At 42.2% G+C, this 55,014-nt stretch overlaps 2 protein-coding genes across 3 annotated transcripts; one reads left to right on the top strand and one right to left on the bottom strand.

Moving 5' to 3' along the window:
• Nucleotides 1-3,124: 3,124 nt before the first annotated feature.
• BAG2 (BAG cochaperone 2) lies at nt 3,125-16,713 on the top strand. Its single transcript, XM_004580479.3, has 3 exons — nt 3,125-3,434; nt 14,954-15,063; nt 16,107-16,713. Exons 1-3 carry the CDS (start codon nt 3,322-3,324, stop codon nt 16,520-16,522), a joined length of 639 nt encoding a protein of 212 aa, XP_004580536.1. The 5' UTR covers nt 3,125-3,321; the 3' UTR covers nt 16,523-16,713.
• Nucleotides 16,714-21,575: 4,862 nt separating this feature from the next.
• On the bottom strand, nt 21,576-53,711 carry RAB23 (RAB23, member RAS oncogene family). Of its 2 annotated transcripts, none has more exons than XM_058661850.1 (7): nt 53,600-53,711; nt 47,349-47,566; nt 45,270-45,355; nt 29,041-29,197; nt 27,426-27,508; nt 26,521-26,613; nt 21,576-23,959 (listed from the first exon to the last, which is right to left on the bottom strand). In XM_058661850.1, the coding sequence occupies exons 2-7, from the start codon at nt 47,501-47,503 to the stop codon at nt 23,820-23,822; spliced, it is 714 nt and encodes a 237-aa protein (XP_058517833.1). In that variant the 5' UTR covers nt 47,504-47,566; nt 53,600-53,711; the 3' UTR covers nt 21,576-23,819. The 2 variants fall into 2 exon arrangements, with proteins under 2 accessions (XP_058517833.1, XP_058517825.1); XM_058661842.1 differs by having other exon boundaries at nt 53,431-53,705.
• Nucleotides 53,712-55,014: the final 1,303 nt, after the last annotated feature.

The raw sequence follows: 55,014 nt of genomic DNA, 5'->3' as shown, positions 1-55,014 counted from the left end.
TAGATCCTTGTGTAATTCCATCGTCTTAGTCATGCACACCCTGGGAGACAGTGGCAGTGGCTCTACGACTTGGCTACCTCCTTCCGACACAGGAGTCTCAGAATCTGTTGTGGCTTCCTGGCTTCACTTTAGCCCAGCCTCTCCTATTGCAGGCAATCATGTTGTGAGTCAGTCCGTGTATATAGTATCTCTGATGTATCTGTTTCTCTGCTTTTCAAATAATTTTTAAAGGGTTTTCATTTATTTTTGTTGGAAAACCAAATTTACAGAGAGAAGGAGAAAAAGACAGTGAAAGATTTTCCATCTGCTGATTTATTCCCCAAATGACTACAACTGTTAGAACTGAGCCAAGTGGAAGCCAGCAGCCAATAGCTACTGCCAGGTTTCCCCTGTGGATTCAGAGTTCCAAGGCTCTGGGGCCATCCTCCTGCGCTCTCTAAGGCCCTAAGTAAGCAGCTGGATGGGAAGTGGAGCATCCAGGACACAACCCGGCGCCCATATGGGATGCTGGTGCTTGCAGATGGAAGATTAGCTAGTTGAGCTATTATGCTTGCCCCAAATAAATAAAAAGTTTTAAAATAACATTCAGGGTCTACTCAGGAATAACTTCTTTAACTCTTTACAATTTTTATTTTATATGAACCATCTTCAATTCAGTTAATCATTGAAGTATCGATTCTGGCATTATGTATCTAGCAGTTGAGACTCCATTGCAAACAATAAAAAAAAAATTACGTAAGTGGTAAACTGTCATACTGTCTATTAAAGTTAAAAATATCTTTATAATATTTCATGAAGACACAGATAAGGGTAGAATTTTGTTTTGTCTCAGCAGTGTTAGTATGAAAGGATGTTACTTCTGTGTTTGAAGTAGACATTGTAGTTTGGGAATTTACCAATCATCTTTCCAAAAAGACTACTATGTGCTTTTAATTTTAATGTTTTATTTTTATTTTTTTAAAGATTTATTTTATTTTTATTACAAAGTCAGACACACCGAGAGGAGGAGAGACAGAGAGGATGTGGAGCTGCTGGGATCAGAACCAGCGGCCATATGGGATCAAGGCTAGCACCTTAGCCACCAGGCCACACTGCCAAGCCCTAATTTTAATGTTTAGATGGTCAACAAAAGCTTTAGAAAGTAGTCACTGTGCTGGATCTTCATGTATCTGCAGGAGTTGCTAATTAATGAGAAATAGAACGGGCATACCAGAAAGAAGGGTGGTTATGCAGACAGGGGACAAGAGGAAACAGCACTTCTTTGCCCAAGATTACACACACTTGTGGTTTACATGCTGCAAGTTAGGATTTTATGGTGGACGTGGTCGAATAACAAGCTTTTTTATATGAGGGATGTTTCGTTATGACCCTTAAGATAATTGAGTGACTTCACATGTTTTCATTAAAAAATATTTACTGCATTTCTACTTTTTAAAAACACAATTATTTGGAAGGTTGAGTTACAGAGAAATAGGGAGAGGCAGACATCCAGTGGTTCACTCCTCAAATGGCCACAACAGCTGGGGCTGTGCTGGGCTGAAGCCACAAGTCAGGAGCCTCTGGGTGTCCCATGTAAGTCCAGGGGTCCCGGTACCTGGGTCTTCCTCCTGCTGCCTTCCACAGGTAACAGCAGGGAGCTGGGTTGGAAGGGGAGCGGCTAGGACTCAAACCAGCATTCCTATGGGGAACCAGTGCTGCAGGCAGAGGCCCAACCACAGTGCCAGTCCCATGTTTTAAAAATATAAAAATTATTTAATTTCAACAGTATAGTAGCAAGTAAATAAAATTGGTGGATGACATTAAAGAATTACAGATTATCCTAACAGAAACATGCTTTTGATTAAACCACTCATAAATTATTGAGTACCTGCCCTGTGTCGGTAAGTGTTCTAAGAGCTTGGCATGCAGCAGTGGCAAAAGTTCAAGTGCATGAAAAGTTCTAGCAGGAAAAGCAAGGAGGCTGGTGAGTCTGAAGCAGGATGAGGCTTTTCCAGTGACTTTGGCTTTTATCTGAGGATCCATTGACGGTTTCTGAGAATGAATATTGTCACAAACTTTAATCAGGGTTATTGTAGTTGACAATACATGAGAGGCGAGAGTAAAAGCAGGGAGCCCAAAAAGAATGCTGGAGTAACCTAGGTGCAAACTGACCAAGTGGCTTGCACTTGGTGTCAGTGGAATTGAAGGAAGAATCTGGATATACTCTAAAGGTAGCATTCATGTGACTTACTAATGACTGGATCTAGAATCTGAAAGAAAAAATTTCCAAGGTGATTCCAAAGTCACATTATAGACATTGGTTCAGTAATTTCCTTCACCAAGAGCTCGTTAGTATTTTGAGTACAGATGGTGTGTGGGTCCACGCCGAAGCGCCTCCTCTCTGCCTAGTGTGTAAATGGTGTTGCACACTGTTTAAAGGCTATGATTCAGCGCACAGCTGTTTTCCTGTTTGCAACCTGAGCCATCAGAAGAGTGGAGAAAGCAGTTTTTAAAACAGGGCAGTACCATCCCATCTTTTAATAATCTTTACTCCATCTTTTGTTTTTAAACAGGATTTATACAAGTTGGTTGTGAAGTGACCTTAATACCAACTATTTGAAAGTCCAATTGCAAATTTTTTTTGTAGGAAGATAAAGTAAAACTCCCTTTCTTAGAATACGTGGGAACTAATTAAATTTACTGCTTTCCTTATTTAGCCAAGCAGTGTTGTCAGTGTTGTCTGGGATGTCATTATGAGAAGTACCTAACAAGGCAGGTCAGGCGAGTGTTCTTCCAAGCATTCTGTTTTACAGAGGGGCCCTTTCCCCCGGTGTCAGAAACGTGAATATTTTTTGTTCTTGCTTTGAACTGTGGGTGCTGGGAAGAACCCCCAGTAAGCCTACACCCACAGCAGATCCCCTTTGTGGTCCCTCTGCTTTGGAGGAGTCGGCTACTCGGGTTGCAGTGTTCCCTGGATCTGATTTCGGGTTGTTCCAGCAGCAGAGGGAGCAGCCCACCACGTCAGGTGTCCGCCTTTCTGGGTCCTTCCCTCCTGGTGTCTCGGAGGCCTTTGCTTGCTCAGGTCCCGGGCGCTCCCGGCTCATCCAGCCTCAGTGGCCAGCTGCCCCCTCCCCCGGGGGCGGCAGCCCCTCCAGGCCCCGCGGGCGCCGCGCCTGCCCTTCTTTGGCCACGCTGCGGCGGCGGGGTCGGCGCGTCCTCGCGGGCGTCAGAGGAAGGCGGGCGCCCCGCGCGGTGACGGCGACTCCTGCGGCCTGGGAACGCTCCACTCGCCGCCGCGGGAGAGCCCGGTGACCTCTCGGCTGCCCCGCCTCGGAGGCTCGGATGGCTCAGGCTAAGATCAGCGCCAAAGCCAACGAGGGGCGCTTCTGCCGCTCCTCCTCCATGGCCGACCGCTCCAGCCGCCTGCTGGAGAGCCTCGACCAGCTGGAGCTCAGGTGAGCGGCCGGAGGGCGGTGCGCGGCGGGTCCCGCGTCCTGCTGGCAGCGTGGGCGGCTCGCGGGCAGAGGCGGCGCGCGGGGGGCTCCGGCCGGCCGGGGCAGAATTTAGAGAAGTTGCTTTGGGGGGATTGTTGTGGATGGAGCTGGTACTGTTTTTGTGTCTTGGCGTGTTTTCTTCTCGTTGAGAGAAAATGTGTTCCGTACAGGCTGACCTGTGAGCACGTTGTGGACACACGAGCTCACCTGGGCCTCTAGGAGGAGAACGCCCAGAGAAGATAGAAGTTCGGTTGACGTTACTGGAGATTGCGGGCAATGTCACCCTGTTTCTACAGAACTTCCAGAACCTTCTCTGGGGTCCCAAAGCCCTTCTAATTCTCCCTCTTCCCGACCTCTCCCACCTCCACCCCCAGCACATACCAGGTTGTGCGTGTTTTAAGGGAACAGATAGATTACAGCGTTGCCGGCTTCCCAGTGTGAAGTTTCCTTGTTCCAAAACACTTCAGAGCCGAAATGGGGTGGGGGTGGGGGAACAAGGAATGCATCTAAGGGCGAGAACTGCGGAGCGGCTGTAGGCTGAACAGTAGCTGTGTTGCCTGCCTTGTGGGTTAGACGCGATAGCTTCCCTGGCTCTCCTAAACCCACATCCTGTGTTCCAATATGTATTTTAATATGTGTGAAAGATAGTCAACAGTTTCCCCCTTTTTACCTGATTTTGATGTTAAGTAAATAATGTAGCAATCGAGTTGCCTAGAATTTTTAAATAATATGAAGACATTTTGGAACTACTTTTAGCTTTTAAGAGTGTCTAAAAGCTTTTATGTACTCCCTGTAAGCACGTGTGTCTGTAAGTTAGTACCTAGATTGTGGCTGTGCGCAGCTGTGGTCAAATAACAATGTTGTTAAAACACCCACAGCCCCCTGAAACTCCGTGGCATCTGGTTCCATGGTTTTTGGCAGGTTCCGAGGGTGTAAAGGAGTGTGTAACTCAGCAATGCTGTACTATGTGGCTTTATTTCCATGATTATACTAAAGCATGAACACGTGTCTGCCCCCCCACAAGATGTGTAAGTAATCCCTTTATCTCCTAAGGGGATTCCTTATTGCTGCTGGGAGGAAATAGCCAGAAAGTGCCAGAATCTCCAGCCCCAAGTCCATGGGTGCAGTAGAGCCACTTGAGCCCTACCCCAGCCTTTGGGGTTCGCTGAGAATGAGACAAATTGGAGAAGTGATGCTTCCTTTGAGATTGCCAAAGTTAGTGAACCTGACCAGTTCAACTCCCAGAGAAGGTGGGGTGAAGCTGCCGTGGCCTCCGCTGCTTCAGGCCCCCCTAAGGAATAATGTTTCTGTTTTGTAGGGCCTTAGCAACGAACAGGCACAGTCTACAGGTGCTGCTGGTTCCTCAGCCTTGGACAGGCAAACCGGTTTTTTTCTTTTCTGCCTTAGGGAAAAATGAGGCGGATGTACCCTCTGCTTCCATTAAGCTGAGTCATTGTACTCGGGCTTGAGTTAGTGCCTCACAGGTGGTGGAGACAAAAGCTGGCGAGTGCTGCTCTTTGGAAAGAAGGCTTCTGCTCTTACTGTGTTTCTAATATTTAATGTTGAATTCTGATTATGACACATGACTAAATTAAAGTGGTTTACTTGGCGCTTGGCCTGAGGAAGAAAGGCTAATATGTGTATTAATTGCTGCCATTTCAAGAACTTCTCTAATAATTCTAGAGTTTTTAAGTGTTGTTTCTTCCTTGAAAAACTAAAGAAGTGTTTCAGAAGGCATAGAAAAATAGATGAAAATGCTGAAGCTGATCCTAACTACAGTTTTTTGAAACCATGCACACACAAGATTGTGTACCATTGAAAACATGGAATTCATGTATATTTTTACTCTACTTCTTTGATTTTATAGTAAACATAACACTAATAAATAGAGTAGTATGTTAGCAAAGGAAACGGTACAGCTTGTGCTTAGAAGTATGCATGTACAGTTCCCTGATCTTGGTTCTGTTGTCTGTGTAAGAAACGCCATGAAAGCATGAGGAGGTTATACCTGGTGTTTGATGACTGGGAGTGCGTGGTCCACGTGATGTTTAAAATGCTTGGCAGTCATCCACGATCTGTTAGCCATCTCCCATTCGCTTCTCGTACTCATCATCACACTGGCCTTTCTATGTTGACCACATCTTATCTCAATATTGCTTTCCCAAAGAGGCCGTTCCTTTCTCTCCTGGTTTTCGTGTTTTGTGCATTTGCCAATAACTCAAGTTACTCTGCTTGTTATTATTTGGTTGACATTTATCTTTTATAATTAATGCGTGGAGCCTAGCTTGTCAGGCTCCATTTCTTTGTGGAAATTACTGTTGTCTCCAATCTACGGATGGTAAACCTATGCTGAGGAACAAAGCCTCTCCCGTGCTCACACTCCAAGAATTGGGAACTCAGATTTGAACTCAGCAAGCCTTGCTGTCAAGGCTGTAATGCTTCATGCTTTCATTTTCTTTAATAGGTCATCATCCAAAATATAGAAATGATGTAATTTTACTGACAGATTAAGACTAACTTTCAAATAGCCTCCAGTTCAATGAATATTAAATAGCCACTTTGTGCCAGGTATTGGATAGCTCCCAGAGACTCAGAATGGTAATGAAAATATTTGGGGGGGGGATGAGTTTTTGGGACTGTCAGAGAGCAGAATGAAGGGACAGGAAGATGGACTGCTCACAAGTTCCTCAAAACCCATCGTGTCATGGCGGCTGCCCTCCCACCTGCGGTTCGCCTTGCTTCCCCTGAGCCAGGAGGTGAATCAGCGCTGGGTCGGGGCTCCTGCGGATGGTTCGTCTGCTTCAGCTTTGCTTGTGAGGTTGTGCCACTGTCCCAGCAGTCACAGAGCAGATGGCACCAAAGCTAGTATAACACAAAGGACCGGTTCCTTCAGCGAGCACGTCCCGTCGCTCTGTGGCAGGGAGAGGGCCTGTGTTATCTTTTACAAGTGTGTAGACAGAGGTGCAGGGGAATTAAGTGGCTTGCGCGAGGCTGTGATTCCTGACTCATTTTAACACTAAAAATGCCAGTCCCATTTTTAGAGTGCCTCCACAGTGAATGTAATCAGTAGTTTGGGTGATCATTAGGAAAATCCTTCAAATTTTGCATTGTTTAAAACACAAAGTGTTTGTTGCAGCATTACTCTGATACAGGATTATTGAATAAAAGACAGGACTGAGTTTAAGAACTTGTTTTAGAAATCATGTCTTTCAAATAGATGTGTCATATAAGCATTTGCTGTTTCCCTTCCTTTCTTTTGTGAAAACAAATTCTTGTTATTAACAAATAGAAGTTTGCGCTGAGAATGCAAATATAGAATGACTCTGGGCCCGGGGTGCACGGAACTCACACACACAGGTAACTGCTGTAGCAGTGTCGGGCACTGGGTTAAGCCTTTACTCCCCGTGCTGTCCCTCCATCACAGCCATCGTCTCTTTCTTACCCGTCTTCTTCAAGGTGACACAGCTGGCAAGTGGCAGCGCCCATGCAGCTGGCAGCGCCTGCTCTGTTCGCAGACATTTCATTCATGGCCAGGCTCGGTACACGTGTCATTGTACCGCTCCTAAGTCGGCCAGCAGATTCTCTGATCCTTTAGAGAGCAGAAAGGTGAGGTCCTGGGGTCTGGGGACAACTAAGGAAGCCTGAGCTCCACGTTCGTCCTCTTAAATTTCCTGATTAAACTTCTTTTGTCTGAGCCTGCTTAGTTGGGTATGATGAGACTTTTCCAGCAGCACTGCCCAGGCCAGCCTTAATGTGAGGAAAAGTTCTTTCCCAATTTGGACATGTTGCTGCCTCTAGGATCTATCGGCAAATACAGAACAGGCCTCAGCCGCCAGGAGCCGTGTGGTCAGATGAACTGCTCAGAAATGAGAAGGGTGAGGAGAGATGATCCCATAGTTCTAAACTGACTAATAGAGAAACGGGCACTAGTGTAAAATACAATGATCAAGAGTTTTTGAGAGTTATTGCGAAAATTGCAGACAAGTTATGTGAGCTGATTTTCAGAATAGCAGTAGCTCATGACTTGTACAAATAGTATTTAAATAAACTAAAGGGTTAGATTCAACTTTTTAAAAAATATGTATGTATTTTATTTGAAGACAGAGTTAGAGAGACAGTTTCATCTACTGGTTCATTCCCTTAATGGCTGCAGCAGCCAGAGCTGGGCCTGCCCCAAGCTGGGGGCCAGGAGCCTCCTCGGGGCTTCCCACGTAGTTGCAGAGTCCCAAAGTCTTGGGTCCTCCTCTGCTGCCTTCCTAGGCCATTAACAAGGAGCGGGATCAGAACTGGAGCAGCTGGGACTTGAACTGGTGCCCATAAAGGATGCTGGTGCTGCAGGCAGAGGATTAGCTTGTTACACATAGTTTCAGTTTTTTAAAAGAAAATGCTCCGCAGCTCCGCTTCCCACTCAGCTCCCTGCTTGTGGCCTGGGAAAGCAGTCGAGGATGGCCCAAAGCCTTGGGACCCTACACCCGTGTGGGAGACCCGGAAGAGCTCCCAGCGTCAGATCAGTATAGCACTGCTGTTGCGGCTCACTTGGGAAGTGAATCATCGGCTGGAAGATCTTTCTGACTCTCCTCCTCTCTGTATATCTGACTTTGTAATAAAAATAAATAAATCTTAAAAAAAAAAGAAAACACTAGAATTCTGATGTAGTCTCTGTGCTGAACAGATGAGCAGTGCCTTAGGAGACGGTCATAACCCCAAGGAAGAGCACGGCGCAGCTGGCCAGGAACAAGTCCTGCCTGCTCGGTTGCGTCTGGGAGGAAGAATGTTGCAGGAAGAGGAGACAGCCCGTGAAAAGCCCACAGAGCCATGGGAATCTTCACATTCTAAAGAATGGTGTTCTACCTGTGTTAGTACAAACAGATCCATCTATTAAAAACTGTAGATAAGTTCTATAACAGGTGAGATCAGTTCTTTCCTTGGGAAAAAAAAAATGCCCTGATAAGCCTGTGGGAAGCCCTACGGAACTTAAAAGCACCATTTAATTGCATTTGGTTTCAAATAATGACAGACTGTCATCTTTTAAAATTTTTTAATTGGAGGGCCCAGTGTGGTAGCCTAGTGGCTAAGGTCTCGCCTTGAACTAGCTGGGATCCCATGTTGGTGCTGATTCTAGTCCTGGCGGCCCCACTTCCTATCCAGCTCCCTGCTTGTGGTCTTGGAAGGCAGTCAAGGACGGCTCAAAGCCTTGGGGCCCTGCATTCACACGGGAGACCTGGAAGAGGCTCCTGGCTTCGGGTTGGCTCAGCTCCAGTCATTCAGGCCGCTTGGGGAGTGAAACATTAGAGGGAGATCTTCCTCTCTGTCTCTTCTCCTCTCTGTGTATCTGACTTTCCAATGAAAAAATAATTCTTTAAAATTTTTTTTCTTTGGAAAGGCAGATTTACAGAGAGAAGGTTACTAGCGGCTGCAACGCCCAGAGCTGAGCCAGAAGCTAGGAGCAAGGAGCCTCTTTTGAGTCTCCTGTGGGTGCAGGGTCCCAAGGCTTTGGGCCGTCCTCCACTGCCTTCCCAAGCCACAAGCAGGGGGCTGGATGGGAAGTGGAGCACCTGGAGTTAGAACCAGTGCCCATCTGGGATTCTGGCACATGCAAGGTAAGGACTTCAGCCACTAGGCTACTGCACCAGGCACAACTGTCATCTCTTTTATGACAGATCTAGTATATGTAATTATTTTTGCTGATAACTTCATGAATGTATAGGATTAGCTTATTGAAAAATAAACCTTTTAGGGTAAATTCAGTTCTCTTGGTCATCTTACATTTGAATACAATGTGAAGAGTGTTAAAAAGTAATCTTTTCTTTGAGCACCTCCTTATTTACCCATCACATGTTTCTTCTGTGTCATTTGTTCATACTGAAGTCATGGCTTACATTTTTAGCAGGGAGATTTCATACTGGTGTCATTTAGTCTGTTTCGTATGGACTTATCTAGAAGGGTCTGCTGATGTAAAACGTCTAAAGAATGGATAATGCTGGAAGCAGACAGGTTTATGGGCTGTGGTACTCATGTTGTGCTGTTTTCCAGCCAAAATTATGACATAAGACCCTCACCAACTCTTTGCTTTCACTGGGTTTCATAAACCCCAAGTTGAACATAAATTTACTATCCTGAGGAATAAAGGCACTGTGATTTTACAGCCAGTCAGTGCTGTTTTGGGGTGTAACAGGCGGGTGACGGATGGGGAAAAGGCAGATGTGTGGCTGCGGTGAGAAGGAGCAGACTTTTCCTGGAACGGATATGAGGTGTCCCCGTTGTGCCCACTTAGGGCAGTACCCTGCATTGGATCACCATGAGCCTTCTCTTTCAGTATACAAAGAATTGATTAGGAGTTTGGTTCAAGTGATTATGGCAGCCGAGAAGTCCCATGACAGGCAGCTGCAAGCTGGAGAGCCTGGGATGTTGGTAGCATGGCTCAGTACAAGGCCGGGGTCTCCGAGCCCGGAAGCCAGGGACACCAGTTGAAAAAGCTTGCGAGCCAGCCAAGTTGCTGTGGGTGTAGTCTTAAGAGTCCAAAAGCCGGCAGCTGGCATCGGAGACAGGGGTTGAACATGCTCCAGCTTTTTCAGGAAGGCACCAGATTGCCTTCTCATTTGTCATTTGTTTAAAAGATGCAGTTATCTGAAAGGCGGAGTGTCAGAGATGGAGGCCCAAAGCTCTGGTTCACTCTGCAGACAGCTGCAGTATCCAGCACTTGGCCTGTCTGATGCCAGGAGCCAGGCTCTCCATTCTGGTCTCCCACAGTGGTGTTGGGTCTAAGGATCTGGGCCATTTTCTGCTGCTTTCTTGGCTGTTTTATCATGGAGTTTGATCCGTAGCAGCAGGGACTAGAACCTGCTCCAAAGTGGGATGTAGGAGATAGGCAGCAGCTTGACCCACTTCACCACAGTGTTAACCCTTCATCTTCCTGTTTGGTCTCATCAGTGGTCTCTGCCCATTGATGTTGCTACCATATAGTACATTCAATACTAAGGATAAGTCTATTTCATTTGGTGAAAGTTGGTAACATAGTTATGTAATTTGTAATATGACAGTGACCACCCGGCTTGGCAGTGACTGGATGCATTCATGTGTATGTGTAGTGGATACATGTGTGTATAGTGGGTACATGTGTGTGCAGTAGGGGCAGCAGCAAATGGAATGCTTCTTTGGTCTGTCCAAGACTTTCTACCAAAAATCTGCAGGGGCTTTCTCATTAAACTTGGAAAACGCAAAGATGACCCCATTGTTGCCACTTCTTACTACAATACTAGAAAACTGTAGGGAAAAAAAATTAGAATACAATTTTAAAGTAAGATTTAAAAAAATGACCTCTTAAGCTGTGTGAACATAGCTTAGGAAAACCAATAAAATCAACAGAGTGGTCATGAAAATTATTAGCAAATTGAGATTTCCAGTTATAAAGTACACTTACAAACAGAACATAGCTTAAATCAGCAATGAGTGAATGGAAAATACAACTAAAATTATTCATAATGCACTAATATTCGGAAAGTAGCTAAGTGTCTACAACACTCAAGAGTCTATAAGACTACGATGAAAACTACTTCAAAACTCTGCTGAAAAATAAAAGGTCTAAGTAAGTGACAAGATGAGCCATGCCCTGAATGGAATGAAAGTATTATAAAGACATCCTGTTTGTCCAACTCTGGGAGATACAAAAACCTCACCCTAAAGTTCATGCGGAGGGGTGACAGCCCCAAGTTGCTTCTGAAGAAGACTGGGTTGGGGTGCTGCTCTGTCAGGTGCTGACAGCGTAAGACAAGCCTGGTGGTCTAAAAATGGGTGTGGGTAGAACAGTCGGACATGCTTATGTATGCAGTAAAGCTTACACAAATGTGCAGGGGAAAGACAGATTAAAAACTTTTATCTAACTGCACATAAGGGTGGATTCCAAATGGATTAACAATGTAAATATGAGGAAGGTATGATTGTAACGTTTGATACAGGAAGACATGATCAGAGGTGAGGAAGGCCTTTAAACAGAGCTTCAAAGCAGTCATCAAAAGGCAAAACAAAATGTGAACTTGATTACATCAAAATAAGGGTCTCTGCTCAGTGAAGGAGGAGGAGATTCCTGGAAAGGTCATTTATGACAGGGTGAGAGAAGAGGGTTGCCAAGTCTGTGCTCCATACTAAATTAGCATCGTCAGAATGGAAATCAACAAAACCACACACACACACACACATACACACACACACGGCTGGGGGTTGTGGCACAGGGGATTAAGCAGCTGCCTGTGAGGCTGACATCCCATATCAGGTGTGTGTTTGGGTCTTGGCTGCTCTACTTCCAGTTCACTTCCTGCTAAGCCATCTGGAAAGGAGGTGGGTATTGGCTGAAGTACTTGGGCCCCTGTCTCTCGAGACCCAAATGGAATCCCTGGCTCCTGGTGTCTGCCTGGCCCAGCCCTGGCCATTGCTGCCATTTGGGGAGTAAACCAAGAGATCGAAGATCTCTTTGTCCTCCTGTCTGACCCTTTTCATAATTCTTGCTTTAAATGCAAATGAATCATTACAAAAAAAAGCAAAGTATGTGAGCCAGCTTACAGGATATTGAAGAGCCGTCTAACATTACTCACAAGGGAGCAAATGCGTTTTTGATGTGGAGACTGTCCACGCACACTGCCGACACTGACCACACAGAGCAGCTTGGGTGCTGAGTGCCATGGGGTGTGGAGACTGATCATAGCCCTGTGCTGCATTTAGTGTGGACACCCCGGGTCTCAGCAGCGCTGCCCTGGGACATAGCCTGAGGAACACGCAGGCCCACGGGGCGTGGGTTCAGTGGAGCCTCGTATGTAGTAATGAGAGCTTGGTGGACTGCCATTCAGGAGAGTGGGAAGGGACAGCTAGATGTGTGTACAGAAGAAATAGCGTGCAATTACAACCTAACAAATTTTAAACATTCTTTTTCTTGCTTAAATTTTTGAAAAAGATTTATTTATTTTTATTGCAAGGTCAGATACACAGAGAGGAGGAGAGACAGAGAGGAAGATCTTCGCTCTTCTGTCTACTGATTTACTCCCCAAGTGACTGCAATGGCCGGAGCTGCGCTGATCTGAAGCCAGAAGTCAGGAGCCTCTTCTGAGTCTCCAACACAAGTGCAGGGTTCCAAGGCTTTGAACTGTCCTTGACTGCTTTCCCAGGACACAGGCAGGGAGCTGGATGGGAAATGGGGCCGCCGGGATTAGAACCGGCACCCATATGGGATCCCAGCACGTTCAAAGCGAGGACTTTAGCCACTAGGTTTCCATGCTGGGCCATTAAAAATTTTTTTTTAAGATTTATTTATTTTTATTAGAAAGGTAGATTTTATAGAGAGAAGGTGAGGCAGAAAGATACCCTATCCACTGGTCTATTCCCCAAATGGCTACGACAGCTTGAGCTAAGCCAGTCTGAATCCAGTAGCTAGGAACAACTTCTGATCTCCCACATGGGTCCCAAGGACTTGAGCCATCCACTGCTTTCTGGGGCCACAAGCAAGGAGCTGATAGGAACTGCAGCACCTCGGACAGGAACCAGCATCCATAGGGGATGTCAGCACTTGCAGGTGGAGGATTAGCCAACTGAGCTATTGTGTTGGTCACTAAAATGCTTTTATTTATCTTATGTGTGTGTGTAAGAGAGAACTCTTATCCATTGATTTACTCCCAATGCCCGCAACTGCCAAGCCTGGGCCAGACCAAAGTTGGAGTCAGGAATTCAGTATAGTTCTTCCAGGTGGAGAGATGGGGTCCAACTACCTGAGCCATCCGCTGTTGCCTTCCAAGATGCATAGCAGCTGGCAGCCACAGCTGGAAGCAGAATCAGGGCCTGAACCCAGGTACTCCAAGACGGAATGCGGGCGTCCCTGAGTAGCACCTGAGCCGCTACACTAACACCTCTCTGGAAACTACCAGTTATGTGCCATACACACAGACACCTGGTCGGCTCCTAATAACAATGCTGAGTGAAAGATAAATCCAGGTGCGATCTTAAAGTACATGGTGGGGCCAATGTTGCAGCACAGTGAAATGGCCACAGGCCTGCAGTGCTGGCATCCCACATGGGTGCCAATTTGTGTCCCAGCCACTCCACTACCAGTCGAGCTCCCTGCCAATGACCTGGGAAAGCAGCAGAAGATGGCTCAGTGTTTGGGCCTCTGCCACTCACATGGGAGACCCGGATGAGACTCCAGCCTCCTGGCTGGCCTAGTCCTAGCTGTTAGGACCAACTGAGAGTGAACCTCGGTTTGGAAGATCTTTCTCTCTCTCATTTCTCTGTCTCTTTCTGTCTCTGTATGTAACTTTTTAGTAAATAATTTTTTTAAAAAAGTATATGATTAATAATAAAAAAAAGTGTGAAAAATGGGCAAATGAAATGGACATTTTTCAAAAGAACAAATTCAAATGGCCAACAGACATATGAAAAGATGCTCAGGCTCCCTAGCCATCAGAGAGATACAAATGGAAACCACCTTGAGGTACCACCTAACTCCAGTGAGATTGGTGTACATTCAGTACTCTACTAACAACACCTGCTGGCACCCAGAAAGGTGCCCTCCCTCACTGCTGGTGGGAGTGCAGGCTAGTACAGCCACTATGGAAATCAGTATGGAGAGTGCTTAGAGAATTATAAATAAACCTGCCCTATGACCCAGCTCTCCCACTCCTAGGAATAAACCCAAAACAAATGAAAACTGCATATGAAAAGGGGATGTGTAATCCTGTATTAACAGCAGCACAATCTACAATAGCAAAGACATGGATGCCCATCCAAAGAGGAATGGTTAAAGGAACTGGTATATCTACTCCATGGAATATTACTCAGCCATTAAGAAGAATGAGATTATACCATTTGCAACTCAGTGGTCCCAACTAGAGACCATTATGCTCAGTGAAATAAATCAATCCTAAAAAGACATATAGTTCTCTCTAATATAAAGAAACCATCATGCAAATTGGAATGTATAGTGATAGAGTAACAGAGACTACCACATCCAGATGTGGAGACACAATGCAACATGAATTCCTACTTCCAAATTAAAGATGGACTCCCAAAGAAGCTGTTGGGCATACCTACACGACGGGATGCTGGGCTGTCTGACATTGTCGGGGCACACTTAAATAACAGACTGATGGAATTATAACTCCTTATGAAGGACTATACTGTTGTAACAATATGGGGAAAATCAGTCGGGGTAGGAATTGGGGGGAATGCCCGACTCTACAGAATTGCATCATAAAAATCAAAATTTAAAATTAAAAAATATATACAATTAATAAGCAGCATTTGTAAGAACAATAAAGTCAGATGGTTTCCCTGTAAGGGAGAAAAATGGAAAGGATGAATGGATTAAAAAATAGAAAATTGAAGCATTGAAAATGAAGAACTTTGGGGGAGTGTTGAAGCCGAGATGGACTGCATGAGGGCCACAGCCCCGTGGAAGAGCATCCTCGGTACTAACCGCTTTGCTTTCCTGGTGTACATAGGGTTGAAGCTTTGAGAGAAGCGGCCAGTGCTGTTGAGCAAGAGAAAGAAATCCTTCTGGAAATGATCCACAGTATCCAAAACAGCCAGGACATGAGGCAGATCAGTGACGGTGAGAGCCGTTCCCACCAAGGGGGCTTGTCTGGGCCGCTCGTTCACGGAGTGTGTGTGAGGTGCGGGGCGAGTGTTCCGGGACCTTGGGCACGTGGCTGCTGGGCTTCAGCATTTGATGCAAGCTGCAGAGAGCAGCTGCAGCTGTCAGTTTGTTCCAAGAGCCGCCAGGCCAGGGATGATCCCTCCAGTGTGCTCCCAGCCCCGCTGCTCAGAGGGAAAGGCAAGGCCCACACACTCCAGAAGAGCTGGCCCCTAGCAGCGAAGCCATGGGTTTTAGCTCAGCTTCCCGTTTATCCTTGGGGCCTTCTAAGTTACTGGACTACAGGAAAGGTGGAACCAGAGCATTCCGAAATGAACTGAGGGGTAAAACGGAGAAGAAATGGAGGAAACACAGAGAGAAAGATTAAGTCATGGGACCTAAAACCCCATAGTATGTAAAGATGTGCTGTCATTCTCATTGAGAGATGTGCCTGACTGTGCAGGCTCACTGTGACGTTGGGTTCATGGTCCTGGGCTTCCCGGTCACTGCCCCTCCGGAAGGGCTTGGCGGCCAGGTCCAGCACAGCTGTTGCGCATCCACTGTGGGGGCACAGTCTGGTCTGCTGCCCTTTGTGGTCCCTGGGCAAGCAGGTGGCTGACTTTTTCATCTATATGATGTAGTGCTACCAGAGCCCCTTTACCGTCATTGCCTCCTGGTGCTGGCCAGGGCAGAGCCCCCCTGCCTGCTAATCTCAGCTGCCATGGATGAAGCCACTGTCTGCCTCTGAGGCCAGCTGATCCTCCAACTCTCCTTACGGGTTTTTTTTTTTTTCAGGCAAAATTTGGGGCAGAATATTCTGATAAACATGCACATTTAATCCAAAACTTCTGGGAGACAGTTCATCCATCAATCTGACAGGCTATAGTTTCTGCTTTTACACCTGAAAGATTTCACAGAAGTGCTTGTAGAAAATAAATGTAATCACGCATGCCTCAGTGTTCTTAACAGCTAAGTCTGTGTCTCGTGTCGATGATGATATTTCGTAACTTTTTATGTCTCAGGAGAAAGAGAAGAATTAAATCTGACTGCAAACCGCTTGATGGGACGAACCCTTACTGTTGAAGTTTCAGTAGAAACCATTCGAAACCCACAGCAACAAGAATCCCTAAAGCAAGCCACCAGGATTATTGATGAGGTGGTCGGTAAGTTTCTAGATGACTTGGGCAATGCTAAGAGTCACTTGATGTCACTCTACAGCGCGTGCTCATCTGAGGTGCCGCCGGGGCCCGTCGATCAGAAGTTTCAGTCCATAGTCATCGGCTGCGCTCTTGAAGACCAGAAGAAAATTAAGAGAAGACTCGAGACTCTGCTGAGAAACATTGAGAACTCGGACAAGGCCATCAAGCTGTTAGAGCATTCCAAGGGAGCTGCTTCCAAAACTCTGCAACAGAATGCTGACAGCAAATTTAGTCTGTAAACCGCAGGGCATTTACAAACAGTCATATGAAAGTGTTAGGTACTATTTTAAGTGACAACTAGTTCTTTATGTTAGTACGTATAACCACTTATTTGATACTGACAGTTGTTTTGGATGAAGAAAATATTTCTGGTGCCATCCGTTTTGTGAATACCAATTAAAAAGAGAAATATTGGAATTATCTCTCTAGATGTTTGTAGGTTCAGTTCTTGTCCTGGGATCTAGCACATTGCATACATGCTTTGGCCTGCTCTGTGTTCGGGGGCAGGTTAGCACTCAGCTGGGAACGAAGCATCGAGACACCGGACACCTGAGGCGCTTGTGCACACTTGCAGCGCCTAGAGCCACGGGCACACTTCCTGTTCCTCATGGCAGCACGGCACTGTGCTCACAGGCCCCGAGGGCAGCACCACGCAAGTGCCTTCCGCAGCACTGCCTCATCCCACTGGTTTTTAAAGGCTTCTGCAGTCAGATTCCTTTGCAGTTCAAGATGTGTGCATCTCATGTTTTGTGCTATACCTGAAAACGTGACCTACCATGTAAGACAGTCAGCTACAAGTTTACTGCTGTGAACGATACTATATCTGTTTCATCTTCTCTCAAATGAGTCATTTCTCTAAAACTAGTGTAACTGCCTTATCCTTAAATGCGGCTATAAAGTCTGCCTACTTGTCGCCTTGCAGAGCTGCATTGTGCAGTTATACCTCAGTTTCCTTTTGATTCCCCGTCTTGGCCATGTAGCTTGTTCCCACTTTGTGGCAATTACTGCAACATTGTTTATATACATAGAACTTTATCTTTCTTTCTGTGGATTTTCTTGATATAAATCCCCGTTATATAAATTGCTTTATTGAGTTAAAGGGTATGTACATTTTCATGGCCTGACACATATTTCTAAATGTTTTGTATCAGTTCTATCAATTTACACTCTTTAGTAATTAAAATGTAGCCATTTCACTGATACTTTTCCAACATTGAGCATTAAATTTTTTTCTAACATTAGATGTGAAACACCTTGGTTTACTTTGCTTTCTGTTTACTAGCAAGGTCAGCTATTGCATTGATCAACTAATAAATGAAGCCACGAGAGAACAGCTTTGTTCAAAGTATTTGGTGCTAGTAATGTTAAAAAAAAAAAAATCAACCTCACCAACTGCCATCACTAAGCTGTTTTCATTAGAATGTAGGCACCCTTCACACCAAAAACCAAGAATGACAATCCAGCTTGATTACATGCACGCAATTAGACTCTCTTTATGCGAAGCAATTACAATCTGAGAACATTCATGGTTGCCTTCTGTGCCATCCTGAACTGGGCCTCACTTCAATCTGCTCATTTCATGAGAAACACTGATTCTATCTGTGGCTTAGCGGCAGACTGCAGTCATTAGGCACTGGCAGATGATGTTCCTTTTGTGCTTTTTCTTTACCAGGTTTTTAAATTTAAGAAATGGATACTTCTAACCGTCCTCGGGTTCTCAAGTGGTAGTATCTGTAGTTGCATTGGCTATGGGAAACACCCCTCCCCACGGCCCACTCACTCCCCAGTCCTTCCACAAATGCACTCTGCTTCAGTCTTTGTATCCTTTGCGTTAGTTTTTGTTTGTTGTTGGAGCATGTTATTGGAGGCCGTTCTTATCACAGAATTAAAGAGCTGTGTTCTACTCTCTTGAAGCGGCCTGGTGATCATGGCCTGTCTCCAGCCTCCAGAGAGAGTACATCAAGGAGGAAGACCATGGATGTGGTTTTGTCTTTTTAAGATTTGTTTATTATTTATTGAAAAGGCAGAATTGGAGGGAGGGAGGGGAGAGAAAGAGAATCTTCCAACCGCTGGTTCACAGATGACTGCAGTGGCCAGGGCTGGGCCAGGATGAAAGCGGAAGCCAGGATCTGTAGCCCGGGCTTGCACACAGGTGCAAGGACCCTGGCACTTTCTCAGCTGCAAATGCCTCTGTCACAAGCCGCATTTTTTTGGTAAGTATTTGAAAGGGAGAGTTACAGAGACAAGGGGAGAGACAGAGAGATAGACCATCTTTTGGTTCATCCCCAGATAGCTGCAACTGCCTGGCCAGTCTGGAGGCAGGAGTTTCTTCCCAGGTCTCCCTTGTGGGTTGCAGGTGCCCAGGTACCTGAGCCATCATCTGCCTTTCCAGGTGTATTAGCAGTTAGCTGGATCGGAAGTAGAGCACTCATCTGGGATGCCAGAATCACAGGCAGTGGCATCTGTTATACCACAACACCAGCCCCACAGGTGGCAGTAGAATCTACTTCACAGCAACACTAACCCCCATTTTTTAAATAAAGATTTTTTTATTTGTTCTGTCTTCCGTCCTGTTGTGGTACCAGGTGTCCTCTTGTACGTTCCAATGGACTGCCACATCGTCCATGTGCACCTGGGTATGCTGTCCACTGCTCCGTCTGAGCCTCTGGGGAGGCTCAGCTTTGACACTTGCACTCTGTGGCAGACCATGGAACCTGCACTTCTCTTCACAGTTGGGGTTCTGAGATCAGTTCAGTTGGAATGATCCCCAAAGAAACTTTGTCTGTGGTGATCCCAGACCAGATTCTTGTGGGTGCTTGCCAGGGCAGTCCGTCGCCCTGGGCTGTCTCCTGTTGCCTTCCCACGTGTCTTGGCAGAGAGCTAGATTGTAAGGAAAGGAGCTGGGACTCGACCTGACACCCACATGTCATGCTGTTGCTGTAGGAAGCAGCTTAATGTACTGTGCCACAGGGCTCGACCCTGAGCGAGGTGTGAGGAGTGCGGGCTTGGGCCTTCTTGGTGCTGCTTGGATCAGGATGTTTAGAATTTGCCCTAAAATGGTCTGAAGGAAAATTCTGCCTCAACATTTTAGAATTGGAAAAGTTAAAAGAAGTTGACACAGAAGCAGCAGAGTAATGATTTGGCAGACTAAAAAAGAAAATTAAATGATTTAAACTAGGAAACATCTGCTCATCTCTTTTAAATGATTAACTGTCACAAATACTGATATTTGCAGTACAAATATATAATGGTATTTTTGAAGGTTGCTTTTTATAGATAGTCAAAGGCAAAATTATTGAAAGAACTGGGACTCTTGAATAAGACAAGAACATAAGTGAACTTGAGCTTAACCATCCTGTCTGTGTGTGTGCATACAGAACTCGTGAAGTGAAAATTGACAAAACCCAGAACACTGCAGGCACGAGGTGCTATCCCCACCACTTACCAGCAGAGGGCCTCAAAGCACAGAATGTGCCTCTTTTTAAGTATTTGCCTCCCCAACAGTAAAAATGGCAGTAAAGAGCTCCTAGAATATCGAGTAAATGAAAGACCACAGGCACGGCATGGAGCAGTGTGCCTGACGCATGGACAGCATTCCTTAAATGAACCTGGACTGTAGAGTTACGTTACACCACAGGACAAAGTAGGTGTGTTAACTTGGAGGTCAGCAGTTTCAAAATAAGACAAAAACAACTTCTGTAAGACAAATTGATACTGATAAAATTACAGGAAAATGTTCCAAAACAAAATTACTTAAACCACAGTGCTGGTAAGTTGCATTAAATAACTACTGTCATTAAAATGAGTATATGCTAAATATTGGCAGAGTTTCTGAAGCATGAGCCATTTTTAGACTCTTGATTTTTTTTTTTGAAGATTTATTTTATTTTTATTGGAAAGGTGGATATACAGAGGAGAGACAGAAAGGAAGATCTTCCATCCGATGATTCACTTCCCAAGTGACCACAATGGCTGGAGCTGAGCAAATCCAAAGCCAGGAGCCTCTTCCGGGTCTCCCATGAGGGTGCAGGGTCCCAAGGCTTTGGTTTGTCCTCGACTGTTTTCCCAGGCCACAAGCAGGGAGCTGGATAGGAAGCAGGTCTGCCGGGATTAGAACTGGGGCCCATATGGGATCCCTGCACGTGCAAGGCGAGGACTTGACCACTATGCCATAGTACCGGGCCCAGACTATCGATTTTTATAGGTCACATTATACTTATTAATCCCATAGTAGTGACACACATCATACAAAATTCTAGGTTTGAAATGCATTTATTTTTTGATAACTGGAACTCAACTTTCATGACATTTTTATCAAGTAGTGTATTTTAGATTAAGCTTAGGGTATGATTGCAATATTCATACAAGTGGTTTTCCATTCCAATTTACAAAAGCATTCTTTGTTAGTAACAAAAAATATAGAAGAGGTGCAGTTTTTCTTTTATTCCAAAGTTTTTATTTTTAAAAAACCATTTACTAACATTCTATTACAGATGACTTAGAAAGAGAAGCTTATTATGGCCAAATCATCCTATTTACCCAGGCATGTGATGATGGGATATTTCAGAGTCCACATTGGTTTTAGATAGTTTAGATAGCAAATTCTCTTATAAGATAGGTTTACTAGTTGTATAGGGGTAAACCTAAATAACACTAGAACACATGATATTCATAACTAAAAAGGAATGATATTCATAACTAAAATGGAATAAGTAAACCTGTATGGTAGATGACCAAGCAGTATGGGACAAACTCACTCCCAGCAGTTCATTTTGTTTCAGAGACAGGCACACTAATGGTATGGCTGATGGGAGCACTTCAGCAGGTTCCCAGGGACGAATTCAAGGTTTTCAAAGGATGCAGACAATGAACAGTATCTTCCATGAGCCAGTACAGCACTTAAGGCAAGACGCTAGGCCCGCAGGCCACCTTCCCACTCCCAGGGCTTCAGGGGCGTGCCCAGGTCCAGTGACATACACATGACTGCGTGCTCAGTAAGAACTGCATGGCCAGCTTCCCAACTATCTAACTTCCCTCCATAGCGAGGAACACTTTTCATCCTCTTTTTGGTAGTGTTAGCTTTATCTTTAAACAGTACATGTGTGCTACCAACTTTGGACAGATAAAGACAAAACTATGTAACATCTTTTTTATAACTATATTGCCTTCTGCAGGATAGTTTTTGTACTGTTGAATTCATAGGCAAAGACTGACACAAGGGGAAGGAAATCTGAGGAATTCTGAAACATGGCAATTATTCCAGTTATGTGTCTGTACACTGACAACTAGCCACATTGGAAAAGGGCAGACCAGAGCACAAATGCACATAACCTGGAATCCAGGACAAATTTTTCTTTAGCATTCATGGTTTCATTAGAATTAATAATAAAGTTATTTTAAAAATCATTTCAGAGAAAAAATTAATTACATTAACTTGGAATATTGATTTGAGAAATTTGTGCAGCAGATTTTCAGGTCTACTTAATGATTTAGAATGGCTGGTTATTGACAGCTGTAAAATGATAGCAATGCAAAGTAAGACTACAAATGTGTAACAAAATTTGATTTTTGCAAGGAAAAACATGAATACATGACATTCTGATCACCTTCATTAGGGGAACTGTAATCACCATCAGATCACATTTCTATATAAAAATATTACACTTTGCACATAGTTAATATGAAATAGAACACGTTATAGAATGAATGATTTTTCTGTCGATAAGGCCTATAAGACTATTTGCTGCAAGATGTATTTTGTGTAAACATAAAAGGGAATGTAATTGAAGACGGTAGAGGAGATGAACATTACTAGCAGGTGCCCGGCATTAGGAATGAAGTTTTTTTCCCCAACACTCATCCCACTGCCAGCAATGGGTATGGTGGCAACTAGTGACATCAGAATGAACCTGTTACCTTGAAATGGATAATGCCAGATTATTTTACTAGTATAAAAATTAAATGGTCACTCTCGACTGCTAAATGAGGTAACTCCCCAGGAAATTCTTTTCCATTTTCAACACTAATCTACAAAGAAGGGTGACTTAACAAAAGGTACAGATGGGAATCAAAAAAACTAAGCAAAATAAAACATACACATGGAATACATAAAACATCATATATTTAGTACAAATGATGATAAATGACTCATGAAGTTTTCCAAGAAAAAAATACTTTTACATATTTTGAAATCTTGTAAAAACCAGATATATTGAAAAGGGTTATTTATAGATTAAAGACAAACCACCAATGAGTGATAATTAGTTTTCATAGAGTTCATGCAATTCTTAGTTGGAAAGCTACTGTCCCAAGTCACAAAATTGATGCTGTGACGCACAGCTACATAGTAAATCATTTCTTTAGTGATTTTCTATGTGACACTGACAGAGCTCTTGAGAAAGTGCCATACAAGCCAAAGGTTGTAGAAATTCTTAAGTGATAAAATACCATACAAAAATGTGTAAGCAAAAGGATGCTAGAGACTGCAGAGCACTTAGAAAATCCATAATTTGGCTTAGGACTAATGATCACCTTTTTGCATTTTAGAAAATGATTAGTTAGCATAATCTTAAAAGTTTTAAGTTGGTTTCTTAGCAGCAAAAGATGCTAGAGGCACCACACACTTCGCATGGCCCCGAGGCAGCATGAGCTGGCCTGGCTGATGATGGCTATCCAGAAAGTTCCGTATGTCTCACCTAGGAGATGCTCCAGCATTAAAATGTTTCTATTTCTCTTTTATCTACCCTGTCAGAAAGGAAAACTTCTAATGCTTTTTGAAAAGATTATAAACAATATAAATTAATAAAGTAAAGCACTATAAAAATTAGGTAGGATATTTTTGGCACAAAACACTTTTAAAATCCAAGCTCACTTTGCAAAATACAGGTCTGGAATTTCTCGTTAGAAAATAAGAACTTACATATACACTATGTGTGATTGGTTTTAGAGTCTGTTTCCTTAAATGCTGCACACACCTTCAGTTTGCTCCAGTCCCAGAGAGCTGCATGCACACCTCCACTCCACATTACACGGATATTGCACAAGGAACATTGCCAACTACACACAAATGCCATCTTGGCAAGGTTTAGGGTTTACCTTTTAATATTTTTTCTAAGTATTCAAATTCAATATTATTTTCCAGAAAAGCTATAAGACCAGTTTCAGAAAAAGAATTTTTACTATCTTTTCCCGGCCTATAATATTAAAATCTGTACCAACATATATTTAGGCATTTATGTTTTCTAGCATTTAAGTTTCCACAAAACCTGCTTTTGACATTCCTTAAACAATTCCTTCAAAAACAGGAAATGCTTCGTCTAATGAGAAAAAATTAAAATGAGTCCACAGGGCATTAATTGTCCCACCAGAGGTCTCACTGTACATTCTGAGAAGCATTGCAGAGCAGTAGTTAAGTCTGTCAGTTTTCAGAGAGCCATTAAGTGCAAAATCTGCCAAGAGTCTTGTACCATAACGTTACAGCTGCATGTGTTAGCGAACTGCACAAAACCATTAAATTCTCGTCCTACTTGTAATGCTTTAAGGTATGCTACAGCTGCTGAAAGGGTTTCTGTTTTTCTTGGTCCTTTGTTTGTTGGGTCTAAGATTGATGACATCGCCACCATTCAGGGTACTTGAGTTCTGACCGGAGTGACTGATCCCGGAGGTATTGAAGACCCCTGTACATATTGAGGAAAGGCATAAACATGGATGCAGTTATAGAGCCAGAGACTGTGTCCTGCTTGTTAGAAAAATCAGTTATGTTGTCGAGGATTTTGTTTTTCCATTTTTAAGTATAAAGCTCACGGTATTGCATCTGTGATGTTGCATCATCATTGGCATCATCCATCTCTATGGCTCTTGTCTCTTTACAACAGGAATTCTGGACCCATTAAACAAGAACTTGACATCCCTCTAGGCCCTGATAACCACCATTTTGCTTTCTGTGCTTGTGATTTTCAAAAGAATTACTATCCTTTAAAAATTTACTTGTGAGGCAGAGAGACAGAGAGCATCTTGTGGGTCACTCCCCAGATACCTACAACCTAAGCCCAGGTCTCTGAACTGTCACCACCGCTCCCTGGGTCTGCGTGGAGGGAAGCTGGAGGCCAGAGCCAGAGCCAGAGCCAGAGCCAGAGCCAGAGCCAGGAACCAACTCCAGGTACTCTTGACGTGGAATGGTTATCTTAACCACCTGCTTCTGTCTCTCTGCGTTTCTACCTCAGTTAAATGGAAATATATGGGGTCCATTTGTGACTGGCTTATCTCACTTGGCACACCATTATCAGGTTCCATCCATGTTGCAGCATACTGCACAATCTCCTTTCCAGAATGCATAACATTTCATTGTGTGTTGAGGCTGAATTTTGCTTATCCAGTCACACTTCAAAGGACACTTTAGTATTTGTAATTTTAAGCTTTTGTTTTTATTCCTTTACTTTTGTTTCTATTCCTTTACATGCCAGTACACATGGCACAATGTTCAAAGGGCACGGAAAAGCTTACAGCGAGGCTCCTGTTCACCCTAACACCCCACTGCCTTGCCAGTTTTCCTCCCCAGAGTTAGGTAGGTTTTCCCATATGTCCTTCCAGGAATGTTTTCTGTATACAAAAGCAAACATGAACATGTCTTATTTTCCTCTCCTTTTTCAGCCCAACTGCAGCATGCTCTGCACGCTATTTTGCATCTTCTTGTTGACAGCCTATTTTTGAAATTTGGAACAAATAAATTCAAAACCTATTAACTTCACATCATAGCATTTTCTCAAGAATATCTGATTTATACTCAAAACCAGTATTTGTGAGATTTTATGCTAATAAAAATATTGCATATATAAAGCTAGTGAGACAGGATTTTTTCCAGTTTAGGCTAAAACAATATAAATGTGGCCTACAAATAAATGATGAATAGGTAAGAGAGATGAACAAACAAAACCCTCAACTATTACAGTTTCTGTTCTGAACTGTGTCATTCACAAATGCAATCTTCAATCTACAAATTATTCAGCATCCATGACAGAAAAAACACTATGGGTTAGTGAAGACTAAAGGATATGAAGGTGACAAAGATGAATTCTTGCCCACGGACAGTTTACAGGGTGACAAGCGGGATAAGACAATACCAGATGAATAACACTGTACAGGATTATACAGTAAGGATTAGAAGAGAGACACAAGATCCTGGAGGATTAAAGGTCCTTCAAAGAAGGACTGATTACATCTCATTCATAAGAAAGGAAAAACTCCATCAGGAAGGTGGAACATGGTGCCTGGTGATGCCCTGGACTCCCAACTCTTCAGAGAAAAAGCACAGAGGCAGATACATAGCTGAGAGAATTTCTAGAGAGTCCTTGAAGACTGAACAGTCCTTTGACAAGATGGCAGGAAAGGCTTCTCATTCTCATTGGAAGACACAAAACAGCAAACATGAAGAAATAAGCTGGCACCGAGCATGCTCAGCCATCAGCAAGCCCTTTGGGGCTAGGCAGCTGAGGTTCATTACTGGGGCAGGGGGCCATACAGGAAGGATGGAGAGAACTGTAAGATGAAGAGACTATCAAAGAGCTTGACTCAGTGGAAGAAGACTAGACTAGGAGAGGCCTGCTGCAAGTGACCTGTCTTGTTTCACGTGGTAGTTGAGGTGTCTGGTGACAGGAATAAAGAAAGAAAAATAAGAAGGAGAAAAAAAACGCCATTAGCAAGGAAACATTGAAGCTAGACCAGGTCAAGAAATTGGTGTGTGTTGCTGTACATGCAGTGAAGCGGGGGTGGGATACAGATTTGAAGTCCTGAAGAGACCACCCTAAACCATGGAACCAGCAGATGTGGCTCTGAGTTTCCTGAAACCGCCAGCAAAGAGAAGGGAGGCAGGATTGGTCAGCGACTGAGAGAGAGGAGAGCCCCTCACAGCGGAGCGGGTGGGAGCAGACAGAAAAAGCAATGGCGTGGAAGTGCAGGCTGGGGTACACCAGTGTCAGGCCGCTCCTGTGCAGCAGCAGCAGGCTTTTACAAATTTTTCATATCTCTGCTTTCCTTAATCTACCCAACTCGATTTAGAAAATGGAAATAACCCTTTTAACTCCATATGCCTCTCAGAAGAGACCTAAGACTCGTAAGTTTAATAACCATGAATACTTTTTAATCACATGTATTAAAGAAATAAATATAAAAAGGGAAATATAATAATGAATGGAAAATAAATTTACCAAGCACACATAACTCAAAATTTCCTGGTACTTACCAATTTTGTTACTACTTGAATGCATTAGTTGTGGATCCTCAGCTATTTGTTGTTTGAGTTTTTGAAGATATTTTTCAGCCAAATATTTAAAAACTAGAACAAAAAACATCCCCACCAGGTCAATATTATTTATGTGTGTGAGTCTGTTATTTCATATCACTTACTACAACATCTATACTTGCTAAATAAAATTAAATTAGAATTAAAAGCATATACTCTAGTTAAAAATTCAGCATTTCAAAATTATTTGAGCAATATCTGAGAAGCACAAATATAACACTAATACATGTACCATTTGTTAGTAAAGACATCACACTTGGTAGTCACATTTCTTCTGTGTCTCAGACGTGAATAACCATCAGCCGCCCGAGAACTGCTGGTCTGGAAAGCATGCCAGGTCTTAGACTACCCACGATGACTGTCCAGGCGCCTCATTAGTGGCAATTCAGAAATTGGATAAATATTAGTCATTCTTCCCTAATCTTATTTTTTAGGCAGGAAAATATTCATAAACAATAAGGCCATTGTTAACTAGTGCAATATCTACCACTGTGTGGTTTGGAAACAATTCGGAAATTTTAAAAAGAGCCGCTTGAAAAACATATATGCGAACATTCTCACATTACCTCACTTAGCTTAGACGTTTAAAGATGAAATAATAACCAGAATGATAACAATGCAAACCTACCAGTTTTACTATGGGGCGGGTGTAACAAGTAGTCACAGGCGTTAGTAGATAATTAAGAACTCAAAGAATGAGAGTGCCTTTAAGTTTTACTTAACATTAGATGACAAAACCAGAAAATTTTGCTCTGATTATTAATGTAATTTCTAAACCACACAGAAGGAAAGGCAAAAGGAGAAAACACTTCCTGTTGCATTAGCTTCTTGAAAAGGTAGTTTACCTTCATTCACATTTAGATCTTCTTTGACTGATGTTCTGTAGAATCTTAACTTTAACCTTTTGGCCAGTGCCTCAGCCTCCTCACTGTGCATCAATGAAAAAAAAATGCTTATCAATTTTTGAAAATATTTACAAATATTTCTGATAATTTGTCTTTAAAAGTGACTTTTTAATTACATCTGTTGGCTAACTTTCGTAGGAAGGTACGGGAAGGTGTATGACATCGTAGAGAAAATTTCTACGTTCCTTTTTAAAGCAGCCTGAGTTTGAAGTCGAGTCAAATTATTACTGATCATTATGCTTCCTCAGTGCTTCTGGTCTTCATCACTTAGGGAGGGCAAACACTGACCATTATGCCAAAATGTGAATATTTCTTTCTATAGTTCCTAATATTTAGCCATAAAAGGATTAAAAATCATCTATATATTTTAATGCATTAAAAAAAAGACATTTGAACTTACACTCTGAAAAATCTCACACTGAATTATTCTTACTGGACATAAAACATTTTCACTGCCCAAAGCCGAGGTTGTACCTGACTCTCGCAACCCACGTGGTCTCCCAGTTGTGGAATCCTGATTTTGAATTGTATTAGGGCTGCAGCAGCCATGCTCCAGAATGGTTTCCAATCATCCCCTGACTTCTGGTTCTCACAGCCTTGCGTAGTCTCCTTCCACACTGTCCACAAGGCTGGTCCATGTGCCCACTGACACACACAAGTGATGGACATATGATTCCTGAGACCAGGTCGGAAGAGATGCTGTGGCTTCTGCCTTCTCCACTCTTGGATCATCTGCTCTGCAGGAAGTAGCTGCCATGTTGTGAGAACACTCAAGCAGCTCTAAGCAGAGGTCCAAAGGCACAGAAGCAAGGCTTCCCACCTAGTGAAGAGCCGTCTTGGAAGTAGATCTGCCTGTCTCGAGCAAGCTTTTAAGCACTAGCTCACAGCTTGAATTAACCTCCCGAAAAATCACCCAGCTCAGTCACCAAATGCCTCACTTACCAGAAGCTGTGATATAATAAACGCTGCCTAAGGACATGAGGTTTGGGCTAATATGTTGCAGTAATTATAACTAAGTGTAAATTTTTAAAAAGGTAAAAAACCAAGCAAAGGTTTTAAAATTAGCAAAAACATTAACAATTCTTAGTAAATATGTACAAGTGGAAATTATACAGGTGCTAACCTTGTTCACAAATTTGAGCATAATAGTTCTGAATGTACAAAAAACAGTATGATTTTGAACTTTGTGGCTACATTAATCTGCGTGGATCGCTACTTAGCCTAGATAGTAAAACATCTTGGGATGCTTTTCTTAACTGTTTTTATTATATGCAATAATTGAGGTTTGTATAGGAAAGAACTAAGACTGGGATTGTAGAAGCACCTTCAGATCTAATTCCTTTGAATTTTCTCTACTTATGAAGCAGTGTGAATTTTTAAAACCCAAATGAGTCACACAGACTAGTTCACAGGAAATGAAAACTTTCCAGTATTAAAATATTTAACATTTAAATAGGTAGAAAGTTTTTAAATTTTTAAGGTCTAAGCAGAGACTAGACTGTTTCTTCACGTAATAGGATTACCATCTCCCCTCCCCCCCCAGTCATCCTCTTACTTCTTTATACAAGAATCATCCAAGAGATCAATCTTGTTTTGTACAAGTACTGTTGGTATATCCCCAACTTCTGCTACCACTTTCTCTCTCCAACTGGAAATTGCTTCAAAAGACTCCCTGTCTGTGGTAGAAAATACAAGCACACAAGCCTGGGCTCCTGCAAGGTCACAAAATACAAATGTTATTTACATTGATGAAACCATGTATGTAGGGTGGACGCAATTGTAGCTATGGAAAATGACTTTTACACAGATAAATTCTGAACTCATTTTCCTTATTTTTTAGCATACGAATTGTATTTTCTAATTCAAAGAACCAGTTTTTATCAAGAACAATGGTTTTCAAACATGTTGACATCAAAGGACCTGCAAAATCATACATTGTAAAATCCTAACAATTTAGTTTCCTCATAAAAGCTAGGGAGACCGGTAGACTAAACATGGGTAATAGACTGTTGGCAAGTTCTTACTGTTAATATTCATCATTTGCTTAACTTCTTTCAACACAGCCTTTAAAAAATCAATCAGAGGAGAATCATAATTTGTTCTATTCACTTAAAGAAACTGTAACTTTAGCAGCAGAATAGCAGTGACTCAAACAATTTGAGAAGTAATGACAATGGTAAAAAAAAATAGGCATACAACAGAGAAGAAAAAAAGCTAATTTTATACTGTTTAATTGCATAAGTTCCATCTTTTGTCAACTGAAGATATTTTCACTATGAACTAGTATCACTTTAGGCTGAAAAGATATAAGATTAAAAAAATTAACAGTAACCTGGAATAAGCCCATTTTACAAATGATTAGCTGTTGATTCAGGTGCTATGGTACAATACAGCAGTGCAGATGAAAAGAGAAAAATCGTCCTGCGGCCAGGAGGATTTCCTGGAATCCTTCCAGGTCCCTGGGTGTAATCAATAGTTTCCTGTCAGGAGTTAAGACATGCCTGGGCTAAGATACTACTCAGCCAAAATCAGTGTGTGTATATCTCACCAGCGGGAATGCTACAGAGAGCGGCAGAACACTGAATTAAGGCAGAGAATACAGCAGTTTGCTCTGTACTGTAAAAGCAGATGGCTCATCTGGGAAAACCTTCCCTATTGTAAAGAAATAATTATGCACAGGAGGAAGGGGGGATGGGCACCTTCTAGAATCTAAACAGAAATAAAACAGAAGAGATCACATTAGTACTTTGATCATGACTTTATATTTTCTCGAATTTAATATTGCCAATTCAATCATTTTAATGCAGAAATTTTGTTATAGAGATCTTTGTTTTAAGCCTCTAATTTTATATTATGTTAACTTGACTGCTGATCACATTATGGTAGTTTTTTTTTTTTAAAGATTTATTCATTTTATTACAGCCAGATATACAGAGAGGAGGAGAGACAGAGAGGAAGATCTTCCATCCGATGATTCACTCCCCAAGTGAGCCGCAACAGCCAGAGCTGCGCCGGTCCGAAGCCAGGAACCTGGAACCTCTTCCAGGTCTCCCACGTGGGTGCAGTGTCCCAATGCATTGGGCCGTCCTCGACTGCTTTCCCAGGCCACAAGCAGGGAGCTGGATGGGAAGTGGAGCTGCTGGGATCAGAACCGGCGCCCATATGGGATCCCAGGGCTTTCAAGGCGAGGACTTTAGCCGCTAGGCCACGCCGCCGGGCCCACATTATGGTAGTTTTATAAAGAGTTTGTTTCTTTTTATTTGAAAGGCAGATTTACAGAAAGAAGGAGAGACAGAGAGAAAGATCTTCCACAAACTGGTTCACTCTCAGATGGCCACAATGGCCAGAGATGAACTGATCTGAAGCCAGGAGCTTCTTCAAGGTCCCCCGCATGGGTGCAGAGTTCTAAGGCTTTGGGCTGTCCTCCACTGTTTTGCCAGGCTGGGTGCCCGTATGGGATGCCAGTGCTGACGAGCCAGTACAGCCATTGCACCACCTCCTCTATAGGCATGGATGAGAATGCTCCCGTCTCTCCACTTCCTGATCTGCCATGCATATTTCTCTGCCACCCTTCGGCCTTGCCAGATGGCTTGACCAGTAGGGCCACTGTGTTCTTGGACTGCGAGCCTCTTTAAGTGTATACCAAAGCAAAACTTCTTCCCTCCTAAGTATTATTATAATAATGAAAAGCTAGTACAAATAGCATGGAAGTTCCAACAGTGTTAAATCTTTGAATCCATAAACATGGGAGGCCTTTCCATTTTAGTATGTTTTCAATTTCTTTTATCAGTACATGTGTTTTTAGAAAGGTTTATGTTTTATTGAAGGCAAATTTTAGAGAAGGAGAAACAGAGAATTCTTCCGTCCACTGATTCACTCCCCAGATTGCTGCAATGGGCAGAGTTGAGCCCAAGTCAACAGCCAGGAGCTTCTTCTGGGTCTCCCACGTGGGTGCAGGGTCCCGAGGCTTTGAGCTGTCCTCCACTGCTTTCTCTGGCCATAAGCAGGGAGCTGGATGGGAGTGAAGCAGCCAGGACAGGAACTGGTACCTATATGGGATGCTGGTGCTTGCAACTAGCTAAAGGATTAGTGCACTGTACCATCCTACTGGCCCCATCCCTGTATTTTATAATTTTCATGGCAAAGATCTTTTACTTACTTGGTTAAATTTATTCCTAATGATTTACTTATTATGTAGCTTTTGTGAATGGGATTATTTTCATGGTTTCTTTCTCAGTGAAGTTTATTTGGTATATAAAAAATGCTACTTATATGTGTACTGATTCTGTATCCTGCAACTTTACTGAATTTATCAGTTCTAATAGTCCCTTGATGGAGTCTTTAGATTTACATATACATACATATAAATGCACACACACATATATATGTATAAACACACACATATATGTATAAATACAAACACATATATATATATCTGCAAACACAGACCATTTAACTTTGTCCCTTCCAATTTGTTCAGCTTTTCTTTTGCTCACTTACACTGAAATTTCCAGTACTACATCGAATAAAAGCAGTGAGAGTGAACATTTGAGACTTATTCCAGATTTTAAAGGAAATACTTTGAGCTTCTCCTATGTGCAGCCTTCGTTATGTTGAGGTACAAACCTATACAAAATTTGCTTATCATTTTTATCAGAAAGGGAAGTTGAATTTTATAAAGTGATTTTTCTGCATTTATTAAAATGATCCTATGATTTTTTTTATTCTTCATTCTGTTGATGGGATGTATTATGTTTATTTGTTTAAACTGAACCATCCACACATCCCTGGGACAAGTCCCATTTCATCATGGTAAATGAGATTTCTATTTTGCTGTTGGATTCAACTTTACTAGCATTTTGTTAGGAATTTCTAATTATAATTTTGTTGTTATTTTGTCTTGGTCTGGTTATGGTATCAGGGTAATTGGGTAAAATAAATTTATAAGTGTTCCCTTTCGATTTTGGGGAATAGTTTAAGAAGAAACTCTTGAAAAGCCAGCACTTGGCGTAATGTTAAGATATCACCTGGGATGCACGCACACTGTATTGGAAAACTGGAGTTCCAGCTCCACTCCAGGCTCTGGCTTCCTGCTTGTGCACATTCTGGGGCATGGTAGGTGACAGACTGAATGATGGAGTCCCTGCCTCCAAAATGGGGTACCTGGATGGAGATCCCAGTGCCTTCAGCCAGATGTTGTAGGCTTAAGATCAGTGGCTAGGAGCGCTCTCTCTCTCTCTCTCTCTCTCTCTCTTTTTCTTTCAAATAAAACCATGTATTATTATTTTTTAAATGTTTGTCAGCACTGAGGCCATCCTTCCCGGGGCTTTTCTTTGGTGGGAATTTTTTTTTTTTTTTATTGCTGAATCAACCTTATTACTTGTTATTGGTCTACTAAGGTTTTCTGCCATCCTGGTTAAATATCTGTAGATTATCTGTGTAAGAAATTCATCTGTTTCTTCTAGGGTTTCCAACTTGTTTGTGATTCTATTTCTGTAGTGCCAGTTGCAATGCCTCCTGTTTTATCTCGTGTTCTTTTTCCCCGTAGTTAGTAAATCAACTCTGTCACCATGACCTTGGTATTTTCTTTAATTTGAAGGAGCTTTGTTTTTCCCTCTATACTGACTTCTGCTATGGTTAACCTTCCTGGGACCTTGAAATACATTACGTTGGTTCAGTTGATGTAGGTATTTATGCTATAAACTTCCCTCTTAGGATGGCTTTTGCTGTAGATCAGGAGTTTTAAGATGCTGTACTTCCATTTTTATTGGTTTCAAGAAATTTTTAAATTTCCTTTTTATATCTTCACTTAGCTTCTGTTAGCTCAATACCATAACCGTTCCATCTCCTTGTATTTGTGTAACTGTTAAGTTTCTTACTGATTTCTATTCTACCATAGTAAGAAGATACATGATGTGATTTTTATTTTGATTTGTGGAGTCTTGTTTTATGTTTGCATACATGGCATTTAGGAAGGAAACCAGGTAATGGCAGCTTGCTCACTGTCTCTTAAATAGTTTTTAACAAAAGAAAATAAAGTAAACCTTGTCCAGGGAAGAGAGGTAGCAGGGGCTTAGCATGAAGGAAGAAGGTCTAGAATATGATACTGTTGTATAAAAAATTATCTAAACAGAAAGCATTTGAGCGTCTTAAGTCTCTAATGTGACTGAAAGCGGAGCCTCCCAGGAGAACAGAAATTGTACTACATCTGGAGGACAAGGACCAACTCAAACAGATATTACCATAAAACTGTCACATCTCCCATCTAGTCTGGGTACGGCCCATTCACTTACTTTCCAATGAATGGCCATTCTCTGTCTCCTGCCTCTCTTAAGGTGGTGTACAGACTCCAAACTCCATCAGTCTTCTAGAGTCACATTTTCCTGAGAATTCCCATATGCACAGAATTAAATTTGTCTTTTCTCTTGTTAATCTCTTTTGTAAGCTTAAATTCATTACTCACACCCTCCCCTCCCCAAGACTAAATGTAGGAGGATAAATGAACCATACGGTTGCAGGAATGCAGGAAAATTGCATAGAAAAAGGACTGTCACCCAAACTCTGCCATCTAGAAGGCTCCAACAAAGTACTCTTTCCTCCCAGGCCCTATCCTCCCAGTGTGACCAAAGAGAGGAACATCTCTTGTAAGTTAAGAGGAGGAAAAGTAGGGGAGGACTGAAGTAAGTAAAATCCCCCTCCAAAGAATTTGATTTCCTGAGAGACTGGTTTCTGTGTATGACACAGGATTATTGTAATTGTCACATTCAGATGATGTTTATAAAACATCTTAAAAAAATTCTTGTTAGTGATCAGAGAAGCCTTGAAATGAAGGAAGTTTTTGCTTCAGGTTAAAGGAAGAACTTCCATTTCCCTCTTCCTGCTGCCCAGTAAAACTCAAGGGGGTAATGACAGACAAAAACAAGTTGCATTTGGTTAACATTGTAAAAGGCAAATTTCAGAGAGGAGAGATAGAGAGAAGGTCTTCCATCCTCTGGTTCACTCCCCAGCTGACCACAAAGGCCAGGGCTGAGCTGTTCTGAAGCTGGGAGACAGGAACCTCCTCCAGATCTCCACATGGGTGCAGGAACCCAGTTACTTGGACCATCCTCTGCTGCCTTCCCATGTCACAAGCAGAGAGATGAATTGGAAGTGGAGCAGCCAGGACATGAACTGGCACCCATATGGTTGATGGCATCACAGAGTAGAGGATTAGCCTGTTGAGCTTAAACATCTTATACTTTTGATGTCTTCAGGCAGCTAGTGTTTTCTACTCATATTTTACAGAGAGTTTCTCTTTTTCCCACTATAAAACCTTGCTTCAGTATTGCTTACGATAAGAATCACACCACTAAGAAAGCTGTTGGCTTGGCATTATGGTGTAGCTGGTAAGGCTGTCGCCTGCAATGCTAGCATTCTCTAAGGATACCTAGTTTGAGTCTCAGCTGCTTCATTTCCAATCTGGCCCCCTGCTGACAGCTTGAGAAAAGCAGTGGAAGATGGCCTATGTGCTTGGGCTCCTGCCAACCATGTGGAAGACCTGCAAGAAGAACCTGACACCTGGCTTCAGCCAGCCCGAATCTTTATAGCCATTTAGAGAATAAACCAGTGAATGGAAGATCACTCTCTTGTCCTCTCTAACTCTGCCTTTCATATAAATAACTAAACTAAACTAAACTAGACTAAACTAAACAAATAAATGTAGGGCCCAATCTAATTGCTCAACTGGCTAATCCTCCTGCTAGCACCAGCATTCCAGTGGGTGCTTGTTTGTGTCTTGGATGCTCCACTTTGGTCCAGCTCCCTGCCATGGTCTGGGAAAGCAGTGGAGGATGACTGAGAAAAAGCTTCTGGCTCCCAGCTTCAGATCATCTTAGCTCTGGCCATTGCGGCCATTTGGGGAGTAAACCAGCAGATGGAAGATCTTTGTCTCTCCTCTCTGTGAATCTGCCTTTCTAATAAAAATAAATTAAAAAAAATTTTTTTAAATGCTACTGCATCATGGATTAGTCAGCCACCTACAAATGAATTATGGCGAAGAGTTAAACACAATTGTACATCCAAACATCAGGAATACAGAAATCTGAATAATTTTTTAGTGTCAGTTATAACATCACCAATAGGAAATATTTATTCCTAATTAATAAAAGCATTCAAAAGAAGTAACTGAGTGTCATTCAGAAAGTACTCCCCAAGGCACATGTGGTGAGAGTAATTCTGTCTTTAAGAGTCTGAAAGGAGATGGTTTGTGGACTTGCTCTGTGTGAGGTGAGAACCATCTCCACTGAGCTCACAGAAGTGCAGACCCTCAGAACAACCACAGATCTGCTAAGCTGGGGTGGACGTTTTAACAGAATCCCTGGAACACTTACATGTATATTCCAGAAATCCTGCCTTAGAGAATAGCACGTAAAACTGGACAAGGAAAAAGGCCCCTCAGAAACCAAGGTTTTATATATTGTGTATTTGTAATTAAATGTATTATTCTGGATTTTAAAATGCTTATCCATTTCTTTTTGAAATTATGTAATTTAAAACACACAATCAGATTCTATGCTTATATAAATTAGAGAATTCTGTAGTCTTTCTTGCTACTTTATTCATGGTATTTAAAATGAGCACTTCCTTCATGTCCAGTTTTTTTGTTTGTTTGTTTGAGGGAAGATTTGTTTATTATTTGAAATACAGAGTGACAGGGAGACAGATCTTGCACCTGCTGGGCTGCTCTCTCCCAGTGGTCACACCCAGGGCTAGGCCAGAAATAAACCAGGAGTCCCGTCTCCCCCATGAGTGGCAGGGACCATCCCCTGCTTCCTTGCTGGATACCTTAGCAGGGAGCTGGACAGGAAGCAGAGCAAACGGCATTCCAGTAGGGGATGCAGACATCACAAAGAGCAACTTAATTGGCTAACCATTATACCACATCCAATCACAGCTATTTAATTTTTAACAGACTGTATTACATTTATGTTTGGGAAATAACTTTTTAAAATAATGAACAAGGTTTATTTCGATGCATGCACATAAATTCACTTCCATATATTGCTAGGTAGAGCATTTTTTTTTGCCTTAGAACCTGGAATTCAGTACATGCTACATTAAAATATTTGGCCTAGTGAATATTTTAAGGTAAAGGAACCTGAGGGACAGCAGGTACTCTGTCCCCTGAAGCAGGTCATAAAGCCTTTCAAGTGAGAAGTGGCCTCTTCATACCTGGAGGAGAGGGCATCCTTCTCTTGGATGAGGGAGGGACTCTATGAGCAGTCTAAACAAAGAGGCCTTGCTAAGTTTCTACAGTTAACAGCTAGTCCTAGCATATCACTGCATGACTTTGTATTCTCTAATCAAACCTTGTATAAAAACTCCCAGATTTAAGGGAAAGCATGATAACTCAGTGATGTAAGCCACCACCTGAGAAGCTTACATTCTGTGTCGGTTGCCTGGTCTGAGTCCCGACTGCTGTGCTTCTCTGTGCTTCCGATTCAGCTTCCTGCTCATGTACTGGGGACAGCAGGTGATGGCCCAAGTGCTATGGGTTCCAGCTACCTTATGGGAAACCCTGATAAAGTTTCTGTCTCGACCTCTGGCCTGATCATTACAGGCACCTGTGGAGTGAATGAGCAGATGGTAGATATCATCCCCCTACCCCTACTCTCACCCCACCTATCAAATAAATAACTAGATCTGACAAACAAACAGGCAAAAAAAAGCTATCTTAGATTTGGCTATGGCTTTTCAGGTATCCGTTTCCTTATGAAGGCGCCTGCGTCACATTAACTTATAGTAAGTAAAGATGTATTTTTCTCTTGCTAATCTGTCTAATCAGGGCTCAGACAAGAACCAAAAAGGATTGAAGGAAAATTTTTCTTGAGCAAAATCACACTAAAAATCTATAATGAAAACCCATTTTGTGTTATATGTATCTTTCTGTAGTAAACAAGTACTGGATTCTACTGCCTAGAGTGTAATCTCCTAAAGATGTTAAGGGTGACTGGGGGCATTGAGGCACAGTGGATTGAGCTGCTGCCTGAATGCTGGAACCACATAAGGGTGTCAATTCAATCCCTGGCCACTCTACTACCAATCCAGCTGCCTGCTAACGCACCTGAGAAAGCAGTGGAAGATGGCCCAAGTGCTTGGGCCCACGCATCCACATGAGAGGCCAGGAATATGCTCCTGGCTCAAGACTTTGGCCCTGATCTGGCCCGGGAGCCATTTGGGAAGTGAACCAGCAGATGGGAGATTTCCCTGTCTCTCTTCTGTAATTTGACCTTATAGATAAATAAAACAAGAAATCTTAAAAAAGAATTTTACGGGCTACTAATGTGCATAGTGGGTTGAGCTGCAAGGCCCAGGTATTCTGCTTCCAATCTAGCTCCCTGCTAACGTGCTAAGAATGAAGAGGAAGATGGTCCAAGTACTTGGGTCCTTACTACCCATTTGGAATTCTGGGCTGCTGGCTTTGACCTGTCCGAGGCATTTCAGCCATTGGGGGAGTAAACCAGTTGATGGAAGCTGTATCTCTCTGTCGCCTTGTCTTTCTTTCTTTTTTTTTTTTTAAGATTTACTTATTTTTATTACAAAGTCAGATATACAGAGAGGAGGAGAGACAGAGAGGAAGATCTTCTGTCCGATGATTCACTCCCCAAGTGAGCCGCAACAGCCAGAGCTGCGCCGATCTGAAGCCGGGAATCAGGAACCTCTTCCAGTCCTCCCACATGGGTGCAGGATCCCAAGGTTTTGGGCCGTCCTCGACTGCTTTCCCAGGCCACAAGCAGGGAGCTGGATGGGAAGTGGAGCTGCCGGGATTAGGACCGGCACCCATATGGTTCCCAGGGCATTCAAGGTGAGGATTTTAGCTGCTAGGCCACGCCACTGGGCCCCCACTTTGTCTTTCAAATAAAGAAATTTAAAAAACAAAACAAAAGCACAAACCTTAGAGGAATCATTTAGAATATGAAGGCTTCTTAGTAACTACACTGAAGCAATCTGTAAGATCATGTTTTGGTGTGTCTCACTATGTACCTGAGCCAGCATTCAAGTCCACAATGAGATCTTTGAGCAACAGTTTTGGTAAATATTTTAAAGTAATTATGACAAATTTTTATTCAAAAATTTAAAACAATGTTGTCACTTTTTAAAAATTATTACTTTGGGCCCGGCTAAAAATCCTCGCCTTGAACGCCCCGGGATCCCATATGGGCGCCGGTTCTAATCCCGGCAGCTCCACTTCCCATCCAGCTCCCTGCTTGTGGCCTGGGAAAGCAGTCGAGGACGGCCCAAAGCTTTGGAGCCCTGCACCCGCGTGGGAGACCTGGAAGAGGTTCCTGGTTCCCGGCTTCGGATAGGCGCAGTTCTGGGTGTTGCGGCTCACTTGGGGAGTGAATCATCGGACGGAAGATCTTCCCCTCTGTCTCTCCTCCTCTCTGTATATATCTGACTTTGTAATAAAAATAAATAAAATCTTTTAAAAAATTATTAGTTTTACTTATTTATCTGAAAGGCAGAGTTGCAAAGAAGGAGAGTCACAATCTTCCATCCATTAGTTCACTGTACGCATCACCGCTGGGTCTGGGCCAAGACAGAGCCCGGGGTCAGGAGCTTCCTCTTGAGCTTGCATGGGCCCAAGCACTTGGACCATCTTCTGCTGCTTTCCCAGGTGTATCAGCAGGGAGCTGGGTCAGAAGTAGAACAGCCAGAACTCCAACCAGTACCCACATGTGATGCCAGCAATGCACACAGAGGCTCAATTTGCTAACACCACAACTTGGCCCTTCTTTTAAAAATTCTAATATGTTGACTGCTATGTGTCTTGATTTGTACATTTCTAGGATTTAAGTCAGTGAGTCATAATGCTATAAGGCATGGTGCTTGTTACTAAATTTGTATCATACCTCCTTTACCCGGGTCTTAATATCTATTTCTTTACATCATTTTCTGAATTTACACCAGTGGCATGTTTTAGCTGATAGCCTAGCTTGCATCTTTTCTAAAACGCCTCTTACTCACTTTCTAGTAAATATATGGCTGGACAGACTATACCTAACCAGTGCTGGAGGGGGCAGGATGTGCTGGTGCCAGGCCGCACGAACCAAACCAAAATAAATCACATTTTCCTGAGTACTAAAATTTGGTTGAGGTCTAATCTGGGAGTTCTGTTCCACTGTTAGAAGAAGTAACCCTCTCTCCCCAAGAATGTAAACAGGTGCATGACTTTCTTTATTTTTGGTAGCAACCCTGAAAGAGGAAAATCAACATGAAGAGGACTTCACACAGGGAGGCAAGCCAGGAAAATCAGTGAGGTTATAGTTTGAAAGAACCATAACCAATACCATTGACACTCCAGATTTTTTTGTTAAGCGAATCAATAAACCATGTTTGTCGTTTAAGCCAATCTGAAATGACTTTTAAATTGTCAGCAACCAAAAGCATTCTGAAGGAATTCTGAAGGAAAACATAAAAGAATGCTCAAATACACTTCTCATATTTACATATAGCTGCTGCTGTTTCTTTCTCAATTCTGTGTTTTTGTCATTTAGGAAAATAAGAAATTAAAACTGAGCATCCAATCCTCTTTGTCATTTTAATATAGTTGGCCAAAAAATGGATGATTAAGATGGCTTTCCAGAGACATCTATTTATAAGCTTTGGATCATTTCAAGTTAAAATGTCAAGTACAAGCTGTGAAGCCATGTCATGCAAGTGGAAAAACAATGCTTATTTGATCTTCCAGCCAGGAACGTCTCCTGTAGATATAGTAAGCAGAAATGGTGTGACTGTGAAGAGCTAAAAATTATTAAACATGAAAGTTAACCAATAACTAGATGAACCAAGTAAAAACACTAAAAAGTGATACTTCTGGATATAGTCTTATGGAAAATAATTAGTAAAAACATTAAAAGTAACTACAGTGAGAAACTAAAATATTTTTAGCTAATTGATTTTTTTTCTAAGAGAATACAGGAACCCAAATGAGCTACTTAACTATATTGTCACATTTTCTCCTTTTTATTTGCAAATGAATTAAATCATTTTTCACATTGAATTAGTTTTAACTCTTATTTTTACATTACACTTCTTATTTGGGGGTAACTGTAGATTCACAGTTTTGTCTTTTTAAATTACACACTAAAGCAAATCCTCCCCAAATAACCACACTGGTTAAAAAGTTAACACTACATCAGATTGTAAAAAATTTTCAAAGAAATAGCACAGCCTCTCTTTTTACTCACAAGGACATTTATTTCGTGCAGAAAATTTAGATAATGAAACTACGTAGGTTGAAAGGAAACCATGAAAAATTTCACATAATCCTAGTACTTTTTAGTGTTCCCACTTCAATTTTATTTATTATTTTCCTGAGAGCATCTGGTAGGAGGTAATAGCAACCCCATTAAAAAAAACATACAGATTATGGGTCGGCGAATTAAGCTATTGATTACAGTGTCATATCAAAGTGCTGGCTGGAACGCAGGCTCTTCTATTTCTAATACAGCTTCCTGCTAATGTGCCTCAGAAGCCATGGTGATGACCCAAGTATCCGGGCTCCTACCTACCATCCATGTGGGTAAACTGGATGGAGTTCTTGGCTCCTGGTTCCAGACTGGCCCAGCCTGGCTGTTGCAGTCATTTGGGAAGTGAACCAGAGGATTGAAAATCTATCCTTCCCTCTCCACCCAGCCTCCTGATGTTCTGACTTTCAAATAAATAAATAGATATTTTCTTACAATATGATCATTTATACTTAAGAAGGAAATCCATGTATTGAGGACCTAATGTTAATCAACAGTACAGTGCCAGGCAGTTGAGACTCATAGTCTGATAAGATGCCATCCACCCTAAGCTGAGCTTGGGACAGTAGCAACAAAATTCCTAGCCTAATACAATGACACAGGTCCTTAATATCCAAACTGGCAACCCTGGACAAAGATACGCAAAGCCATTGTGGAAGGGAAGCCTCTCCATGACCTGGCAAATAGGGTGGTAAGTATTAAGTAGTGATGGCACCTGAGAGGGGTACCACTTTTATTTTTCAAAAAAAACCAAAGTTTTCTTAGGGCAGGCAATGGAAGGCAAATTTCCTTAACACCAATTTGCAAAGGCAAGTTTAGTCACATTAGTGTAATTATGTGTTAACTAGACTTTAGTTGATATTGTTGATATTTTATAATAAACTGCATTTTTAAAAGTGAAAAAGATACAGTATTTACTGAAAACTGCTTAAATTTACTCCTATTTTTCAAGTAAATATAGACATGTATAACATTTTATGTAACACATAAATTTGCAAATATAGAAGTGTTGTCTAAAAGAAAGCCTTTGTACAAAGCTATATTTCGATATTTATTACAGATCAAAAGTAGACCTTTCACATGTAGATTTCTTCAGTAGTACAGTGGCACTTTGATGCTTTTGACACACCTATACTGTTTTCAAGTACTGCTTTTCAGATAACTCAGGCCACCCTTGGATACATCCCTTTCAACTAATATAAAGTGACAGCTCAAAGAAGTTAAAACTTCCATGAGGAAGTCAGGATCATTTCTATTGTTTATAATACATATTATTTAAGTTTCATTAAAGCTCTATATTCTAAGGCAGGATGTTGAAAGAAACTGAACAAATAATTCATAATAACTTTTGTATCAACCTGTGTTTAGGATGGCTAAATCTAAATCTAAATCTATTTCCAAATCTGTGGATATAGGCATGAAGTCCCCTGTTAACAAAAGAGGTATTATCCTATTCTGATGCTTCTGCCCAAGAGAAAAATACCTCTAAGTAAAAGAATTTATAAATGTATGTATGCAACTTCCTCTGTAATTTTTTTCCATTTATTATTATCATTTTATGATATAGTTCCATAGTGCCTGGGATTTTCCTCATACCCTCCCCAAATCCCTACTCCCACACTGAATTACCCTATATCATCATAATAGTATAGTTCCTCATAAACAGTCGTAAGTCCATCATTACGGGCATGTACAACAGCAGAGTCCAGCATCCTCTTGTCAAGACATATTTAAAAGTTTCATTGGGAGTTCATTTTTGATCTGGAAGCAGAGATGCACACTGCACTGTCTCCTCACATCTGGACATGTTGGTCTCCCTTCTTCTGTAATTAAAAGTATAAGCTGAGTATAAACTTCAAACTGAATACAATGTAACTTTGAAAAAAATTAACTGGCCCAGGCACAATGGCCTAGTGGATAAATCCTTGCCTTGCCTTGCAACTGCTGGGATACTATATGGATGGCAGATCATGTCCTAGCAACTCCACTTGCCTTCTACCTCCCTGCCTGTGGCCTTGGAAAGCAGCAGAGGATGGTGCAAAGCCTTGGGACCCCATGCCTGTATGGGAGACCTGGAGGAGGCTCCTGATCCTGGCTTTGGATCAGCTTAGCTATGCCATTGTGTTACTTGGAAAGTGGAACCTGTGGATAGATGATCTTTCTCTCTTAATCTCCTTCTCTCTGTAAATTTGCCTTTCCAATAAAAATACATCTTAAAAAAAATTGACCAAGATGATATAGCTTTCTAAAAACAATTGATTTGAGCCAAAAGTGCTACACAGTGGGACTGGGAAGACAACAACAACAACAAAAAACTCCACCACTGCATAAACTACAATCTCAAGTAACTTATAATCTTTTACGGGGAAGAAATACACAAACTCTTTTTGCATGACAAATGTAATAATGTAAAGAAATAACTCAAAAGAAAATAATTGTGGGTGGGAGATGGAGAATGCTTCTAGAGTTCTCTGAGTTGTTAAATTTCAAGACAGAAAGTCAAGTGGGACAAGAAAGTATCCCAGGTACAAATGTTAAAAGGAAATAAGTCATCTGGAATTTCTCAAGAGTAAAGTGCAAGTGAGGAATCACACAAGAGGCTAACTAGAATTTTAACTAATGGAATAATTTGGTGGTCAAATGGATAAAATAAGTCATCACTTGATTGCGTAAGTCATCACTTGCGAAGAAATCAACTCAGAATGGAGAAGAGGAAGACATCCTAAAGGCTAAGGCAAAAAAAAGATGTCAAATTGCCCTTCTGGGAAATGGAAGCCATCCCTCATCACTGGGGACTGATGTGGCTAGGATGCTGGGAGCAGCCCTCTCCCTTCTCTGCCCCCTTCCCCCAGATCAGGAAGAAAAAAAAAAATTGGAAGCAATGGTTTCATCCACTTTCCCACATTCCTTGGCCAGTGGTTCACATGGGCATACATTCTTCTCAACTATGTAAATATCATCAAAATAGAATAATTGTATTAAAATTTAAGAAAAGAAAATGTCAAACAGATGTGAGTAAAGAAGTATGGAGAATGCCTGGTAGCTCTGGCTAGTCACCCAAGGTATGTGGTCATAAATTCAAAGTCCAGTCAGAATGGCTCCATTTGATATTCTCAAATAATGCAGATTTGCAGCTAATTGGGTTTAACTGGATTGAGTGTTTTGCTGAGCAAGGACTATTATACAGGCCATATGCATAGGAGATACAAGTGTTGCTTACAGGACTAGAAAAACTCTTCTAAGCTGAGAAAGGAAAGATATAAAGCCATGAGGAAGGTCTTAGTTAAAAAGTGAAGCTGTAGATGGGTTCAAGACATCTAGAAGCATATGGGTATTAAAAGTTAGCAAGCTAGAATCGTAGGAGTTAGTGGGCTAGAGAATGGGAGAATGTATGCAGCTTTAGATTTTAGAGGTAAAAAACTGCTGACCTTGAGTAACAGGATGACTTTTCAAAAAGTATCCTGAAGAACTGTGGAGAACAAAATAGGGCAGAGGCCAGTGTCATTAGGAAAAAGACACAAGGAAGCCGATGGACTTCCGGACATGGAAGAGTGAATCCTGATTTGGATTTTCAAGGTGCTGAGGCTTCTGAAAGAGGCAGAGGAGGACTAGTTTGGAAGCAGCAGTATAAAAACAAAAAAAACATACTCCTTTCTCCATATCCTTCAGGTTTTAAAAAAGTGAGCAGGTGGTGATATGATCAGAAAGTAGGAGAGGCAATGTCTTTAAGAAACAAATTTTAGTTAAACAGAGGGTGAGTAGTTCAGAAATAGAGAATACAAAGTAATTCCTACCGACATCAATTACAAAATAATTCCAGTCAATGGTATCAGTATTTTCTTGGCATCTACAGGCCATAAGGCCACATGGTATTGGATCATATTTAGCTCTCATTTTAATCACCATTAGCAGTAACACTGGAAAAATTTAAATGCCAAAGACAAAGGACAAAATTTTATATAAAAATATTAAAGAAAACTTCTTTTTAGTTTCATTTAGATGTTAATTCAACTTTCTCTTGGGAAGTTAAAGCCCACATTTCAGATGGATCCTCCTTCTTTTACGCCATTTTAACCTTCTCTGAACTAGTATTAAACACTGTAGTTTCATGTGTCATAACAAAATGCCATCTTATTTGTAAGGGCTTCATTTGTTCAGTCTGGTACTTACTGCTCTCTGACAATGTATGGAGACACTCCTTTGGAGCCAGAGTAGGTACTGAACAGTTTCTGATAGATCTGGTCAGGGAATGTCTATGTGAATCTCATGCTAAGCACAGACAAACCATCTATATTGTACAAGTAGCACAAAGTACTGTTTGTCAATCTGTTAGATCTTTAGAGTAATGAACTGGGATTTTAAAAAGTACTTTAAAATTGTTTTAATAATTCTTAAAGAGAGACCCTTCTGTGGGAAACAAAGAAAAACAAAGTTCTTAACTTAGTCAAAAGAACATACCCCGCCCCTAACTAAAAAAATCCAGCCCAAAGTTTACCTCGATAGTAGGCCTTTGTTATTGCGTCAAATTCCTCTTGACCTGCAGTATCCCATAACATTAATCTGACATCTTCATCATTAACTCTGAAACAACAGATGAATTATTTCACATGTAAAGGAAGTTGTTTTTAAAGGATGCATTTATTTGAAAGGCAGAGTTACAGAGAAAGAGAAAAATAGAGAAATCTTCCACTCTCTGGTTCACACCCCAATGGTCACAACATGCGGGCTGAGCCAGGCCAATGCCAGGAATCTGAGTCTTCCCCATGCGTGGTAGCGCCTGAAGCCCTTGAGCCATCCTCCACTGCTTTTCGTGGTATATTAGCTGGGAAGAGCAGAAGCAGAGTAGCCAGGACTTGAACTAGGGCTCAAATATGAGATACAGTGCTGGCCCCAGGAAAATAATTTTGATGATATAGCTTTGTGCATATCTTTCTTTTAAATCTGAAGGTAGTAAAACTACATGACTTGTTTCACTTTGATAAAATACGTTGATACTAACACCCATAGTGAAAATATGCTATAACTTTACTTATTATTTGGATTTCCTTGTAATAGTTTGTTCTTCAACAATCAGAGGCAGTGGCTTTGAGACAAGCACTACTGGGAAAGGGAAATTTCCTTAGGTCAGAGCTTATCCTTCCATTCTAATGGGTTCTCGTATCCAAGAAATAAAATGATATTAAGAAGAGAAAGAAGCAGCTTACCTGTTTGGTTGGCCTTTAAGTCAGAAATGTATTTTGTCATACAGTTTATTCTTGTTATTCCCAGTATTTCACTGTTACCATGGACACTGAGTTACCAAATACTAGGGGAAATATAGTTAGGGTCCTGAGAATTCCTGATTACTTTTTTTTGTCAACTGCCCAATACGTAAGCTTGTTTTCTGATATAAACTGTGAATTTACCAACATTAAACTCATGACCAACAATGCTACAGACAAACAGCACTATATACTATGGATAAACAAAGTTTATCTAACACACATATTTCCATCAGTCACATCAAAGCTTCCTTGCACTTTAGAACCTAAGACTGTACTCAAACCCTTAACACCAGAGGGCCATTTTGAAGAACAAAATCACCGACACAAGCACAAATAAGAAAAAGGCACTACACCGAACCCAAACAGGACACGCGTTCACTGTATGAGGGCTGAACCGAGAGGGAAGAGAGCCTCCTGAATTTGACCTTAGCTAGGAAGAACATGTGGGCAGCTCCTTTGCATCTGTCCACAAAGGACCAAAAAAATACTGGTTCTGGAGTAACATATTTTAGCCAAGTGTATAAACTTGCAAATATAGAATCTATGTATGAATAAGGAAGATCCATTACCATATATCAATTTGTTTTCAATTAATAAATATAAAAAGTAAATGTCATCAAGATTTAAAAAAAGGAAGCAAAGTTGAAGGTATTAAAAAAAGTAAAGATTAGGAATTAACAATTAAAAACAATGTACATAGAAATCTGTTTTGGTGTTAAAAGTCCAGGCAAGTAGATCGGATTTATTTCATGTTTTTTCTATAATATAGTTTACTTTTTCTCCTATAATTTAAAGTATTCTATTAACAAAAAGAAGTACTATTAAATATTTTAGAATCCACTTAGATTTCCTGAAACAGATTTCCCTTTTTATAAATTTAATCCTCCCAAATGTATTTTTCTTATGTTACAGTAAAAGCAATTATTAATTCTCTAGCTTCTATATAATGATGTCCAGTTTTAAATAGAGACAGGTAACTTTCTGACAGAAACTTCATTAGAGTCAAGCAAACCATCTGTTTGTCTTTAAGAAATTTTCAAGGTATCACCAATAAATGTATAACAAATCTAAGCTGGGAAACAAGGTGAGAAGAGAAAAAAACAAGAGAGAAATGGAGAAAAAGAAGAAATTGAAAATAAGATAAAAGGAAAAAATAAAAATTCATAACAAATAATTGAAAACTATCATCAACTACTGTGATCAACTCCTACCAGCTGCCTATTCTTGACCATACATTATATCACTCCAAAGAAAGTTTTGTATGTAGTTCACAAATCAATGCTAAAGGGCTAAAATAGTACAGTACTTACTGTATTTGTCGCTCCAAAAAATCAACTCCAATGGTTTTTTTGTAGTCTTTTGTGAAAATGCCTTTGCAGTATCGCTGAATCATACTTGATTTCCCAACCGCTCCATTCCCTACAACCACCATCTTGATGGCCACTTCCATATCCTCCTCCAACATTTTGGAAGCCAAAATGGTTTCTGTGCCAGCTAATTTCAGGTGATCAGGTCTTCTCTCTCAAATCTGTGTTTTAAAATGAAATAATTTTTAATGACACAAAAACTGTATAAATAAAACTATAATTGTTTTATCAAAAAAGAATCATTACATTGCAAGACCCTGTTTCCATGACTGAGGCTCCCATTGTTTTATTTTGCTTTTTTACAGTATTATTTGAAAGGCAGAAGTTTACCGAGAGGAGAGACTGGGAGAGAGAATGAGATTTTCCATCCACTGATTCACTCCCTAAATGGCCCCAATGGCCAAATTTGAGCCTATCCAAAGCCAGGAGACATGAGCCTCCACTGAGTTTCCCACGTGGGTGCAGAGGCTGAAGGGACTGAGCCCTCCTCTGTTGCCTTATGTCCATAGCAGGGGGCTGGATCAGAAGTGGAGCAGCCAGGACACAAACTGGCAGCCATATGGGATGGTGGCACCATAGATGGTGGCTTAGCCTACCATGCACGCCATGGTGCCATCTCCTTGAAGCCTTCTTTCTACCTCTTTTAGATAAACTGAAAGGTGAAAGTAGCATTTTTATTTTTGAATCCTTATCAACAGTACAATGGATGACATTCATGTATCGTAATTCTCCCCTTCACAGACCTGAAGACTAGGGGCCTGGGCTCAAAGCGTGACTATAAGCTGCCAGTTACTAGCTGTAGCTGACCTCCAAGTGAGGTTACTCCCTAACATCTTTGGCATTTCAGTGCTCCTGACAATAATATTTACCTCACAGGGTTGTTGACTAAAAATACATAGAAAGCACTAAACACAATGCCCACAATGATGAACATATGACTGTGTATGAAGAACTATATGTTAGTAATGATGTAGAGGAACTAGGTGGGGGGAGGAAATTGGGGAGGGGATAAGGGAATATGGAACTGTATCATAAAATGATAATAATAATGAAAATGTAAAAAAAAAACTAAAACTAAAAATAATTAAAAAAATAAACACGATGAAAGTTAAGCACCTGAAAATTAGTAGTTTTATGTAACATAACAAATCCTCCATAATGTGTCACCGAACAGGCAACAAATAAAACCTGAGGAAGCAGTTTTTCAACTTCACAGGTAATAATTAATTAATGTCCCTAGAAAATCACCCCCAAGAAAGGCTCTGTATAATAACCCAAGCATGTGTCAGCACTGGGCTCTTGGTTACCCAGCTTTGGTGTTCAGGTTACAATGAATCCTGTACAAATAAGCTCATACCCCACATTCTTTACTTTCAGACAATAGTTACTCACATAATGAAAGTAAGAAAATGTCCACTGTTGTTCTTTCAGAGTGAAAAAGAAAGTCAATTTGTGATTTCTAAAACTGCAGTTTGATTTCTGTCCATTTAGCTATTACATTCTAACTATCCTAACTGAAAACCCATTTATATAGGAAGCCTACAATATGAAGAATATTACTTTCTTTGCTCCTGATAACATCTCAGCAACTTTTCTGGAACCTCAATAACTTCCATGATCATAAGAATCATTAGGGAGTGATGTTTCTTGACTCTTCAATACAGGTTTAATTAGTCAGAAACCTGGGGGAAGGCCTTAGAATAGGATTTTTAGAACATGCCCAGAAGTGTGTGTGTGTAGTTTTCTCTTTAAGACAGATGCTGGCTGGTTGTCTCCAGATCTCCACCAATAGGATCGGCTACACTGGCCACTCCTACCAAGGTCCCCAAGCAGGCAGGGCTCCTGGGGTCTGCCCTGCACACTAGGACCGTTGCCACCTGCTTTCTCCTACCTTGCAGTGGCAATACAGCATGCAGGCTTCCTCCCGTATCCTGACAGGCATCTCCCCCTGTGAGTCTCCTGCACTTCCAGATTGATGTCTGCTCCCTGGAGGACTGAACATCCCAAGTCATTCTCACCCTGGCTACACAGCACAATCATCTGGAGATCTAGAAATTATACTCATGTGTGGATTCTGTCTCTGAGTACACAATGTAAATACTCTAGGGTGGGAGCTGGTGTTGTGGGACTCAAACCAGAGCTCCTAGAGGATGACAGCACTGCAGGTGGTGGCTTATCCTGATGTGTGACAATGCTGGGCCCTTTACTTCTGTGTGCTCCTATTTCTCCCTGTGTCTCTGCTTTCAAATACATGTATAGTTACAAAGAGTAATATATCACATTCACTTGGGCTTTATTGGGGGAATGTAAAGCCATTCCTACACTCAGAAATCAATGTAGTCTCTCACATTCACAGACTCAGAAAGAAAAAACATGCCACCAAATCAAGTGATGCGGAGGAATGCTTCAAAAATTTGACAGCCATTTGAGAGAAAAACTCTCATCAAACTAGGACAAGAGTGGCACTTGTGTGGTCTGGTCTTAAAGGCCATCCATACTGTAAGTCCTGCAGGTGACTACATACTTGACTCTGAAGCACTGCCTGTTTTCCTCCTCAGGCGATGACAAGGTAAGGATGGCCCTCTCACGGCTCCTATCCCGTGCACACACAGTCCGAGCCTGGGCAACAGGCAACAGAGAAAGACCAAAACCCTTGCAGATTAGAAAAAACACAAAGCTGTTTCTATTCACAAATGAGCTGACTCTGTAGAAAAACCCAAGGAATCTACCAAAAAGGGGGGAAAAAGGGATCAGTAGAGTGAAATCTATAAAACTCTAATGGAGCAAAGCAAAGACCTAAATAAATGGCAAAACACATTATGTACACAGAATGCAAGACCAAAGGCAATAAAAACAGCAGCTCTCCCAAATGTGCTCAAAAGGTTTCAGGTGAATCTCATCAAAGCACTAGTGAGCTTTTTGCTGGGAAAGCAAAAAACATCTTCTCAAAATTCCATGTAGAAGAGCAAAGGAATTAGAATAGCCAAAATCACTTTGAAAAAGAGTAAAACTGGATGAAATCATACTCTCCACCCGTAAGACAATTTATAGTAGCTAAATTCATTAGGACAGTGTGACCTGATAAAAGGAAAAACACTTAAATCAATGGAACAAAACAGAGGGCCCAAAATAGAATTACAAAGTACAGTCAACTGAATTTTCAGAAAGATGTTCAAGGAAGAAAAGAGTCTTCAACAATGTTGATGGAACAACTGGACATCTGCATGCAAAAAAAATTAAAATTTTATCTAAACTTCATCCTTTATGCAATTAACTCAGAATAGTCCACAGATCTAAATGTGAAGGTTAACAGCTTTTAGAAAAAAACTGAGAAGTAAAAAAAATTCTTCTGGCCCAGGAATTAAAGAGATATCAAAAGATCCATAAGAGGGGAATTGATAAACTGAGTTTCATTAAAATTAAGAACATGTTACTTCCAACAGACCCTGTGAAGAGACTGAGAATGAAATTACAGGCCGGGGGAAACATTGGCAAAACACATACCTGACATAATTTGTATCTGTAATACATAAAGACCCAGAAAAGGATTTACAAAACTGGCAAAAGATTTGTTCAGCTATCTCATGAATATTCAGAAACTTTGTCCATTAGTTAAATGAATATTAAAATCACAATAAGAGACTGGTATGATGGCTCAACAGGCTAATCATCCATCTTCAAGTATCAGGATTCCATATGGGTGCTGGTTTGTGTTCTGGCTGCTGCACTTCTATCCAGCTCCCTGCTTGTGGCCTGGGAAAGTAGTGGAGGATGGCCCAAAGCCTTGCCCACTTTACACCTGTGTGGGAGACCTGACGGAGGCTCCTCCTGGGCCTATGCTGGCTCAGCTCTGGCCATTGTGACCTTTTGGGGAGTGAACCAGGAGATTCAAGATCTTCTGTCTCTCCTCTGTAAATCTGCCTTTTCAATAAAAATTTAAAAAGTCATTAAAAAAAAACCACAATGAGATATCACTACATTGATTGGGATAGCTAAATTTGAAAATATTGAGTATGGAGCTGTGATCTAGCAAGTAAAGATGCAGTCAGCGGCCCTGCCACTCCTTCTGGGTGCTGGTTTGAGTACCAGCTGCTTCACTTCCAGTCCAGCTCCCTGCTAATGCATCTGGAAAGCAATAGACGATGACCCTGCTCTCATGTGGGAGACCCAAAAGCAGCTGCTGGCTCCTAGCTCTGGACCAGCCCAGCTCAAAGCATCGTGGCCACTGGAGGGATGAATCATTGACAGAGGGCCCCTCTCTGTCCCTCCCTCTTTCTGTAACTCTGACTTCCAAGTAAATAAATAAATCTCTAAAGAAAAAAAATGTAAAAGTACTGGTAATGCTGAGTGCTGGGTAGGATGTGGAGCAACTGGTACTCTCACACATTGCTGTTGAGAATGTAAAATAATGCTGCCACTCTGGAAAATGTGACCATTTTAAGTATGTTAAACATCAGTTACCACATGCTCCTTCAATTCCACTCCTATCAATAACCTAGAGAAATGAAAGCTTGTGTTCATGCAAAAGCGTACATTTTATCACAATTCTAATTTTAATCTGGAAGCAGAAAACAACTGTGAAGGCCTTCAGTGTGTGGGTGTGCCACTGAGAACAAACTGGCACAGCCATCCAATACTGCCCATCAATAAGAAAACACATCACCCAGACACAAGAAGACCTGCACTAATCACGACATTACACTGGGTGAGAGGCCAGTGTGTCCAAAAGTTACACACTGTGATGAGTCCATTGACATGACATTCCAGAAAACACCAGTTAATACGCAAGGGTTCCATACATAACAGGTATGAAAGGACAGCATGATTTCCAGGCAGGGAGGTAGAACTGCTGTAGTAGTGGTGACAAGGATCAAACATTTACGGTGTGCTTCTCAAGAAAGATCAATTTTACAGTATGTTAATCTAATAAATTCGCAGGAAACATGAAATCAGATTATGTGATAATCTAATAAAATTCAGGTGGAAAAAAAAATCAGATTTTAACACCAGCACACTGATGTTAAAATACTTCCATAGACTTAGAACACTTAAGCTTAACTCTGAGAACAGTTTAAAATATCAACAGCAGTAATTCTAATATAAGCACTCCTCTCCCACAAACTTAATTTTTAAAATATCACAGAACAGTGCAATCTAGTAAGTTTAAAAAATCAGGATGAATTAACTCACTTATCAGAGGCTGCACTGCACTTAGGTAAGGGTATGATCCCAGTTTGTAAAAATAAATAAATAAATACTGGAAAACTTCTGAGTATCTAGAAATATATCCAGCTGTTAAGGCGTCACAGAAATCCCGGGGAAGTAAACAGCCCTCCTGCGACTTCACTGGCTCTAAAGGGCTGAAGTTGTGGCTTCCTCACCCTCGGAGAACCTCGGGGCAAGGCAGAGGAAGCCGGTGGCAGTCCGCGTCAGGAAGCCGGGCGGCTGGGCGCAGTCCCATTCCTGCAGGCTCCCAGGAGCAGCCAGGGCCGGGTGGGGCCGCGCAGAGGCAAGGGGCCCCACAGCAGGCAGAAGAGGGGTGTAAAAGAGCAGCGCTCCAGACCTTCCTCCCCCAGCCAACCCAACCCGGGTCCGTGCGGGCCCCCCTGCTCGGTGTCTCCCGAGCCTGGGTCGTCCCTTGCACAGCGCACTCGGGTGAGGGAGGCTAGGAGCCGGATGCTGGGCCAGGTTCGGGGCGCACGATCTCATCCCCGCTCCACCCCGCTCTTTCCCGCTCACAGGGCACTTCCAGGGACCGCCATCCTGAGAGGGCCCCCATCACAAGGAGGTGGCGGAGTTGGCGCTAGGCAAGCTGCCATCCATCTATCCCCCTGGAACTTGGGCTAGGGGCGAGGGATGCAGCCCGGGCCTGGAGGCCCCTGGCCCCCGTCAGCGCTGCCCACTCCCCAGCTTCAAGAAACATCGCAGGACCCCAGGGAAGGGCATGTCCTCCCCCAGTGAAACGAGGGCAAGCTCCAGTCCCCGAGCCAAGGCACGCAGCCCCGGGGTGCCAGCCGCTACTCACCGTCCCCCCAAGCCTCAGACCCGCTCGCTGCCCGGCGCGCCTGGTTCCTCCAGGTCGCGGCGCAACCGCTGCCGCCGCCTCCCAACGCGCCGGTCCCCCGCGGGGTCGCACGGCAGGCTGGCGCCCGCTTTCGCTCTATTAAAAATGATTATGAATTTTAAAAACGAACTTTATTAGTGGCCAGGGCTCAGATGCAGGGGCTCTGCAGCAGCTCCGCCGTGGGGGTGGAGGGACGCGGGACACCGAACTCCCCTCATCTGCGGACCCGCCGCACAGCGGAGCATGCGCCGGGCGCCCTCTGCGCACGCGCCGCGCCTCCGCGCCCCGCCCGCCCTGCTCTGCCTGCTGGCGGGGAGGGCGGCGGTGCAGGGCTTCTCGAAGCACATACCAAGTCGGGCTTGCTTTGTGGAGTGCCGGTGGCTAGCAGGGTGTCCTAACTCCTGGCATCTGGGAAAGAGAACTCGAGCTAAGGGTCGCATACCTAGTGGATGCAACTTCCAGAATCCTGAAAGGACTTGCCCCGCCTTGGGTACACTGACCTTCTCTTCGTGACCTGACGACAAACATCCAAGGGACAAAAGTGGAGAGAAAATGTCGAGCAAAGTCTAAAACTCGTTCGCACAGTTCGCGGGATTTGCCTGAACAATAGCCCGACATGGTTAATAATTCAAAGAACCAACCTAAGCTCTTAAAAGATACCGCGAAAAACAATACTCGATACAAACTTGCTTCACGAAGTTGTTTTTGTGTTCAAACGAAAAGGCTGGGGTGGGGTGTGGAGAGTAATTAGCAAGTGTTACGGAGGATGTAAAGTGGCTGGCTGAATTCTGAGTGAGATCTGCCTTGCTGCTGGAGTATGTCAAGATGGACCACCACCTGAAAAAACAGTTGGGCGTTGTTTGCTGTGGGTACTGTAGGTGCTGTAGGTGATCCTGGGACAGTTCCCGACCTGCGGACACAGCCTGGAGAACAGCGTGCTCTCCGCGCACGGACAGGCGGGGGTCACAGTGCTCAGTCTTTGCCGCAGCAGCCTGGGAACGCAAAAAGGCCATCAGCAGTAAATGAATAATAAATGAACTAATTCATCACTAAAGAACCATCTGCGTCACGGATGAACTGCAGAAACCCAAAACTGAGTATGACGAAAAGAGGCAGGAAAGTAGATAGTATGGTCCATACCTAAAATATAGACGCAGGAAACTAGGCTGCTCAAAGTTAGGCTAATGAGTACCTTAGCAAGTAGGGGTTGTGACTTGAAGAGAAACGTCTAGGGCACTGGGAAGGTTCACTCTTGATTTCGGTCCTGACCACACAAGTTTGTCCCTTTGTGAAGACTAAACTGTGCTACTAGGTACATTTTTGTGTAATTAGTTACACTTGACATGCAGTAATTTTAAGTATTAAAATGTTTACATTGGAAAGTGCAGATTGTTTTTATCAAGCATAACATGGTTAGCAGGTAACTTGGTGTCAAGCTAGTGGCTTAACTCTAGAATTTGGTTCATAGTGTATTTTTTTTTTAAGATTTATTTTGTCCTTATTTGAAAGAGTTACAACACAGAGAGAAGAGAGATAAAGAGAACG

The sequence above is a fragment of the Ochotona princeps genome, chromosome 1 (genome assembly GCF_030435755.1).
Source record: "Ochotona princeps isolate mOchPri1 chromosome 1, mOchPri1.hap1, whole genome shotgun sequence".
Classification (NCBI taxonomy): Eukaryota; Metazoa; Chordata; class Mammalia; order Lagomorpha; family Ochotonidae; genus Ochotona; species Ochotona princeps.
The sequence above is the reverse complement of the archived record's forward strand: the minus strand, read 5'-3'. Positions and strand labels throughout refer to the sequence as shown.

What these genes read in the sequence shown, in the direction of transcription:
- RAB23 (XM_058661850.1), bottom strand. Translation starts at nt 47,503, where the DNA reads ATGTTGGAGGAGGATATGGAAGTGGCCATCAAGATGGTGGTTGTAGGG. An exon ending in AACAAAGGCCTACTATCGAG is followed by an intron (nt 29,198 to 45,269) that starts GTAAACTTTGGG and finishes GTGACCTTGCAG; the next exon opens with GAGCCCAGGCTTGTGTGCTT. An exon ending in GATGATTCTTGTATAAAGAA is followed by an intron (nt 27,509 to 29,040) that starts GTAAGAGGATGA and finishes ATTGATGCACAG; the next exon opens with TGAGGAGGCTGAGGCACTGG.
- BAG2 (XM_004580479.3), top strand. Translation starts at nt 3,322, where the DNA reads ATGGCTCAGGCTAAGATCAGCGCCAAAGCCAACGAGGGGCGCTTCTGC. An exon ending in CTCGACCAGCTGGAGCTCAG is followed by an intron (nt 3,435 to 14,953) that starts GTGAGCGGCCGG and finishes TGGTGTACATAG; the next exon opens with GGTTGAAGCTTTGAGAGAAG. An exon ending in CATGAGGCAGATCAGTGACG is followed by an intron (nt 15,064 to 16,106) that starts GTGAGAGCCGTT and finishes TTTATGTCTCAG; the next exon opens with GAGAAAGAGAAGAATTAAAT.